A 61,501-nucleotide genomic window follows, 5' to 3' on the forward strand; every position below is an offset into this window, starting at 1 on the left:
TGTTAATAACAAAGGATCAGAAAAAAAATTAAGGAAACAATTTCATTCACCACTGCAAAAAAGAAAAAAAGAATGAAAACCCTAGGACTAAACCTACCTAAGGAAGTAAAAGACCTGTATGCAGAAAACTACAATACACTGATGAAAAAAATCAAGACAATACTAAAAGACGGAGAGATATATGATGTGCTTGGATTAGAAGAATCAATATTGTGAAAATGACTATACTACCCAAAGCAATCTACAGATTTAATATAATCCTTATCAAATTACCAGTGGCATTTTTCACAGAGTAGACCAAAATGTTTTCAATTTGTGTGGAAACACAAAAAACCCTGAATAGCTAAACAATCTTGAGGAAAAAAAAAAAAAAGGAAACTTGAAGAATCAGGCTTCCCAACTCTAGGTACTATAAAGTTACAGTAAACAAGATAGTATGATACTGGCACTAAAACAGAAATATATATCAATGAAATGGATAGAAAGCCCAGAGATAATCTATGAACCTATGGTCACTTAATCTATGACCAAAAAAGGCAAGAATATACAATGGAAAAAAGACAGTCTCTTAGTTAAGTGGTGCTGGGAAAACTAAATAACTACATGTAAAAGAATGAAATATAACACTTCTTAATACCATACATAAAAATAAACTCAAAATGGATTAAAGACCTAAATACAAAACCAGAAACTATAAAATTCTTAGAGGAAAACATAGGCAGAACAGTCTCAAACAAAAATCACAGCAAGATCTTTGACCCACCTCCTAGAGTAATGGAAATAAAAGCAAAAATAAATAAATAGGACCTAATTAAACTTAAAAGTTTTTGCACAACAAAGGAAACTATAAACAAGATAAAAAGACAACTCTAAGAATGGGAGAAAATAATTGCAGATGGAGTAACTGACAAAGGATTAATCTTCAAAATATAAAAGCAGCTCATACAGCTCAATATCAGAAAAACAAACAACCCAATCAAAAACTGGGCAGAAGACCTAAACAGACATTTCTCCAAAGATATACTGAGGGCCAACAAAAACATGAAAAAAATTCTCAACGTTGCTCATTATTAGAGAAATGCAAATCAGTACTGCAATGAGGTATCACCTCAAACTTATCAGGATGGCCATCATCAAAAAAATCTACAAACAGTAAATCCTGGAGAGGATGTGGAGAAAAGGGACCCTCTTGCACTGTTTGTGGGAATGTAAATTGATACAGCCACTATGGAGAACAGTATGGAGATTCTTAAAAAAAACAACAACAACTAGGAACTACCATATGATCCAGCAATTCTACTACTTGGCATATACCCTGAGAAAACCATAATTTAAAAAGACACATGTACCCCACTGTTTATTGCAGAACTATTTACAATAGACAGGACATGGAAGCAACCTAAATGCAGTTGAACTGAGTCTGTTATACAGAACAAAGTCAGTCAGAAAAAGAAAAACAAATATCATATATATGGATTCTAGAAAAATGGTACTGATGAACCAATTTGCAGGGCAGGAATAGAGACCCACAGGTGGAGAACAGACTAGTGGAAACTGCAGGGGAAGGACAGGGTGGGATGAATTGAGAGAGTAGGATTGAAGCATATATATACCACCATATGTAAAATAGATAGCTAGTGGAAAGATGCTGTGTAACATCTTTCCCAGTGTGCACTGGGAGCTCACCCAGTGCTTTCTGACACCCCTGAGGGGGTGGGATGGGGGATGGGGTGGGAGGGCATATATGTATACTTATGGCTTATTCGTGTTCTTTGTACAAAACCAATACAATATTGTAAAGCAATTATCCTCCAATTAAAAATACATTAAGAAAAAGAATGGAAGAAAATGTTTGCAAAAGAAGCAATTGACTTCCCAGAGCGGGTGATGGTTGAAAGGCGATAACGTGGACCGGAGCTCAGTTCCCCGATGGTGTCTCAAAGGCCGGGTGGGGAAGGCGAGTGAGGTACCCGGGGCCTGTCTCCCCACCTCATCGGAACCCTGACCCCCCAGCCCTGTCTCTTTCGCTGTGACACTGTGTACCCATCTATGGGACAGGAGACTTTGCGCCTCGCATTTGCTAAGCTCCGCGGAGACGGCATGTTTCTGCGGGCCTCTGCCCGAGCTCAGTTGCCAAGGGGACTGAGGACAGCAGCCTGGGCCTTTCGAACATTTGACGTCATGTTTTTGCTGTTGTTTGACATCATTTTATAGAGAGGTTCAGAGTTTGACGCGCCGCCTGAGGTGACCCTGCGCTGGTCTCCCGCCTCATTCCACCGACTGTGTCCTGTGGCAGTGGCAGGTGCGGCAGCACTGATGAACCTGGCGCAGGGCTGTGTGACCTTTGAGAATGTGTTCCTGTACTTCTCTTGGGAGAAGTGGGAGCTGTTAGAAGAAGCTTAGAGGCTCCTGTACCCTAATGCGATGCTGGAGAACTTTGCACTTGTGTCATCGCTGGGGCTTGTGGTTTCCAGGTCTCATGGGGCTACTCAGCTGGAGCCGGAGGGGAGCCTGGGGTATCTGAGGAGGTAGACACTGCTCCAGTCATAGCAGAGAAGACCTGGAGGAGGCCTGGACCTGGTCGTTGGCCCGGAGTGGCAGGTGTGGCTGTAACTTCTGAGCAGGGGCTTCCCTGTGAGCCGGCCACAGATGAGAACTCCCCAGCCTGAGCCTTCCGCCCACACGGCTCACCCCTGTGACATATGTGGCCCAGTCTTGAAAGACAGTTTGGCCCCTGGCTGAGCCATCGGGAACTCCCAGCAGGTGAATCATGGGGAGAGACTTCAGGTGTAGTGTAAATCTCGACCGGATGCAGAAGAGGTGGAATGGAGTCTTCAGAAGAGAAAATCCAGGCTTCGTTTGTAAAGCACTGTGGATCATGTGCATCAGAGACGGCCTTCACTTGCAGGGAGGGTGGAGAGAACTTCTGGGCCCTCACCAGGCCCGTCAGCATGGGGAAAGGCCACGCGGGGATGTCGGGAGCTTTTTCTCTGCTGTCATGGCTAAGAGGTCCTTTTGGGTATTGGGTTCCCATTGAGCCAGAAAGCACAACTGAGACCATAAAGCCTTCTGCTTCTCAGTGGCCCTTGTCAGAAGGAATGTTGCTCCAGGGTCAGTTGATTCTGGGATTCTGGGTTGGAGCAAACTAGGAATCAGAAATGCAGGAAAAGCCCTTGAGCCCAAGGACTTTTCCCATAAGGAGAGTCTCCTCAGGAGGATGAACTGTGAACACAGTGATATGAGGACAGGTGACAGTCTGCACTACAGCAATTACTCTAGCAATCCTCCGGAAGATGCTTTTCATAAACAGAACTCACATGCACCAGGGAAAGTATCCATGATCTACGCAGAGAAGAATCTCTGCAAGTGGAAGAAATGTGGTGAAGGCTTCAACAAACATTGATGTGCCTTTCTCATGAGGGTGGGCCCGAGTCAGCACATGAGAATTTATGCTCAGCAGAACCATGTGAGTAGTCAGACTCATGCAGCAACAGCACATTCAGACTAAGAAGTCTTATGAATGCAAAGAATATGGGAACGTGTCTTGTGTCTGCTCTGCATTTGTCCCAAGTAACATTTCCCGCTCCAAAGACAGTCATACTTTGATTGCAAAGTATGTGGGTATACCTTTTGTGACAGCTGTTTTTTCACTCATCATGTGAGGGTTCTCACAGGAGACGTTCCCACAGGAGAGATTCTCACAGGAGTGCACTAAGTGCAGTGAATGTGGAAAAACCTTTACTCACTCTTATTTGTCTGGCCTAATAGGATCCATGCTAGAGAAAAACCCTTTGAGTATAAGAATATCAGAGAGCCTTTCGATATAGCGCCTCCCTGATTCCACATGGGAAGGCTCACAGGAAGGAGAAACCCCGTGAATCCAGTGAATGTGGACAGTCCCTCCGCCTTCATTCATCCCTTACCAAGCCTTAGAGTATTCATACTGGGGAGAAACCCTGTGAGCATAAGAAATCGGTGAAAGCCTTTTACAACTGGACTTGGCTCAGGCACTATCAGAGAACTTATACTGGAGAAAGACCTTTTGAATGTAACTTCTGGGGAAAATCTTCTGAACAGAGGAAGCGTCTTACTCTGAGGAATTATACCAAAGAGAAATAAGTGTCCATATGCTGTGAGAAAATCTTCTGAGACCAGTCATCACTTATTGTCATCGGAAGAAGCATCTAGGAAATGGATCCATCCTAGGACATTGCATCTGAGAATAAAGGAGAGAGAACCAGTGGCTACTGTGCAATTTCAAAGATCTTCAACCATAGCTCTACCTTTACTAAACATTGAAAAAGCAACCACAGGAATATTTAAAAAACAAGGGAGAAAGAAGTAGATGTAACAGGCAAAAAAAAAAATGTATTTATGACTTTTTTTCTGATTTTCATGAGAAACCTACGACAATTTATTGGCTGGTTTCTTTTGTTGTTGTTGTTGGGTGGTGGGGGAGGTGTTTGAGAGAGAAATACCTGAATTAATATGTACTGTGTGCTATACACCATACCAGGAAAGCCAGAAGTTTGAGAACAGCTCTGCAAATGTTGCTTGTAAAAAAACATCGTCTTAGGTGATGCCTTGATTTATGAAGCCTTTTAAATTTAAATTAGGATACAAAAATGTTATCTAAAATTACAATCTAAAGCCATAAGGACAAACTTATGAATAGTTGGATTTTACTTTACTACTTAAAACTATTTAAGGCTTCATTTTTATTTTATTTATCCATTAATTATTGAGATGTTCAGTTCAGTTCAGTCACTCAATCGTGTCCAACTCTTTGCGACCCCATGAATCATAGCATGCCAGGCCTCCCTGTCCATCACCAACTCCCAGAGTTCACTCAAACTCATGTCCATAGAGTCGGTGATGCCATCCAGCCATCTCATCCACTGTCATCCCCTTCTCCTCCTGCCCCCAATCCCTCCCAGCATCAGAGTCTTTTCCAAAGTGTCAATTCTTTGCACCAGGTGGCCAAAGTATTAGAGTTTCAGCTTTAGCATCCGTCTTTCCAAAGAACACCGAAGACTGATCTCTTTTAGAATGGACTGGTTGGATCTCCTTGCAGTCCAAGGGACTCTCAGGAGTCTTCTCCAACACCACAGTTCAAAAGCATCAATTCTTCAGCACTCAGCTTTCTTCACAGTCCAACTCTCACATCCATACATGACCACAGGAAAAACCATAGCCTTGACTAGATGGACCTTTGTTGGCAAACTAATGTCTCTGCTTTTCAATAGGCTATCTAGGTTGGTCATAACTTTCCTTACCAGGAATAAATGTCTTTTAATTTCATGGCTGCAGTCACCATCTGCAGTGATTTTGGAGCCCCAAAAAAATAAAGTCTGACACTGTATCCACTGTTTCCCTATCTATTTCCCATGAAGTGATGGGACCAGATGCCATGATTTAGTTTTCTAAATGTTGAGCTTTAAGCCAACTTTTTCCCTCTCCTCTTTCACTTTCATCAAGAGGCTTATTAGTTCCTCTTCACTTTCTGCCATAAGGGTGGTGTCATCTGCATATCTGAGTTTACTGATATTTCTCCTGGCAATCGATTCCAGCTTGTGCTTCTTCCAGCCCAGCGTTTCTCATGATGTACTCTGCATATAAGTTAAATAAGCAAGGTGACAATATACAGCCTTGATGTACTCCTTTTCTTATTTGGAACGAGTCTGTTGTTCCATGTCCAGTTCGAACTGTTGCTTCCTGACCTGCATATAGGTTTCTCAAGAGGCAGGTCAGGTGGTCTGGTATTCCCATCTCTTTCAGAATTTTCCGCAGTTTCTTGTGATCCACACAGTCAAAGGCTTTGATATAGTCAATAAAGCAGAAATAAGTGTTTTTCTGGAACTCTCTTGCTTTTTTGATGATCCAGCGGATGTTGGCAATTTGATCTCTGGTTCCTCTGCCTTTTCTAAAACCAGCTTGAACATTTGGAAGTTTATGGTTCACATATTGCTGAAGCCTGTCTTGGAGAATTTTGAGGATTACTTTACTAGCGTGTGATATGAGTGCAATTGTGCGGTAGTTTGAGCATTCTTTGGCATTGCCTTTCTTAGAGATTGGAATGAAAACTGACCTTTTCCAGTCCTGTGGCCACTGCTGAGTTTTCCAAATTTGCTGGCATATTGAGTGTAGCACTTTCACAGCATCATCTTTCAGGATTTGAAATAGCTCAATTGGAATTCCATCACTTCCACTAGCTTTGTTTGTAGTGACGCTCTCTAAGGCCCACTTGACTTCACATTCCAGGATGTCTGGCTCTAGGTGAGCAATCACACCAACGTGATTATCTTGGTCGTGAAGCTCTTTTTTGTACAGTTCTGTGTATTCTTGCCACCTCTTCTTAATATCTTCTGCTTCTGTTAGGTCCATATCATTTCTGTCCTTTATTAAACCCATCTTTGCATGAAATGTTCCCTTGGTATCTCTAATTTTCTTGAAGAGAACTTTAGTCTTTCCCATTCTGTTCTTTTATGTATTGAGATACAATTGACATATAACTCTGTGTACATGTAAGGTGTACAACATATTTATCTGATACATTTATACTGTAGTATGATTGCCATTATTGCATTAGTTAGCCTCTGTTGTGCCACAGAAATATCATCTGTTCTAGTGGTGGGAACAAATAAGAATGTCATCTTTTGGCAAGTTTAATGTTTGTAATATTAGTTTTGTTGTCTGTAACCCCTGTACTTTATTTTTTTTTTCATGATTTATTTTCTTTTTTTTTCTTTTTTTTTAATTTTATTTTTAAACTTTACATAATTATATTAGTTTTGCCAAATATCAAAATGAATCTACCACAGGTATACATGTGTTCCCCATCCTGAACCCTCCTCCCTCCTCCCTCCCCATACCATCCCTCTGGGTCGTCCCAGTGCACTAGCCCCAAGCATCCAGTATCGTGCATCAAACCTGGACTGGCAACTCGTTTCATACATGATATTTTACATGCTCTGCTCCCATGAAAAAGAATTGGTATTTCTGTCCCCCTGTGCCTTGATGTAAATGTTCTATCAAGGGTCTCAGGAACACATCTTATCTAGGCCATCTTTAATTCCTAACACTAAAAGTAAAAAAAGAGAGACAGGATGGGGGAGGCTTTTTTAAACTCAAGCAGAAAAGCTGTGAGATCTCTGGTTTTGTCTTCACATGAAAATTAACTTGCAAATGAGTTCTAGTTAATGGACTAAAAATAATTGCATACAAATTAAAAACTTCTACATATTTAGGAAATTGATCAGGATGACTCTTAGGTCCACATGATCTAGGAAATATTCCATACTGAATCAGCATCTGGTAGAAAAGCTAGCTTAAGTTTGTTGCTTTGATTTATATAGACATGTCTTTAGAGTCATTGCTGTTAAGTGTAATATTGCTGTTGTACCTAGTTTTATTAGAGATCAAACAAAATTTTATATGATTTGCAAATATATCAGCAAGGAAAATAACCTGATATGATGAAAATGGTGGTGGTTTAGTCACTAAGTCATGTCCAACATTTGTGATCCTATGGACATAATTCATCAGGATCCTCTGTCCATGGGATTTTCCAGGCAAAACTACTGGAGTGAGCTGTCATTTCCTTCTCCAGGATCTTCCTGACCCAGGGATCAAATCTGCATCTCCTGCATTGACAGGCAGATTCTTTACCACTAGTGCCACCTGGGACACCCTATGATAAAAATGTTGTTGAGTCACCAAGTCGTGTCCAATTCTTTGTGACCCCATGGGCTGCAGCATGCCAGGCTAGTCCCTCATCACCTCCTGCAGTTCACCCAAGTTCATGAAGTTAATGCAAATGAGATGAGAGTGCTTCTAGGTAAATGCTATAGAAACAAATTATGTTTTGGAAATGTCTATCTAAAATAATCTTTCCAGATATTAGATAACTTGAAATTTTAGAATTTGGTAGTAAGGTAAGAATGTTGAGAACTGATGTTTCAGTCCTAGAAGAACCATGGGATGCCATGTACTATGAGTACCAGGGAGGATGCTCCACCAAAGTTAGACCATTTTTGGCAGCCCAGTCAACCCTGAATGCTGCAGGACTCTGACTGGGTACCTAGATATGGACCAGAGAAATAATAATAATAGGCATGACTTGCTATATAAAGAGGGTATGGAAATTTAGAGACAAGGAAGCGATATTGTTGGTGTACAGCACAAGGTAAATGGTATAAGAACAGAAAGGAATTTTACTGTCTGGGTTGCTTCTGGACCCAGATGTAGTAAAATGATGTAAGTTATTGAATAGATAGATCACTCAAATAAAATGTTACTGAAATATTAACTAACAAACATTGGTTTCCTTTTGAAAAGAAAAGAAAACAAAGGACTATTATGAATATGTTTGGTGCCAAATCTATAAGAAAGCACACATTTTCAGAAATAACTGTTGCACTTTACATTTAGCAACCTACAGAATGCCAGTAGGAAAGGCAGTTCATAACTGCTTCTTAGTTTTCACTAGGAAGTCCAGGAATCTATTTAAACATGCAATTAAAGGTAGTAAATAGGGGAGGCATTGCAATATGCCAGGAAAATTGGATTCATGTTTTCAATAAAAGAAGGCACAAGGAATGGAATGATATTTAGTTAAAGAGAAAAAGGACAATTTTTTCCTAGTACTGGATGTTTCTGAATGGAAAAGAGCCAAAGTAATAAGGACCAAAGTGATATGGATAAACCTGTACAAGGTTTGTGAAAGGAAACACTAAGAAGAGTTGTCCTTGATCAGGATTCTCTAAGATTGGATTGAATTTAGTTGGGTAAATGGATTTTGTTGGGATTGGGCTTAGGCAAGACTGAATTTGGTTTCTCTGTTAAGAGAATAGTTTTCTTGGAATGCTTCTTTTGATAACAGATTGTGTGAGTTTCTTTGTCTTTAAGTGATTTGTATTTACCTTTGAAATCTTTTCACTTTAATTAAGTGTATAAGTATAGTTTGACAGATTCTAAATTTTGACCTCCAACTAACATTGAGATGCTTCAGAGGAATTCTGAGGCATCTAAGAGAAATACTGTATTAACCAGGAAAATCTGGTAAATTAAATTATATGGGAGTATGGTCAAGGAATGATGAGCCTTCTCAGGTTATACTGTATGGATAAGTATTATTAATACAGATATTCTAACCTGTGGCAGATTCATTTTGATATTTGGCAAAACTAATACAATTATGTAAAGTTTAAAATAAAATAAAATTAAAAGAAAAACAGAAAAAAAAGTTGTTATATCCTCATAAAATGTTAAGAGTCATAATTCTGCTTATTGTAATCAAATTTCTTAACCAATGACATTGTAATTAGGCATTTAACTGTGGACTTAAGTCTTTCTGTCATTTAAAGACAGATATTGTTGCACTCTAATGCTTCTGCCAAAGTGCTTCATCTTGAAGTAGACTCAGAGAAAGGAACTTTTGACAACTACAAGTCTCTGATAAATTTCAGATTATACCACTGAACTAGGTAAAAAATTAAAGAAACCTGGGGAAACCTGGTGGCTTCATAAAAGTTAATAAAAGAATTAGTTACTGAGTGAACTGGTGATTATGATCATAATGTTTACGGGATATTTTGTCTGGAATATTATTGCTTTTGATCTATGTTTTCCAGATAAAAGGAAGCTCTTCCCCTCAAGCTACTATGACTTATCAGCAATTAAGTAAAGTAGACCTCTATGGGTAGAATTGAAATATTGTTCTTTTCTCTCTGTCTGCTCCCTCCAGAAATTGGAGAGTGTTGGGTTCTGAGCAGCTTTATCTGGTGAATGTGGAAGACTATCTTCTGGCCTGTAGGAGACTCTTGCTGTCTTGGGAATTCAGTCTGAGACTCCTGAGGAGTTCCACAACATCCAGTGTGGAGGAGCCTATGTAGTCAATAGACTGGACTTATTTTGGAAATAAATTAGTCTTGATTTGGCCCTGTTTGATGAGATAGGGTAATTAGAGACAAAAATATTGTTTCAATACATATTAAATTCTTGTTTTGTTGAAGTTACTATGTTAAGCACTCTTTTACCCTCATAGTCAGAAAGAAAAAAAAAAAAAGTTATCTCCTGGAGTTATCACAGAGTATAGCTACTCATGGTGTATAATACTGCTTGCTTTAAGTCTGTTGTCAAAAGCACATGTATAGTGCTTATGTGACAATGGATGTATACAAATGGGTATAATGGGTATATATAAAATCTTTCCCTATTAACATATCTCTGAGCTTGTTATCTGATCAGTTTTCCAAAATGTGAATAACTAAGTAAATATAAAGGAAATCTAGAACAAAGATATATAATCTACACCTGGGGCAAGTAGTTGAATCACCTCAACCTCGACAAATGCATATTTTGATCATCAACATTTTCTATTGAAAGACCTGTAATCAAAAGGGGAGATCTGCACATACTGAAGTAAGGGGAATTAGTCTGGCTTATACAATGCTTAACTTAACCTTTATTGACCAAACTGTCCTGTTTTGTGGCCTTTCAGATATGCATTGTACATCCACTTTGGTCACTGAAGACAAAAATACATTTAAAGTCAAAAAGAAAGTTACTGGTTCACACATCCAAGGTAATACCAGGTGGTCATTGTGGATGTGATTTCAGATATGTTACTGTATTGTTGAGTTTTCTGAACTGTGTCAAACTTTGAAATTCCACTAGCCATTCTCAAAGCAATGTCTGCTGGCAGCTGGTAGATGCAAATTTATGTTTTCAAGGTTTCTTCTGTATCAAATTTTTAGACAATAAGATTCTATAGATTGCTGCTGGCCAAAATCTTGGCCCTCTCTGCCCACTGAAGGCTGAATAAAAAATAGAGACAGAGTTTGGAGTAAATACAAAGATGGCTTTAATTTTAAGCTGGCAGAGAGGGGAACACAGTAGGCTCATGCCTCAAGAGCTGTGCCTGCCTCCCTGAGGAGTCTTGGGTGTGTGCATGCTCCATCGTGTTCAACTCTTTGCAATCCCATGGACTGTAACCCAACAGGCTCCATGCCTGTTGGGTTACATGGGATCTGTCCATGGGATTTACCAGGCAAGAATTCAGGAGTGGGTTGCCATTTCCTTCCCCAAGACTTGGATTAGGGCCCTTATAAAAAAGACCCCAGATAATTAGCTTACCTCTTCTGCCTTGTGAGGTTACAGTGAAAAGATGGTTATGAACCAGGAAGCAGGGACCCCACTAGACTTAGAACCTGACCATGTGAACACATATGGTTTGTTCCAGCTTCCCAAATTTTGAAACTTAAATTTCTGTTGAAATAATTTTCTTTGATGGGAGGAAAAGAGATAATTAACCAAATTTAAATAAAATCACCTGTAATGTTTCAATACTATTCAAAAGATACACGCTATGATTAATTTGAAAAGCATATGTTACCAAAAAAAAAGTCAGTAGCTTCTATCCCATTTTACTGTTAGTTAAAAGTAATTCATTATTAGAAATACATATAATGGATAATTAGAGAAACATTTAACCTATGATATTATAAACAATCAAAATGTTTAAATACTGAAGTCTCCAAAAAAATAAGAATCCATTTACTTTTTAAAACCCTTTTTTAAAAGAGGCTTTTAAAAAAGATTTTATGAGTACTTCAAAGTATTATTTCTGGGGGACTTTCCTGGTGGTCCAGTGGCTAAGACTCCAGCTCCCAATGCAGGTGGACCAGGTACAATCACTGACCAGTCAGAGAACCAGATCCCACATGCAGCAATTAAGAGCTTGCAAGCCACAGCTAAGGATTCGTCATACTGCAACCAAGACAGAAGATCCCACATGCCACAACTAAGGCCCTGTGCACCAAATAAATAATTGTTTAATTATTTTTAAAAAATCTCATTAATTCAGACAGTGCTAATGTGGATTTTGCTGTTTCCTGAATGCTAAGCCAAGATTAGCACTGGAGTGTGGATGAGCTAGATAAACTAAAAGTATAAAGAATGTCTCCTAAGGCCAAGAAATTACTTTTCAAACTATTTCTGAATATTTAAAAAAACCCACTTTTAAAGGAAGCTGTTTCAAGAATGCGATAATTATAAAGTATATATTATTAGCACATTTAAAATATTATGTAAGATATGGAATTCATTGTATGAATATATATGTTTGAAAATCTGTAATTCAGACTTTCTAATAAAGACAATGAAGTCACATTCTTCAATTCCCCTCCACCCAAGACAAACTTCACTTCCATTATGGAGCTAGAAGAGGAAGGGAAAAAGAAAATTTATTATCTTACTATATTTTAATTGACTTTATCATAGCTACAATTGAACTGAGCCAGCAGAAAACATTAATAATAAAACTAAATATAATTACTACTCATTCAAATGCTCCAACTAAATTGAAATAAAGGCGCACATATAAATTCATTCATGTAGAACATGTATTCTTTTTATTAAGCTAGAATTAAGTTATTTCTCAGCAAGTAAATATTAAAAGAAATACTGCACATCTTTTAGGTTAATGGTTTAAACGAGCACTCTCTATTCATATTAAATTTTAAAATGATTAATCACCACTCCAGGTACTTATCCTAGAACACATGCACAAAAACCACGTACTGATACAAGGATGTTCACTGTTAATAACAGCAAATGTACAGAAAAAAAGAAGGTTGAGTCAACCCTGACACCTTCATACTGTTAAATACTATGCAACAGTTTAAAAGACTGTACAGATAGATCTATTTCTATGACCATGCAAAGATCTCCAAGATGTAATGTAAAAGCAAGTTGCAAAAAAATATTTACAATATGACATCATACATGCAGGTCACACACATACTCCTACAGCATTCCTATATGTACACATGTGCTTGTGAGAATTCAAAGGAAAAGGTCTAGAAGAATATTCAGGAAACAGAACATGTTACCTCTCTAAGGGTGCGTGTGAGAAACAAATTGGAGGAATCATAAGAATTTGTGCTTCATTTTTACAAGGAGAATGTACTCATGTCACTTGAGACACTAAAAAGCAGGAGGAAAGAAAAAAATGCCTGTTAACTTCTCTCAAATAATCATAAACCAGAACTATCAGGTGTAATGAGATTTCAATTTCTTTCATTGATTTTAAGTCAAAACCATTTGACTTAAAATCATTTAAATGACATTTATAGCATTTAAATGACATCAACAAATACCTAAAAGTGAAAAAAATTGGTAAGAAAAAAATTTTAATGATGTTGTCTTGCCTTCAAATTAAAAATAAAAAAGAAAGAATAAAGAGTAATGATAAGACTGCAGAGGAAGGAAGAAAAAAGACTCTTACTAAATCCATCCACTTTTAGCTCAGGCGTGACCCAGAACCATGAGGAGTCTAAGGGATTATATAAGATGTGAGCTTGAAGTCAGGAGTCAGGGATGAGGAACAAAGATGTTAGGATCTTGATTTCTTTCTCGTGCCTCATTTCAAAGACAGTTATAGTCTGACATAAGTAATCCAATAATTGAGTCTGGCAGTTCAGTGGCTCAGCAGTCTTCTTTCTGATATGTAAAAAAGAACCATAAGAGGAAGAGTGTTGTAGAGGTAAGCACCAATACAGATATACTTAGTCTAGAGTCAAAGGAAAATAAGTGTGAAGTTTAGCTCCTGCAGAGTTTGGGGGCAGAAAAGCAAATAAACTTAGTTACAGACGTTCAGAGTTAGGAGCAGTTAAAGTAAAGAAAACTAGGAATGTTCAGCCCTGCTCACTAGTCTCTTTATCTTCTTTGTTCTCAGGAAAGGGAAAGTAAATACTCATCCCCCCCCTTTTTTTTTCTTTTTACTGCAATAAGATCACTTGTTAGCAGAGAAAAAAAGAGACTTGTAATGACCAGTAGGTCTTATTCAGTAAGTTTGGTTCAGTCTCTCAGTCGTGTCCAACTCTTTGTGACCCCATGGACTGCAGCACGTCAGGCTTCCCTGTCCATCACCAACTCCCGGAGCTTACTCAAACTCATGTCCATAGAGTTGGTGATGCCATCCAACCATCTCATCCTCTGTCATCCCCTTCTCCTCCTGCCTTCAATCTTTCCCAGTGTCAGGGTCTTTTCAAATGAGTCAGCTCTTCACATCAGGTGGCCAACGTATTGGAGCTTCAGCTTCAGCATCAGTCCTTCCATTGAATATTCAGGACTGATTTCCTTTAGGATTGACTGGTTTGATTTCCTTGCAGTCCAAGGGACTCTCAAGAGTCTTCTCCAACACCACAGTTCAAAAGTATCAATTCTTTGGTGCTCAGTTTCCTTTATGGTCCAGCTCTCACATCCATACATAACTCTTGGAAAAACCATAGTTTTGACTAGACAGACCTTTGTCAGCAAAGTAATGACTCTGCTTTTTAATATGCTGTCTAGGTTGGTCATAGCTTTTCTCCCAAGGAGCAAGTGTCTTTTAATTTCATGGCTGCAGTCACTAACTGCAGTGATTTTCGAGCCCAAGAAAATAAAATCTGTCACTCTTTTCATTGTTTCTCCATCTATTTGCCATGAAGTGATGAGACCAGATGCCATGATTTTAGTTTTCTGAATGTTGAGTTTTAAGCCAACTTCTTCACTCTCCTCTTTCACTTTCATTAAGATAGCTCTTATTGTGTATTTATTAATATTAGTACCATATCAGAAATAAAAAGCTACTTATGTAACCAGGAGAGGTTAATTTTAAACTCATGCTGGATCTGCTTCTGTGACTTTAACCCTCATCTTGCTGTTTTTGTTATTGTAGACATACATAATGGCCTGCCTCAGAGAGATAGCCTGAGTCCACCCACCAGTGAAGGACTGTAAGGAAGTGAAACTAACACATCCCCCTGCCTGAAGCTCACCATTCTAGAGGACACTTACAAGAATTGAATAGCCTTTTTACTTTGTTTTCTCACCTTCCACCCCATTTTTGATCCATAAAAGAACCTGGCATCCAGGCCTCTGACAAGATAGTTATTTTGAGGCACTAGCTTTCCATCTTCTCAGTCAGCTGGCTCCCAAATAAAGTTCCTTCTTTCTCTCAATGCCCTGGTCTTAAATTTATTGGCCTATCTGTCTGATGAGCAGAGCGAGCTTGGATGTTAAAGCTTAGATAAAAGACTGGCTACAAGTCTTCCCAAGGTGCTAGGTCCAGACTAAGTTTCATGTTTATTCTCTTGAATTCCTTAGGTAATGACATCTGTTTTCTCTATTAAAGTCAGTTTTAACTGAGTCTGTTGCACCAAAATGGCAGGCTAAGGGATAGAGGGGTAATCATACCAGATGCAGATCCAGGACTATGTCCTATTTCAGTAGGAAGTACCCAGAGTGGTTCCCCTCTCGCTCCCTGAAAGATATGGGGAAGGTTGAAAGACAAGGGGCAATTGAAACCCAGTCCCCCTAAACCTGAGATCCTCTGCTGAGTTGATGATTATCCTTTATACTCAATACGTTATTTCCTTTCTTATCTAGCACTTGTTCTCAAGAGTGAGAAGTTTAAAAAAAAAAAGAAAAAGCAGGAGGGATTGAAACAGAGCAAGATCTTATGAGACCATCCTGGGCATGAAAGCCTTTCTGTCTCCCACTTCTTGTTTGTAGAAATTACTCCTTCAAACAGTTGCTAATCAAGAAAAGGAGGGAAAGAAGAAGCAAAGGAGGAGCAATCAAGAAACAACAAGGTGACCTTGGGAAAGGGTCCTGGTTTCTGCTCAAGCAATAATATACCAACATCTTTGAGTTCTATAGGAAATAAAGCCCCCATCCCAGGGGGAGTATAGCAACTTCAGGCTAAGCAGATGACTCCTGGAATCCCACCCTGTACTTCACCACCAATCAATCAGAATGAAGTCACACCCTGTAGCCCTTACCCCAAATATTGCATATGAAACCTTTTCCTCCAAAATCATCCACGTGTTTGGAACTTTGAGCATGAGCCTCCCGTTCTCTTTGTTTGGCCCTGAATAAACTTTTCTCTCCTCCAAAATGTGATGTTTCAGCTTGCCTAACCTCACTGTACACTGTACACTCACCAACACACAAACTTGTGTTCTATAGTACTACTATTTGTATGACCTTCTTTTCAGTAGTGCTTGACCTTTGGTGTGACAACTTCTGGCACAGAGTTCTTCAAACCTTTGGAATTTCCTAAGTGTGGAAAATAATCAAGCTATTGTCTGTTAAATAATGAAGTGACCTTGGAAACTACCCTTATGACCCTCCTAAATAACCTTGAATTGAATTCTATAACTGATAGTTCAATTTGCCTATGTAATGAAGTCTCCATAAACAACCCCTAAGAATGATGTTTGGAGAACTTTCAATCTGATAAACATGTTGAGATACAGGAGAATAGCAGGCTTAAAGTGGTGCAGAAACACCATTACCTTACCACATATCTTATCTGATGCATCTCTTCCATCTGGCTATTACAGTCCTTTTACAATAGGTGATCTAATAAGTAAATATTTTTCTGAGTTCTGTGAGATACTCTAAAAAAAAATCAAATCTAAAAAGAAGGTCATGGGAACTTCCAATCTATTTGTGATTGGTAAGTCTAATTGCCCTCCACAGTCTTGTAGGTCTGAATCCTTAACCTGTGGAATCTGACAGTATCTTCAGGTAGATAGTGTCAGAACTGAGTTGAATTACAGGACCCTTAGCTATTCTGTTGTAGCCACACGTTCCAGGAAACAAACTCACTCAGAAAGACAATGCAGATAATGGAGTGCAGTTTATTACACCCGCGGGACCAAGGCAGAGTCTCCTCTTAGCCAAGGACCCTGACCAGTTTTTGTGAAAACCTTATATACTCTAAGTGTACATGCACAAACCCACTTCCCCAAACTCCCTGACAATCAAAGTTAACCCATGATTCATATGCCTTAAGCCTAGGTAGTTAACAGTGGACAATTATCAATAGGCCTGTGGTCATACCCCAATAAGCATAATAGCATGTATGATTCAATTCGGTTACACAGATAATTAGGGTATTCTTTTAGCGAAGGAAGACCCCTGGGGCTCTTCCTTCCTGGGGCCTGGATTTACAGTTGGCATGTCGTTTCCATAGATACTGGGCATATAGCTCAAAGTCCACAGTCCAGCCCAAGCTGGAGTCCTGCTTTCAACATAGGTCCTGTTCTGTTTCCTCCTTCAATTCCAAAGTGTTGCTTGTTGGATGTGTGGAGAAATCGTCTCATTCATAAACTGGAACTGTGTTATCAGAATCCTTGAATCACAACAAAATAAATGCAAAAAGAGTAGAAGGAAGGAGATAATAAAGAAAATGATATGATCATAGCAATAACCCCCACATTAAGACTCCCTCAGGATCCAGTTGTCAAGAATCCACCTTGAAATGCAGGGAATGTGGGTTAGATCCCTGCTGGGGAATAAGATCCCACATGCTGTGGAGTAACTAAGCCCATGTGCTGCAACTACTGAGCCCAAGTGCTATATGACACAACTAGAGAATAAACAAAAATACTAAAAATGAAAAAAAGAAAGAAAGAACCAACAAACCAAAATGTAATTATTGAAATAATGTATAAAATTGGTAATCTCAATTATCAAAGAAGAGAGAACCAATTTTTAATTTCTGGTTTTAAAAAGGGGAATACATAATTGTGAATTCTATCCATATTAATGTGATAAAAAAGAAGATACATGCAAGCCAACAGTAAGTCAGAAATTTGAACAACTTAAACAAATCTTTTAAAACCTAAATTACCAAAGAAGACACAAAGAGAAATAAATGATTTGAAAAGAGCTATTTTTATTTTAAAAACTTATCTGTGAAATTTAAAACTCCCTCCCCTCTAAAAAATTTCCAACACCTAAGTCTTCACTACTGAATTTTATTGACTACTCATGTAAAAAATAAGTATATAACAGAAACCATCCATGAGAACAAAAACAGAGGACAGAATTCTTAACATGTTTTAGGAGGGAGAAATTTTCAACTTACCAAAGAAATTATAAGACCTAAAAAAGCATTATGCACGATACTGGATGCTTGGGGCTGGTGCACTGGGACGACCCAGAGGGATGGAATGGGGAGGGAGGAGGGAGGAGGGTTCAGGATGGGGAACATATGTAAACCTGTGGCGGATTCATTTTGATATTTGGCAAATCTAATACAGTTATGTAAAGTTTAAAAATAAAATAAAATTAAAAAAAAAAAAAAAGACAATATTCTGAAATAGACAAAACAAAAAAAAAAAAAAAAAGCATTATGAACAAAATGAAATATAATTTTCCACATAATACATTATGAACAAGACAGATAAGTTACAAAAACAAAATTTTGTTTTACCATTTGAGAATCAATGTATACTCATGACATTAAAAGGAAAAAAATATGTAAGATGCTTTGTCATTTCATTATAAACCCTAATGAAATTCAATAGTCATCCATAATAATAATGATAATAAAAAATGTAACAACTTTGAAAGTGATAAATCTGATTAAAAGTATAAACACATTAATTATCATAGCTAGTATTAGCTCTTGAATTATTTTTATCCAATACAAATAAAAAGAGAAGGATGCCAGCTGTCAATTCTATTCATCAGTGTACTGGTCTTTATAACAAGTGCCATTGGGCAAGAATATGCAATAAAAGATAGTGTGAGGATTGAAAAGAAACAACTGGAATTTTCACATTTAAACCTGTAATAAGAGTACACATCAAAATTCCAAAAGGACATACAGATTAAGGGTTAAACTTAATAAATTAACACAGATACTGGAAACAGGACAAAATATTTTTAACATATTCCCATATATTAGAAAAAAAAAAATCACACAAACACATCAGAAGCACACAAACTCTCAAATAAAAAGAGTTGAGGAGCCCTTATATTCTGAGACTGAAGATCTATTACAGAAAGTCAATCATCCAGATGTCATAAAGTCATGAATAAATTAAAGTTTTCCAAGGTAAGGACACTTAGAGGAAGGTAAGCACACAAGTCCAAGAAACTACCTTTGAGGAATGTGACTTGGTGGAGGGAGGAGAATAAGAAGAATAAAGAAAACAAAGATAAAGAATAAAAAGGATGTGAAAAAGCTGTTGCAAGGCATCAGAAAGCAGAGTAATATCAGAATTTTTAAGCAAGTAAATATTCTAACTCAGTCCTTTTAAAAGGAAAATGAAATCTATTGTGCTCATATAACTAAAATATCCCGAGATAGGTTGGTCTCCAGATCTGGTCTTTGATGCTGTCATCATTCTGTTCTATTTGTGAGCTTCATTCCTGGGCCAGTTTACCTATGGAACAAAATTCAATAGCAGCTTTGAGACTTGAAGAAATCATACTATCCAGATGAAGAGTCCCTTCTTCTTCAACCAGCAAATTTGCTTCATTTAAATGGGATCACCAATTATTCCAACTAAGTGATGATGGGGGAGATGAAATTCTGTATATCATCTCAGACCTTAGTTTTCATCTGGAATCAATTTTGCCCCCTAGGAACATTTGGAAATATCTGAAAATGTATTTGGTTATTATAACTGGGAAGGTGCTACTGGCATCCAGTGAGTAGAGGGCAGGGGTGCTGCTAAAAATCCTACAGTTTATTGAACAATCCTCCATAACAAAGAATTATCCAGCCCCAAATGTCAATAGCTCAAAGCTTAAGACGTCTTTAGACAAGAGGTTCTTAAAATTAAATGTGCATTGGAATAACCTAACAGGCTTATTAAAATACAGCATTCTAGTTCTCTTTCCAGGATTTTCTGAGCTCTAGAGTGGGGCCTGTAAATGTTTTTATCTAACAATCTCTCAGGCTCTACTGCTGCTTGTGGTCCATAGCTCACACTCCAAGAAGTACACCAATCAGAACCCAGGCCTTAGCTGAGACTGTAGTGAAGCACAGGTAAGTATGCATACCCTATAAGATGATTTGGGGTTTAACGCATCCTAGAGAAATAACATGTTGTGCTAATTGATGAGGGAAAAAAAAAATATATATGCTTTCATTCATTTCCTACCATGACCAAATCCTAAAGTCTGTTTTGTCCTAGTATAATTGGGTGGCAGGACTGCTTCTAGTACCTCTGGCTCACAATTTCTCCCCTCTTCCACTTTCCTACTGTTTTAATTAAATGAGTTTGGACTTTTTTAATGAGGTTTCTAGAAAACTATGGAATAAGCAAAATAATCAATAAACATAAACAAAGGTCAACGATAAAGTGAAGTCGCTCAGTCGCTCAGTCGTGTCCAAGTCTTTGCAACTCCATGGACTGTCGCCTATCAGGCTCCTCAGGCGACAGTCCATGTAGGCGACAGTCCATGTAGGCAACAGTTCATGGCGTTTTTCAGGCAAGAATACTGAAGTCGGTTGCCATTTCCTTCTCCAGGGGATCTTCCTGACCCAGGAATCGGACCTGGGTCTCCTGCATTGCAGGCAGACACTTTACCATCTGAGCCACAGGGAAGCTGGATAAAACTGACTTGTTAAAGCAAAGATCAATGTTTCTGAGAGCAAGTAAAGTCCTCTTGACCCTTTGCTTGAAGATTTCACAACCCATTTCCACTATTACCCTTCAACTATCCTGCCTGTCACTCATTCTAACTGCTAAATGAGAAACAGGATCCTTTCTTGATTTATCTCTATTGTAAACCACAGTTGTAGTATGGACAGAGCTGATTTCCTTGAAAGGAATTCAAGGTAGAAACAAGGAGAGCACAGCATTTTTCCCTATATGTGAATATTTTAGTAGAAAGATTTAGAAGAAAATAGAGAATATAAAGTCAAGAGGAAAAAAAGTGAAGAGATGACTTGGGGGGCGGGGCGGGGGAAGACTAGTAATGTGGCAGTTATAGCAACTCATATTATTTTACTAAAGAAAACATAAGAGATCTTGCCAGGGATCCACAGAGAGCAAGCTGTTCTCTCAAGTAACTGATAAGGAGAAAGAAAAGAAAAACAAAAAGAACTGTCAAATTCTGGATACAGAGTAAAGTGGATCTCTGCAGTACCAAAGGAGGGTCTCCTTTCACTGTAGCATTAAGGAAGGCTTTCTGGAGTAAAAGCTGCTCAATTGACCCTCATGGTTAGAAAAGCAATCTACAGATTCAATGCAATCCTTATCAAGCTACTAATGGCATTTTTCACAGAGCTAGAACAAATAATTTCACAATTTGTATGGAAATACAAAAAACCTCGAACAGCCAAAACAATCTTGAGAAAGAAGAATGGAACTGGAGGAATCAACCTGCCTGACTTCAGGCTCTACTACAAAGCTACAGTCATCAAGACAGTATGGTACTGGCACAAAGACAGAAATATAGATCAATGGAACAAAATAGAAAGCCCAGAGATAAACCCCATGCACCTATGGTCACCTTATCTTTGACAAAGGAGGCACGAATATACAATGGAGAAAAGACAATCTCTTTAACAAGTGGTGCTGGGGAAATTGATCAACCAACCACTTGTAAAAGAATGAAACTAGAACACTTTCTAACACCATTCACAAAAATAAACTCAAAATGGATTAAAGATCTAAACGTTAAGACCAGAAACTATAAAACTCCTAGAGGAGAACATATGCAAAACACTCTTCGACATAAATCACAGCAGGATCCTCTATGACCCACCTCCCAGAATATTGGAAATAAAAGCAAAAATAAACAAATGGGACCTAATTAAAATTAAAAGCTTCTGCACAACAAAGGAAACTATAAGCAAGGTGAAAAGACAGCCTTGAGAATGGGAGAAAATAATAGCAAATTAAGCAACTGACAAAGAATTCATCTCCAAAATACACAAGCAACTCCTGCAGCTCAATTCCAGAAAAATAAATGACCCAGTAAAAAAATGGGCCAAATAACTAAACAGACATTTCTCCAAAGAAGACATACAGATGGCTAACAAACACATGAAAAGATGCTCAATATCACTCATCAGAGAAATGCAAATTAAAATAACAATGAGGTACCATTTCATGCCAGTCAGAATGGCTGCTATCCAAAAGTCTACAAACAATAAATGCTGGAGAGGGTGTGGAGAAAAGGGAACCCTCTTACACTGTTGGTGGGAATACAGACTAGTACAGCCACTCTGGAGAACAGTTTGGAGATTCCTTAAAAAACTGGAAATAGAACCGCCATACGACCCAGCAATCCCATTGCTGGGCATACACACTGAGGAAACCAGAAGGGAAAGAGACACGTGTACCCCAATGTTCATCACAGCACTGTTTATAATAGCCAGGGTATGGAAGCAACCTAGATGTCCATCAGCAGATGAATGGATAAGAAAGGTGTGGTACAAATACACAATGGAATATTACTCAGCCATTAAAAAGAATACATTTGAATCAATTCTAATGAGATGGATGAAACTGGAGCCTATTATACAGAGTGAAGTAAGTCAGAAAGAAAAACACCAATACAGTATACTAATGCATATATATGGAATTTAGAAAGATGATAATGATAACCCTGTATGTGAGACAGCAAAAGAGACATAGATGTATAGAACAGTCTTTTGGACTCTGTAGGAGAGGGTGAGGGTGGGATGATGTGGGAGAATGGCATTGAAACATGTATATTATCATATGTGAAACAAATCACCAGTCCAGGTTTGATGCATGATACAGGATGCTCGGGGCTGGTACACTGGGATGACCCAGAGGGATGGGATGGGGAGGGAGGTGGGAGGAGGGTTCAGGATGGGGAATATATGTACACCCGTGGTGGATTCATGTCAATGTATGGCAAAACCAATACAATATTGTAAAGTAATTAGCCTCCAATTAAAATAAATAAATTTATATTTTTAAAATAATAAAAGTAAAGAAAATCATCCAAAGAGAGTGGAATTATGTTTAAAATGTTCAGCAGCTCTGCAAATACAATTATCTCAGAGTAATCATAGTTAGTTCATTTTAACAAATCACATTTCAGCAGAAACAAACAGACAAAAAATTTAAATAAGAAGTCAAAGTGATAACACCATGAAGTCATGTACCTCATTTCACTTATTTCAAGGTATATTCTTTCTTACCTATCACATCTACAAAATCTCAGTGGATCCTACTATTGATATTGTCTCATAAAAACAATTTTATTTATGTTTCTGTTAGTGCATAAATTATTATTCATCTTAAAGCCTACAAGAACACTGATTTAATCAAATGTGATGATTATTTGTTGAAATATGATTAAATTGAAACCTAAGCTGACAACTTGAGTTTCTGGGTTCCTGGATATTTATTCCAAATGGAAAAGGAGATATGGTCAGGGCTCACAAGATATTCCGATATGACCTGTTAAGAACACAAGCAAAAAATTGCTCTTCTTGAGAGATATTTGTATGCCATGTTCACAGCAGCATTATACACAATAGCCAAAAGGTGGAATCAACCCAAGAGTCTATTGAGAGACGAGCAGGTAAACAAAACAGCCATTAAAACGAAAGAAACTCTAATATACTCCACCACATGAATGAATTATGAAGATATAATGTTAAGTAGAATAAGCCATTAGCAAAAAACACAAATGATTTCAATTCTATGAGGTAGCACGGGTAGATAGATTCATATAGACAAAAAGTGGAATGGTGATTGCCAGGGCCTGAGGGAGCAAGGATTGGGGAATGTAATTTAATGGAAGAGACTTTTAGTTTTTCAAGATGAAAAAAGTTCTAGAGATTGGCTGCATAAAACATGTATGTACCTAATACAACTAAACTGCACATTTTTAAATGGCTAGTGCAGTAAGTTTTATGTCATATATATTTTACTGCTATTTTATTTTAATTAGATTTACCTACAAATGAGAATTGGAGAAGAAAGGAAAATGATCTAGTGGAAATATTGAGACTAAAGGGACATAATAGTAATAGATAAAATGGAAGGAAAGAGTAAAAGGATGAACAGAAAAGAAAGGTCAAAAAATGAAAATTCACCAGCTCCTCCAAACCATAATGTAAGACATATCGAAAGGATCAAGGAAGGCAATATTATTGCCACAAGTATCAAGCCAATGGATGTGGAGCACCCTGGCAATTGGGAGAAGGCCAAAAGAATAACACTTCAAACCCCTTCTCTAGTTCTCCAGGCCTTCTTGCCCACCTGAATGTCAACACAACCATGACCTATTCTGGATGCATGGGCATCTCTGGTTCCCTTTCTCATATTCCCAGAGGTCTCATACTCACAATCACCCTTAGTCTCTCCTTCTTGCCACATCCCACCCAGACTACAGTCTTTCATTCTTATCTATTGTGTAGTTTAAAACAGCTATTTTCATACCTCTGGCACTGTAGTCCTAGAAATAAATCTTAAACTCTGACTCTCTCTCTGTCTCCCTGAATCTCTCTCTTTCCTCCCTGTCTTTCCTTTCTCCTGCCTGTCTTCCTCCCTCCATTCTTCTCTCATCCATCAAATCCTTTCCCTTTCTTTGTTCCCCTCTCTGTTCTTCAAGACCATCTCCTCCCATCCCCAGTTGGGCCCCAGTTCCTTCTCACCCCAGTACAGGATGATGTCCTGGTCTCCTAGACTGCTGTGCTTCACTCAGCAACTCAGGCCAGCTGCCTCCCCAGCCACCACATCCAGGGTTACTCAGAGATACCAAGTCCAGTCTGCATTGAGCATGATGTCTCCTTGCTGAGTGCCAGGCTGCTCCTGCTCACCCCTCATCCACATCACCCGCACAGGTTTGGCGTAGAATCCTGAGACATGGCACACCAGCAATAGGCGGCCAGGCCCGGGAATGGGGCCACTGGACAGCCAGGCCTCAGGCTTCACTGGGGTAGGGAGCAACAGTAAGAATGTCAGATTATGACTCTAACTCAGAGCATACTAACTCAGAAATTTGGACAGTTACCTCTTCCACTTCCATGGGAACCAAATCATTTATTAATTAACCCCTCTCTACTTAGGTACTTCCCACTTTTGAATTTAAAGGAAGTAGTGGGAGGTGAAATAGAAAAGTCTTGTAGAGACTAACAAGACTAACAAGACTAACCTTGCCTCTGCAGTTCTGCCTTTCCTGCATCAAGAAAACCCAGGATATCGAGGACAGGTTTCTGACATGAGCTTCTCAATGATATTGGAGATGCCTTGATACTGAGTCATGAGTGCACAAAACTTCTGCCTCCTGCTGCCACTGTCTGGTGCAGACACACAGGAATGATTCTGGATCCTCACAAAATCCAGTCCTCCTAAAGCTCCTCTCAAAGAGCTTCCTATGGCCTTCCCGGAATGCAACCCACAGCTTTCTATCACCTGGATCACAAAGGGGTCTGTGTAAAGGAAAACAGAAGTGAACTTAGTAAAATGCAAACAATGAAGAGAAGGATGGGGAAAAGGCCTAGGACTTTAGTTTTCAGTGGCGAGAAAGGTCTGATGTGAAATGATAACTCAAAAACCAATTGCAGTATTCAGGACTTTTCAGAAAGAAGAGCACTGGGGAGAGGTATGCATATCATAAATGGTACGGTTAGGCTCTTTTAAGGATGTACAATAGACAGGAGGGGAGAAGAGGGGCAACATGTGATGGAGTCAGAAGTGCAGCATTCCATGGTGCAGGGAATAGTTACATGTAGAGAAGGGATTGGACAACAGATGCTTGAAGACATTGATTAGAAGAGTAGGAAGTCACACTTTACATCACTCGGGCATGGAGTAGAAAAAGGAGGCTCTTCCTTGGAGTTTTAGAGAAGCAAGTTACATGCAAGCAAACCAGGAAATGGCTACAAAGGAGGAAATTCATGTGTCACACAAGAATGCAAGAAATAGGAAGAATCTGTGAGACTGGGTGGGCATGTGGAGTCAGAGCCGGAGACTATTCTAGACAAGTGTGTACATGCAGTTGGATAAAGAGGGGAAAGGAGGGTAATAGCCTGAACCAAGGGAGAGAAAAGTCATTGAGAGTGTCTTCAGGTCAGAGGACTGTACTCACATTCCAACGAGAATTCACTAATGTGGTCCTGCACTTCCTGGATGAATCCAATGAAGTAGACTCAAAACAGGTCCTCCAACTTAGTCATCTCCTCATCACTAAAGTTGCTTTTGGACCAGGGTTTCAGGAAAATGTCAGTGCCCGAGTCACTCTCCCAGCCATGAATCTGCAAGTCATCCAACCAGCCTAAGCCTTGATTTGAACCCAGGTTCTCTCGGCATAGGCCGAAATCTGGTTGAGATAGAAGGTGGTTGGCTCCTGGAACACTGTAGAAGGATAAGAAGAGTGAGGGAAAATGTAGAATCAGGATGGAATGAAAAATAACCCAGAGTCTGAACAACAATATAGAGCTTGAAACAGTTTCCTGCCCCCAGAGCTTCTGGTTCCATCCCCAGCCTCCAGAATAGGGGAGAGGGCTGGAGACAGCAGAGCCCAGACCCGTCATGGTAGGTGCAGTATGCTTTTATGCAGAACCCCTGCACCTGTGCTGGGAGCAGCCAAAGTTACTCTTATCACCCTCATTGTTACTACCTGGGATGATAAACACTAGTAACAGAAGTGGTAGAAGCAGCATTTCATTGGGAAGTAGAATTTCTAACTCTCTGAGCTGGTATTTAATATCTAATTTCAGCACACCTTTCCCCCATAATTCTAAAGTGACTTCATGTTTTCCCCAACTGACAAATCTCTGGCCCACGTTGCACACCACAGAAAAACTATATCTCCCACTGCTCTCTAGACTCCCATTCTGCCTCTCATTTCCACTCCTCGGTCTCAGCCTCCTTTATAGTTACCACCTTGGAAAGGCTCCCATGTGATATTGAAAAGTTATTTCACCTTCCCAAACTTTTATTTTCATATCCATTAAATAGGAGGCTTTGATGGGTGGGGCTGTGTTTCCTCCCTGCTATTTACCTGGGACCAAACTATGGTGGAGGTAATGAAGATAATGGCGACCTCCTTCAAAAGGTCCCATGCATGCACTGCTGCACTCAGTACCCCCAACCCTGTAGCAGGCCACCGTCAACCCATGCTTCCACCAGAGTCTCCTGGACACTTACGGGCAAGGCTGGGTCAGTCTCTTGTGGGGTCACTGCTTCTTTTTCCTGGGTCCTGGTGCACACAAGGCTCTGTTTGTGCCCTTGAAGAGTCTGTTTCTCAGTCCTTCAGACTTAGATTGAAGAAAGATGTCAGTCCTTCAGATTTAGACTGAAGAAAGTAGGGAAAACCACTAGACCATTCAGATATGACCTAAATCAAATCCCTTACAATTATACAGTGGAAGTGAGAAATAGATTCAAGGAATTAGATCTGATAGACAGAGTGCCTTAAGAAATATGGATGAAGATTCATGACATGGTTCAGGAGGCAGGGATCAAGAACATCCCCAAGAAAAAGAAATGCAAAAAGGCAAAATGGTTGTCACAGCTATTTCACAAATAGCTGTAAAAAGAAGAGAAGTGAAAACAAAGGAGAAAAGGAAAGATATACCCATTTGAATGCAGAGTTCCAAACAATAGCAAGGAGAAATAAGAAAGTCTTCCTCAGTGATCAATAAAAAGAAATAGAGGAAAACAATAGAATAGGAAAGACTAGAGATCTCTTCAAAAAATTAGAGATACCAAGGAAACATTTCATGCAAAGACGGGCACAATAAAGGACAGAAATGGTATGGACCTAACAGAAGCAGAAGATATTAAGAAGAGGTAGCAAGAATACACAGAACTATACAAAAAAGATCCTCATGACCCATATAATCACAATGGTGTGATCACTTACCTAGTCAGACATCCTGGAATGCGAGTCAAATGGGCTTTAGGAAGCATCACTACAAACAAAGCTAGTGGAGGTGATAGAACTGCAGCTGAGCTATTTCAAATCCTAAAAGATGATGCTGTGAAAGTGCTGCACTGAATATGCCAGCAAATTTGGAAAACTCAGCAGTGGCCATAGGACCGGAAAAGGTCAGTTTTAATTCCAGTTCCAAAGAATGGGCAATGCCAAAGAATGCTTACACTCTACTAAAATAATACTCAAAATTCTCCAAGCCAGGTATGTGAACCATGAATTTCCAGATGTTCAAGCTGGTTTTAGAAAAGGCAGAGGAACCAGAGATCAAATTGCCAACATCCGTTGGATCATCATAAAAGCAAGAGAGTTCCAAAAATCATCTACTTCTGCTTTATTGAGTATGCCAAAGCCTTTGACTTTTTGGATCACAACAAACTGTGTAAAATTCTTAAAGAGACGGGAATAAAAGACCACCTGCTTGCCTCTTGAGAAATCTGTATGCAGGTCAGGAAACAACAGTTAAAACTGGACATGGAACAACAGACTGGTTCCAAATAGGAAAAGGAGTACGTCAAAGCTGTATATTGTCACCCTGCTTATTTAACTTAATACAGAGTACATCATGAGGAATGCTGAGCTGGATGAAGCACAAGCTGGAATCAAGATTGCTGGGAGAAATATCAGTAGCCTCAGATATGAAGATGACACCACCCTTATGGCAGAAAGTGAAGAAGAACTAAAGAGCCTCTTGATGAAAGTGAAAGAGGAGAATGAAAAAGTTGGCTTAAAACTCAACATTATGGACTCTGTGGGAGAGGGAGAGGGTGGGAAGATTTGGGAGAATGGCATTGAAACATGTAAAATATCATGTATGAAATGAGTTGCCAGTCCAGGTTCGATGCACGATACTGGATGCTTGGGGCTGGTGCACTGGGACGACCCAGAGGGATGGAATGGGGAGGGAGGAGGGAGGAGGGTTCAGGATGGGGAACACATGTATACCTGTGGCAGATTCATTTTGATATTTGGCAAAACTAATACAGTTATGTAAAGTTTAAAAATAAAATAAAAAAAAAAAAAACTCAACACTCAGAAAGCTAAAATCATGGCATCTGGTCCCATCACTTCATGGCAAACAGATGGGGAAACAGTGGAAACAATGACAGACTTTATTTTGGGGGGCTCCAAAATCACTGGATATGGTGACTGCAGCCATGAAATTAAAAGACGCTTGCTCCTGGGAAGAAAAGTTATGACCAAACTAGACAGCATATTAAAAAGCAGAGACATTACTTTGCCAACAAATGTTTGTCTACTCAAGGCTATGGTTTTTCCAGTAGTCATGTATGGATATGAGAGTTGGACTATAAAGAAAGTTGAGTGCCAAGGAATTGATGCTTTTGAACTGTGGTGTTGGAGAAGAGTCTTGAGAACCCCTTGGACAGCAAGGAGATCCAACCAGTCCATCCTAAAGGAAATCAGTCCTGATGCAGACGTTGAAACTCCATACTTTGGCCACATGATGTGAAGAACTGACTCATCTGAAAAGACCCTGATGCTGGAAAAGATTGAAGGCAGGAGGAGAAGGGGAGAACAACCAAGGATGAGATGGTTGGATGGCGTCACCGACTCAATGGACATGAGCTTGAATAAACTCCAGGAGTTGGTGATGAACCAGGAAGCCTGGCATGCTGCAGTCCATGGGGTAACAAAGAGTTGGACACAGTTGAGCAAATGAACTGAACTGAAATAGGATGCTAATATTAAACAATTGCTCAGCTTCCAGTCTGTTTTAATCTAAAAGAACTCCTTTGGTTTGTCCACCTATGTCATTCTACCTCTCCACTGCCTTCACTCCCCTGGAACTTTGTCATTACCTCTTCCCACTGTCTCACTTGGCCCTCTTTCTTATCTAATTCTTCTTACCTAGACTCTTTAATTCCACATTATGGTTTCTGAGAGTGGGTATGTGTTGATCATACAGTTTTTCTATATTTGATTCTGGAACCCAAATCCCAGAATTAAATATGATAAATAGTTTATATTCTGAGCAAAATTCTCTTACACCATAGGAATTTTTGAGGTTGAAAATTATATATACTACTCGTATATGACCTTCCCTTCAGTCACTCTTCACCTCTAGCATTTTCAGTAACTAATCTTCATGAGACAAGTACACAGGTGTTATGATATGTGCAGCTTTACCCAAGTCTAAGATAGCTTTTTTTAGTAGGTTCATTAGCAGTAGAACTTCCTTCTCCTTTTGTAATATCTCATAATCTCTATCTACATTTTGCTCTTTCCTATCAACAAATAATAGCTCTGTGCTTCACCATTTCCCAGAGCTTGCTCAAACTCATATCCATTGAGTTGGAGATGCCATCTGAACATCTCATCCTCTGTCACCCCCTTCTCTTCCTGCCCTCAATATTTCCCAGCAATGGAGCCTTTTCTAAAGAGTCGGCTCTTCACATCAGGTAGCCACAATATTGGATCTTCAGCTTCAGCAACAGTGCTCCCAATGAATATTCAGGATTGACTTCCTTTAAGATTGACTGGTTTGATCTCCTTGTTGTCCAAGGGACTCTCAAGACTTTTCTCCAAGAGCACAGTTCAAAAGCATCAATTCTACAGCACTCAGCCTTCTTTATGGTTCAATTCTCACATCCAAACATGACTTCTGAAAAATCATAGCTTTGACTCTATGGACCTTTGTTGGTAAAGTAATGTCTCTCCTTTTTAATACATTTTATAGGTTTGTCATAGCTTTTCTTCCAAGCAGCAAGCCTCTTTTAATTCCATGGCTGCAGTCACCATCTGCAGTGATTTTGGAGCCCCCCAAAATACAGTCTGTCAGTGTTTCCACTGTTTCCCCATCTATTTGCTATCAAGTGATGGGACCAGATGCCATGATCTTATTTTTCTGAATGTTGAGCTTTAAGACAACTTTTTCACTCTCTTCTTTCACTTTCATCAAGAGGCTTTTTAGTTCTTTTTCACTTTCTGCTTATAAGGGTGAGGTTATCTGCATATCTGAGGTTATTGATAATTCTCCCGGCAGTCTTGATTCAAACTCGTGCTCATCCAGCCCAGCATTTCTCATGATGTAATCTGCATATAAGTTAAATAAGCATATAAGTTAAATAAGGTGACAATATTCAGCCTTGTTGCAATTTTTTCCCAGTTTTGAACCAGTTTTTACTCTTTATCTGGTTCTAACTGCTGCTTCTTGACCTACATACAGGTTTCTCAGGAGGCAGGTCAGGTGGTCTGGTATTCCCATCTCTTGAGGAACTTTCCACATTTTGTTCTACTTCACACAGCCAATGGCTTTAGCATAGTTAATGAAGCAGAAGTGGGTATTTTTCCGGAATTCTCTTGCTTTTTCTATGATTCAATGGATGTTGGCAATTTGATCTCTGGTTACTCTGCCTTTTCTAAATCCAGCTTTTACATCTGGAAGTTCTAGGTCCACATACTGTTGAAACTTAGCTTGGAGAATTTTGAGCATGACCTTGATAGCATGAGAAATGACTGCAATTGTAAGTAGTTTGAAATTCTTTGGAATTGCCCTCCTTTGGGATTGGAATGAAAACTGACATTTTCCAGGCCTGTAGCCAGTGCTGAGTTTTCCAAATTTGCTGGCATATTCAGTGCAGCACTTTCACAGCATCATCTTTTATGATTTGAAATAGCTCAGCTAGAATTCCATCACCTCCACTAGCTTTGTTCGTAGTGCTGTTCCCTGAGGCTCACTAGACTTCTCACTCCAGGATGTCTGGCTGTAGGTGACTGATCACACCTTTTGGTTATCCAGATCATTTTTGTGTAGTTCTTCTGTTATTCTTGCCACTTTTCTTAATATCTTCTGTTTCTGTTAGGTCCATACCATTTCTGTCCTTTATTGTGCCCATCTTTGCATGAAATGTTGCCTTGGTATTTTTATTTTCTTGAAGAGAACTCTAATCTTTCCCATTCTAATTTTTTCCTCTATGTCTTTGCATTGTTCACTTAGAAAGGTTTTCTTATCTCTCCTTGCTCTTCTTTAGAACTCTCCATTCAGATGGGTATATCTTACCTTTTCTCCTTTGCCTTTCACTTCTCTTTTTTTCTCAGTTATTTGTAAGGCTTCCTCAGACAACCATTTTGCCTTTTTGCATTTCTTTTTCCTGGGCATGGTTTTGATCACTGCCTCCTGTACAATGTTACAAACCTCTGTTCATAGTTCCTCAGGCTGCAAATAATATGATCAATCTGATTTCAATATTGACCATCTGATGATGTCCATGTGTAAAGTCACCCCTCTTGTTGTTGGAGGTGTTTCTATGCTATGACCAGTGCATTCTCTGGGCAAAACGTTGTTAGCCTTTGCCCTGCTTCATTTTGGACTCCAAAGCCAAACTTGCCTGTTACTCCAAGTATCTCACAACTTCCTACTTTTGCATTCCAGTCTCCTATGATGAAAAGGACATCTTTTTTGGTGTTAGCTCTAGAAGTTCTTGTAGGTCTTAGAACTATTCAACTTCAGTTTCTTGGCATAGGTGGTTGGGGCATAGACTTGGATTACTATGATACTGAACATTCTGTCATTTTTGAGATTTCACCCATATACTGCATTTCAAACTCTTTTGTTGACTATGAGGGTTACTCCATTTCATCTAAGGGATTCTTGCCCACATTCTTGCCCATTTGAATTAAATTCGCCCTTTCCAGTCCATTTTAGTTCACTGATTTCTAAAATGTCAATGTTCACTCACCATCTCCTGTTTGACCACTTCCAATTTATCTTGATTCATCGACCTAACATTCCAAGTTCCTATGCAGTATTGCTCTTTACAGCATCAGACTTTAATTTCACCACATGAAACATTCACAGCTGGACTTTTTTTTTCCACTTTGGGACATACTTTTCATTCCTTCTGGGCTACATCTCTGCTCTTCTCCAGTAGCATATTGGCCACCTACTGTCCTGTGGACTTCATCTTTCAAAGTCATATCTTTTTATCTTTTCATATTGTCCATGGGGTCCTCAAGACAAGAATGCTGAAGTGATTTGCCATTCCCTTCTCCAGTGGACAACATTTTGTCAGAACTCCCCACCATCCATCTTGGGTGGCCCTACATGGCATGCCTCATAGTTTCACTGAGTTAGACAAAACTGTGATCCATGTGATCAGTTTGGTTTTCTGGGATTGTGGTTTGCATTCTGTCTGCCCTATGATGGATAAGGATAAATGCTTGTGGAAGCTTCCTGGTGGGAGATACTGACCGTGGTGAAAACTGTGTCTTGCTCTGATGGGCAAGGTCATGTTCAGTAAATCTTTAATCCAATTTTCTGCTGATGGGTGGGCGTAAGGCCAAACTCTTGTAGGGATAATGGCAACCTCCTCCAGGACTTATGCCAGCATGCTGCATATCCCAGGACTATTGCACTCAGTGTCTCTGGCCTGGGGCAGGCCAATGTGGACCCACACCTCTGCCAGAGACTCCCAAATACTCACAGGCAAGTCTGGTTCAGTCTCTTGTGGGATCAGTGCTCTTTTCTCCTGGGTCCTGGTGCACACAATGTTTTGTTTGTGCCTTCCAAGAGTCTGCTTACCCAGTCCTGTGGAAGTTCTGTAATCAAATCCCACTGGCCTTCAAAGGTATATTCTCTGGGGGTTCTTAGCCCCTCTGCAAGATCCCCAGGTTGGGAAATTTCTTGTGGCCCCAGAACTTTCACAGTGAGAAAGAACTGTTGTTAAATTTGTTATACCAGAACTCCTTTGATTCTCCAGTTTGTGGGTCATATGCTCAGATGCTGTATTCAGTTCAGTCACAATCATATTCAACTCTTTGCAAACCCATGGACTGCAGCACATCAGACTTCCCTGTCCATCACCAACTCCTGGAGCTTACTCAAACTCATGTTCATGAAGTCAGTGATGCCATCCAACCATCTTATCCTTTATTGTCCCCTTCTCCTCCTGACTTCAATCTTTCCCAGCTTCAGGGACTTTTCAAATGAGTCAGTTCTTCACATCAGGTGGCCAAAGTATTGGAGCTTCAGCTTCAGATCACTCCTTCCAGTGAATTTTCAGGACTGATTTCCTTTAGGATTGACTGGTTTGATTTCCCTGCAGTCCAAGAAACTCAAGAGTCTTCTCCAACACCACAGTTTAAAAGTATCAATTCTTTGGTGCTCAATTTTCTTTATAGTACAGCTTTGATATCCTTATATGACTACTAGAAAAATCACTGCTTTGAATAGATGCACCTTTGTCAGCAAAGTAATAGCTCTGCTTTTCAATATGCTGTCTAGTTTGGTCACAGCATTTCTTACAAGAAGCAAGTGTTTTAATTTTATGGTTGAAATCACCATCTGCAGTGATTATGGAGCCCAAGAAAATAAAGTCTCTCACTGTTTCTATTATTTCCCCATCTATTTGCCATGACACGATGGAACCAGATGCCATGATCTTTGTTTTCTGAATTTTGAGTTTTAAGCCAACTTTTTCACTCTCCTCTATCACTTTCGTCAAGAGGCTCTTTAGTTCCTCTTCTACTTCTGCCGAAAGGGTGGTGTCATCTGCATATCTGAGGCTCTGTAGTGGGGCTAAAGGTGACCTCCTCCAAGAGGACTTATGCCACACACTGCAACTCCCAGGACTGCTGCTGCCAAAGTCCTTGTCACCATAACAGGCCACTACTTACCCCCACTACCTCCTCAGGAGACACTCAAATACTCAAAGGCAGGTCTGGCTCAGTCAGCTGTGCAGGTCACTGCTCCCTGCCCTAGGTCCTGGTGAACACAGGTTTCCTTTGCATGCCCCAAGTGTCTCTGGAGGGGATGAGGTTTAAGTGCAATTGCCTCACTCTTGCCGTCTTGTTTCAGGTTCTCCTTTGCCCTTGGACATGAGGTATCTTTTTTTTTTTTTGTGGGATCCAATATTCTGTCTATGCTTTTTCAGCAGCTCATTGAAATATTGGTGTTCTTGACAGAGAAGATAAATGTGCATTCTTCTACTCTGCCATCTTATGGGTATGAGATGGCAAATAGAAAAGTAAATAGAAGTGCAAACAGTGAGATATTTGTGTGTGTGTGCTCCAAAATCACTGCATACTGTGACTGAATCCATGAAATTAAAAGGTGCTTACTCCTTTGAAGGGAAGCTATGACAGGCTTGTAGAGCATGTTACAAAAAACAAAGATATCACTTTACCAACTAAGGTCCACATAGTCAAAGCTTTGGTTTTTCCAGTAGTCATGTACAGATAAGAGTTGGACCACGAAGAAGGTTGAGCATCAAAGAATTGACGCTTTTGAATTGTGGTGCTGGAGAAGATTCTTGAGAGTTCTTTGGACTGCAAGGAGATCAAGTCAGTCAATCATAAAGGATATCCACCCTGAATGTTCATTAGAAGGACCGATGCTGAATCTGATGGTCCAATAATTTGACCACATAATGTGAAGAGCTGATGCACTGGGGAAAAAAAAAAAAAAAAAACCTGATAATGTGAAAGATTGAAGGCAAAAGGAAAGGAGGCAGCAGAGGATGAGATGGTTAGATAATATCATCAACTCAATGGGCATGAATGTGACCAAAATTCAGGAAATAGCGAAGTAGAGGGAAGACTGGCATGCTGTAAAGTCCCTGGGATTACAAGGAGTCAGACATGATTGAGTGACTGAACAACAAATGCTAGCCATTGTTTCTTGAGGCTCACCTGCCCCAACTGTGACATGGGAGCCTTTTCACACTAGTCATTTGTGAATCCTTTCAACACACCTTTATCATTGAGCTTCCCTTTACCTTATGGTATGCAGAGTTCCCAATAATAGCAAGGAGAGATAAGAAAGCCCTTCCTCAGCGATCAATGTAAAGAAATAGAGGAAAACAACAGAATGGGAAAGACTAGAGTTCTCTTCAAGAAAATTAGAGATACCAAGGGAACATTTCATGCAAAGATGGGCTCAATAAAGGACAGAAATTGTATGGACCTAACAGAAGCAGAAGATATTAAGAAGAGGTGGCAAGAATACACAGAAGAACTGTACAAAAAGGATCTTCACAACCAAGATAATCACGATGGTGTGATCACTCACCTAGACCCAGACATCCTGGAATGTGAAGTCAAGTTGGACCTTGGAGAGCATCACTATGAACAAAGCTAGTGGAGGTGATGGAATTCCAGTGGAGCTATTTCAAAATCCTGAAAGATGATGCTGTGAAAGTGCTACACTCAGTATGCCAGCAAAATTGGAAAACTCATCAGTGGCCACTGCACTGGAAAAAGTCAGTTTTCATTCTAATCCCTAAGAAATGCAATACCAAAGAATGATCAAACTACCACACAATTGCACTCATCTCACATGCTAGCAAATAATGCTCAAATTACACCAAGACAGGCTTCAGAAATACGTGAACCATGAACTTCCAGATGTTGAAGCTGGTTTTAGAAAAGGCAGAGGAACCAGAGATCAAATTGTCAACACCCATTGGAACATCAAAAAAGCAAGAGAGTTTCAGAAAAACATCTATTTCTGCTTTATTAAATATGCCATAGCCTTTGACTCTGTGGATCACAAGAAACTGTGGAAAATTCTGAAAGAGATGGTAATACAAGACCACTTGATTTGCCTCTTGAGAAACCTATATGCAGGTGAGGAAGCAACAGTTAGAACTGGACATGGAACAACAGACTGATTCCAAATAGGAAAAGGAGTATATCAAAGCTGTATATTGTCACCCTGCTTATTTAACTTAATACAGAGTACATCATGAGAAACGCTGGGCTTGAGGAAGCACAAGCTGGAATCAAGATTGCCAGGAGAAATATCAGTAACCTCAGATATGCAGATGACACCACCCTTATGGCAGAAAGTGAAGAGGAACTAAAAAGACTCTTGATGCAAGTGCAAGAGGAGAGTGAAAAAGTTGGCTTAAAGCTCAACATTCAGAAAACGAAGACCAAGGCATCTGGTCCCGTCACTTCATGGGAAATAGATGGGGAAATGGTGAAAAGAGTGTCAGATTTTATTTTTGGGGCTCCAAAATCACTGTTGATGGTGATTGCAGCCATGAAATTAAAAGACGCTTACTCCTTGGAAGGAAAGTGATGACCAACCTAGATAGCATATTCAAAAGCAGAGACATTACTTTGCCAACAAAGGTCTGTCTAGTCAAGACTATGGTTTTTCCAGTGATCATGTATGGATGTGAGAGTTGGACTGTGAAGAAAGCTGAGCACCAAAGAATTGATGCTTTTGAACTGTGATGTTGGAGAAGACTCTTGAGAGTCCCTTGGACTGCAAGGAGATCCAACCAGTCCATTCTAAAGGAGATCATTCCTGGGTGTTCTTTGGAAAGACTGATGCTAAAGCTGAAACTCCAATACTTTGGCCACCTCATGCAAAGAGTTGACTCATTGGAAAAGACTCTGATGCTGGGAGGGATAAGGGGCAGGAGAAGGGGACGACAAAGGATGAGATGGCTGGCTGGCATCACCAACTTGATGGACATGAGTTTAGGTGAACTCAGGGAGTTGATGATGGACAGGGAGGCCTGGTGTGCTGCGGTTCATGGGGTCACAAAGAGTTGGACATGACTCAGCAAGTGAGCTGAACTAAACTGAATTGATGGCAAAGTTGTTCCAGACTCTTGAAGAAACTTTCTGCCCCAACTAGAAATCAGCCTTTTCTTCAAGGTGCTTTGGTTCCTTTAATGTGAAAATATGTCAAAGCCATAATGTGAGCACTAAGTCTTGGTTTTGTGGCTTTTTAAGTGGTCAGGACATTTGTTAAGCCTAAATATATATTTTTTTAATTATGCTTGCAATTCAAGTTTAAAATTACAGAGTCTAATAATACATCTATCTTGCATCACTTACTCTAGACAGAAAATCTTGGTTCCAAGTGAATTAAAACAACTATATAATCACCTAAACTATATACTATCCACCTGTCACACAGTATACTATATTTCACTAGCCTATACAAACATGATAGTCTTACAATAACAGTAATAACTCTACCACCAGAAATAACTTTTTGACAGGGATCCACTGAGAACAAGCCATTCTCTAAGGAACTCATAAGTAGAAGGAAAAGAAAAAGAAAAAGAACTGCAGTGTTCTGGGTACAGAGTAAAGTGAATCTCTGCACAATACCAGTCAAGGGAGAGTTACTTCTACTCTAACAGTAAGGAAGGCTATCTGGAGAAACAAGCTGCTCAGCTGACCCTCATAGTTAGAAAATCATCCAAATAAAGGGAGTGAAATTATGTTAAAAATGCTTAGCAACTCTTCAGATACAATTACCTCAGCATAACTATAGTTAGTTCAATTTGAAAACTGATATTTCAGCAGAAACAAAAAAAAAAAGTTTTAAATAAGAAGTCAAAAGCATGTCACCATTAATTGTGTACATCATTTCATTTATTCCAAGGTATATTCTTTCTCACAAATCACATCTATGAAATCTGAGTGGATCCTGCTAGTGATATTGTCTCATAATAACAATTTTCATTTATGTTTCTGATAGGTTATAAATTTTGATTTATCTTACATCCTACAGCAACAATGATTTGATCAAATGTGATGATTATTTGATGAAATATGATGAGATTGACTCCTAGGCTGACAACTTGAGTTTCAGGGTTCCTGGATACTTATTCCAAATGGAAAAGGAGACATGGTCAGGGCTCACAAGATACTCTGATATGACCTGTTAAGAACACAAGCAAAAAAAATGCTCAACTTAAGAGATATTTGTACACTATGTTCATAGCAGCGTTATTCACAACAGCTAAAATGTGAATTAACCCAAGTGTCTGTTGAGAGATGAACAGGTAAACAAAACAACATTTAAAAGGAAAGAAATTCTAATACAGGCCACCACATGAATGAATTATGAGGACATAATGCTAGGTGGAGTAAGCCATTCACAAAACGACAAATGATTTCATTTCTATGAGGTACCTAGAGTAGACAGATTCATATAGAAAAAGTAGAATGGTGGTTGGCAGGGCCTGAGGGAGAAAGGATTGGGGAAAGTGGTTTAATGGGCATAGACTTCTAGTTGTTCAAGATGAAAAGAATTCCAAGGTTTGGCTGCATAAATGTGAATGTACTTAATACTACTAAACTATATGTGTAAAAATGGCTAATGCAGTAAATTTTCCAAGACGTATTTTACTCAATTTAAAAAAAAAATAAATTTACCTACAGATGAGAGTTGGGGACAAAAGGGAAATGTTCTAGCAGAAATTTTGAGACTAAAGAGATGTAATATTAATAGATAAAAAGGAGGGAAAGAATAAAAGGATGGACAGAAAAAAAAAGATTAAAAAATGAAAACTCACCTGCGTCTCCAGAACCATAATGCAAGGCATATCAAAAGGATCAAGGAGGGTACTATTATTGCCACAAGTATCAAGCCAATGGATGTGGGGGGTCCTGGCAATTGGGAGAAGACAAAGGAATGTCACTTCAAACCCATTCTCTAGTTCTCCAGGCCTTCTTGCCCATCTGAGTGTCAGCACCATCATTAACTGCTTCTGATGCATGGGCATCTCCGGGTCCCTTTCTCATATTCCCAGAGGTCTTATACGCACAGCCACCCTTAATCTTTCCTTCTTGCTGAATCCCACCGAGACTACAGTGGGACTACTACTCTAGTAGTGAAGACTACTTCATTTTTATCTACTGTACAGCTTAGATCAGCTATTTTCATTCCTCTGGCACTGTAGTCCTAGAAATAAATCTCAAACTCTGTCTCTCTGACTCTCTCTTTCTGTCTCCCTGATTCTCTTTCCTCCCCGCCTATCCTCTCTCCATGCCTGTCTTCCTCTCTCCATCCTTCCCTCATCCATCAAATCCCTCCCCTTCCTGTGTCCCCCTCTCTGTTCTTGAGGGCCATTTCCTCCCATTCCCAGTTGGGCCGCAGTTCCTTCTTACCCCAGTACAGGATGATGTCCTGGTCTCCTAGACTGCTGTGCTTCACTCGACAACTCAGGCCAGCCACATCCCCAGCCGCCACATCAAAGGTTACTTGGAGATACCAAGTCCAGTCTGCATTGGGCATGAGGTCTCCTTGCTGAGTGCCAGGCTGCTCCTGCTCGCCCCTCATCCACATCACCCGCACAGGTTTTGGGTAGAATCCTGAGACGTGGCACACCAGCAGTAGGCGGCCAGGCCCAGGAGTGGGGCCACTGGACAGCCAGGCTTCAGGCTTCACTGGGGTAGGAAGGAGCAGTAAGAATGTCAGATTATGACTCTAATCCAGAGCATGGGGACTCAGAAACCCACAAATTTGGACAGTTTCCTCTTCCACTCCTATGGGCACCAAATGACTTATTGATTAATCATTTCTCTATTTAGGTACTTCTCACTTTTGAATTTAAAGAAAGTTGTGAGAGGAGAAATAGAAACATCTTGGGGAGAGCACGAGACTAACCTTGCCTCTGCAGTTCTGCCTTCCCTGCATCGAGGACACCCAGGAGATATCGAGGACAGGTTTCTGAGAGGAGTCTTTCAATGATATCAGAGATGCCTTGATACTGACTCATGAGTGCACAAAACTTCTGCCCCCTGCTGCTGCTGTCTGGTGCAGGCACACAGGAATGATTCTGGATACTCACAAAATCCAGTCCTCCTAAAGCTCCTCTCAAAGAGCTTTCTATGGCCTCCCCAGAATGCAGCTCACAGCCTGCTGTGACCTGGATCACAAAGGGGTCTGTGTAAAGGAAAACTGAGACAAGTTATTAAAAAGCAAACAGGAAAGAAAGAGACGAGAAAAAGGCATAGGATTTTTTACTTTAGTGGCAAGAAGTTGAGAGGTGAAATTATTGACATAAAACCAATTGCAGTATTCAGGACTTTTCAGAAAGAGCACTGGGGAGAGGTATGCATATCATCAATGGTGGGGCTAAGCTGTTTTAAGGATGTAGAGGGGGCAAGAGGGGAGAGGGGCAACGTGTGATGGAGTCAGAAGTGCAGCATTCCACAGTGTAGGGAATGGTTACGTGTAGAGAAGGGATCAGGCAGAAGATGCTTGAGCACATCAATTGGAGGAGTAGGAAGTCACACTTAAGTTCACTCAAGCACAGAGTAGGAAAAGGAGATTCTTCCTTGGGGTTTTAGAGAAGCAAGTTACATAGATGCAAATAAGAAATAACCACAAGAGTGGTCATGTACACAGAAGAGAGCAAGAAACAGGAACAATCTCAGATACTAGATGGAGGTATGGAGTCGGGGTTGAAGGCTACTCTGGACAAGTGTGTACATGAAGTTGGATAAAGAGGGGGGAAAGGGACCATCATCAGAGGGAGCAGTAGCCTGACACAAGAGAAAGAAAAGTCATTGAGAGTCTTTCCAGATCACAGGACTATACGCACATTCCAACTGGAACTCATTGACTCGATCCTGCACTTCCCGAGTGAATCCAATGAAGTAGGCTCGAAAGAGGTCCTCCAGCTCAGTCATCTCATCATCACTAAAGTTGCCCTTGGACCAGGGCTTCAGGAAAATGGCAGTGCCCGAGTCACTCTCCCAGCCATGAATCTGCAAGTCATCCAACCAGCCTGAGCCTTGATTTTGAGCCCATGTGCTATTGACAAAGGTTGAAATCTGCATGAGATGGAAGGAGGTTGGCCCCTGGAACACTGTAGTGGTGGAAAGATAAGAAGAATGAGGGGGAAATGTGGAATCAGAATAGTATGAAAAAGAACCCAGAGTCTGAGCAACAATACAGAACTTGAAACGGTCCCCTGCCCCCAAAGCTTCTGGCTCCATCTCCAGCCTCCAGAATAGGGGAAAGGGCTGGAGACAGCAGAGCCCAGACCCTTAGTGGTAGGTAAAGCATGCTTTTATCCAGAACCCCTGCACCTGTGCTGGGAGCAGCCAAAATTATTCTTACCATCCTCATTGTCACCACCTGGGAGGATAACTCCAAGTAACAGAAGTGGTAGAAGCAGCATTTCACTGGGAAATAGAACTTCTGACTCTCAGAGCTGGTGTTTGATCTCTAATTTCAGCATTTTTTTCAGTACTCTAAATTGACTTCCTCTCTTCCCCAACTGAAAAATCTTTGACCCACATTGCACATCTCAGAAAAACTGTGCCTCCCACAGCTCTGAACTCCCACTCCATCTCATTTCCATTCTTTGGTCTTCATCTCTTTTATACGTTCTACTCTGGAAAAGCTCCCTTGTGATGCTGAAGAGTTATTTCACCTTCCTAATCCTTTATTGTCACATCTATTCAGTAAGAAGGTAATACTAAACAATTGCTCAACTTCCAGTCTCTTTTAATCTAGAAGTATTCCTTTGGTTTGTCCACCTATCTCATTCTCTCATACGGCAAATATAACTCTGACAAGTGATGTAGCAGTAACAGAGAGGTAGTGCAGGTAGTCTTGTAGAGAATACCAAATGGATCAGTGTGAGTGGCCACAGTACCTTGGTGTACATTCACAGAGAGACCTCCTCTGAGAATGGAGACGTACCATAGAAAGGGAGATTCTGAGAACCCTAGCCCCATTTCAGGGAGTCAGACACTGGAAAAGTGAACCTATGCTCTCTATACCATTTTTATCATCACCATTAGTATCTCCTGCTTGGCTAATACTTGGCTAAAGGTACTGACAGACTCACTGGAACACGAAGATGATGTCCAGGAAGTATGGTGCTCAGAGCTTGATTTTCACTCCGCACTAATACTACAAAGGCTGCTCTCTCAATGGCCCTTGGTACCAAAGTGAAAACCTGAGTGGAAACAAATTATTTCTAAATCTCAATTACTCCAATCAAGAGGATCAGTAAACAAGATCTTGCCTTTAATGGTGAAAATTAGACTGAGATGGTAGAGATAAAAAGGTGAAAATTTACCTCTGATTCCCTTAAGTTCCCTTTAAAAATAAATACAACAAGTACCTTAAACTCTACTCCAAAAGTAAGGAAGACACACACCTCAGGTCCAGAAGTAAGATTTCTGCAAACACCAGAGTTCCTTCCACTGAAGTACAAGGCAAGCTTGTATCTAATGGTTGCTTGCCTGAGGACAGCTACTGAGCAATCCTATACAGTCTGAGTGGTGGTCACAGTATCTAAAGAGTGTTAAAACTACATAAACATGGAGTATGGATGTGAGAATTTCCTGAACAGATGAAAACGTTTAAGCTGTGTAAGAAAACTAAAACCAACTTATTTCACAAAAGTAAGTGAAACTCAAGCCAGGTTTGTTTTGTAAATGGCTCTGACAATCATAAAAGAAACAGCAGTCAACCACATAAAAATGGCAAGAGAAACTTCTACTGCAGTAACCAATCATTGTAAAAATTAATAACTTCCTCATTTTTGCTCTGTAAGTCATTCTGTAATTTCATGCCCCTGAACTTCACATCAATCTTTTAATTTGGAATCTCCCCATTTGTGAACTGCTTTCATATCCACAATAAATTCTTACTAAATATTACTCACTGATTTGGTGGTTTTAATTTTTCCATTTCTGGATTTGGGGCATGTTGATAAACTAAACAAAGGAAACTCAAGCAACATGTAACCTGTGCTATAACTTTTGTTTTTAATGTTGTAATTTAAACCATGTGCCAAAAGTTAACCTCTAGATGTCCAAGCTGGATTTAGAAAAGGTAGGGGAACCAGAGATCAAATTGTTAACATCTGCTGGAACATAGATAAAGGAAGGGAACTCCAAACAAAGAACAACAACAAAAAAAGAGTATTAAAACTACATACATATGGAGTATGGATGTGAGAATTTCCTTCTGCATCACTGAAGATCTCCCTTGTGGCTCAGCTAGTTAAGAATCCACCTGCAATGCAGGAGACTTGGGTTTGATCCCTGGGTTGGGAGGATCCCCTAGAGAAGGGAAAAGCTACCCTCTCCAGTATTTTGGTCTAGAGAATTCCATGGACTGTATAGTCCATGGGGTGGCAAAGGGTCTGACACAGCTGAGAGACTTTCACTTTCTGCTTCACTGACTATGCTAAAACCTTTGACTGTGTGGATCACAACAATTTTTTGAAAATTCTTCAAGAGTTGGTTTGAGAAACCTGTATGCAGGTCGAGGAGCAACAGTTAGAACTGGACGTGGGACAACAAACTGGTGAAAACTGGGAAAGGAGTACATCAAGGCTGTATATTGTCAACCTGCTTATTTAGCTTCTGTGCAGAGTACATCATACAAAAAGCCAGCCTGGATGAAGCACAAGCTGTAATCAAGATTGCCAGGAGAAATATCAATAACCTAAGATGTGCAGATGACACTACCCTTATGGAAAAAGTGAAGTGCAACTAAAGAGTCTCTTCATGAAGGTGAAATAGGAGAGTGAAAAGGCTGGCTTAAAACTCAATATTCAGAAAACTAAGATCATGGCAGCTGGTCCCATCACTTGACAGCAAATGCTGCTGCTGCTGCTAAGTCGCATCAGTCGTGTCCGACTCTTAGCAACCCCATGGACTGCAGCCCACCAGGTTCCTCCGTCCATAGGATTTTCCAGGCAAGAGTACTGGAGTGGGGTGCCATTGCCTTCTCTGTGACAGCAAATAGACGGGGAAAAATGGAAACAGTGGCAGATTTCATTTTCTTGGGCTCCAAAATCACTGTGGACAATGACTGCAGCCACAAAATTAAGACACTTGCCCTTGGAAGAAAAGCAATGACAACCATAGACAGCATATTGAAAAGAAGAGACATCACCTTGACAACAAAGGTCTGTATTGTCACAGTTATGGTTTTTCCAGTAGTCGTGTACAGATGTGAGATTTGGACCATGAAGAAAGCTGAGTGCCTAAGAAAAGATGCTTTCAAACTGTGGTGCCAAAGAAGACTCTTGATAGTCCCTTGGACAGCAAAGAGATCAAACCAGTGTATCTTAAAGGAAGCCAAACTTGAACATTCATTGGAAGGGTGGATGCTGAAGCTCCTATACTTTGGCCACCTGATGTGACAAGTTGACTCATTGGAAAAGACCTTGATGCTGGGAAAGATTGAAGGCAAGAGGAGAAAGGGGCAACACAGGATGAGATGATTGGATAGCATCACTGATTAAATGGACATGAGTTTGAGAAAACTCCAGATTTGTGATGAACAGGGAAACCTGGTAGGTATGCTGCAGTCCATGGGGTCACAAAGAGTCGGACAGGACTGAGAGACTGAGCAACAGCAACAATGTATGGATGTAAGATTTGGACTGTTCAGAAGGTTGAGTGACAAAGAATTGATGTTTTCTAACTGAAGGGCTGAATAAGACTCTTGAGAGTTCCTTGGACTGCAAAGACATCAAACCAGTCAGGCTTAAAGGAAGTCAACCCTGAATATTCATTGGATAGACTGATGATGAAGCTGAAGCTCCAGCACTTTGGCCACCTGATGCAAGGAGCCGATGAATTGGAAAAGACTCTGATGCTGGGAAAGATGGAAGGCAAAAGGAGAAGGGAGTGTCACAGGATGAGATGATTAGATAGCTTCACTGATTCAGTGGACATGAATTTGAGCAATCTCCAGGAGACCATGAAGGACACTGAAGCCTGGCATGTTGCAGTCCATGGGGTCAAAAAGATTCAACACAACTTAGCTATTAAACAACAACATCAAATCCTAGCCATTGTTTCTCTTGAGACTCAAACTGTCCCAATTATGACGTGGGAGTTTTTTCAACCCAGTCGCGTATTAATCCTTTTATCATACATTTATCATTGAGCTTCCCTTCACCTTCAGGTATAGCAAAGGTGTTCCAGACTCTTGGAGAAACTTCCTGCTCCAAACTAGAAATCAGCCATTTCTCCAAGGTACTTTGGTTCCTTGTAGTGGGAAAATATTATGTGAAAGCCTTAATCTGAGTTCTAAGCCTTCATTTTAGGGTTTTTTAAGTGGCCAAGACCTTTTTTTTAACTCTTAATATTATGATTTTTTATTTATACTTGCAATTCAAGTTTAAAACTACAGTTTTACTCATTTACTCACATCAACTTTTCCACATAGAAAAATTCTAGTTTCCTGTGAATCAACACAATTATGTACTCACTTAAATCCACTATACACTATATTTCATACTATCCACCTGTCTCACTATACACCATATCTCACTAGCCTATACACACAGATAGCTTTAGAATAACAATAAAAACACTACACACAAAAATATGATTTGGGCCAGAGATCCACCAAAAGCCAGTTCTTCTCTTAAGGAACTTATAAGTAGAAAGAAAAGAAAAACAATAAGAACTGTAGTGTTCTGGGTATGAGTAAAGTGGGTCTATGCAGGATACCAGTCAAGGGAGGGTTACTTCCACTGTAGCACTAAGGAAGGCTTTCTGGAGAAACAAGTTGCTCAGCTAACCATTATAGTTAGAAAATCATCAGGCCAAGATGGAGACATTTTGTTAAAAATGCCCAGCAGCTCTGCAAATACAATTACCTCAGCATAATTACAGTTAGTTCAATTTGAAAAATGATATTTCAGCAGAAGCAAAAAAAAGTTTTAAATAAGAAATCAAAGGCATGTCACCATGAAGTAGTGTACATCATTTCATTTATTTCAAGGTATGTTCTTTCTCCAACTCACATCTATGAAATCTGAGTGGATCCTGCTAGTGATATTGTCTCATAATAACAATTTTCATTTATGTTTCTGCTAGTGTATAAATTATGATTTATCTTACAACCTACAGGAACAATGATTTGATCAAATGTGATGATCATTTGATGAAATATGATGAGACTGACTCCTAGGCTGACAACTTGAGTTTCAGGGTTCCTGGATACTTATTCCAAATGGAAAAGGAGACATTCAGGGCTCATGAGATATTCTGATATGACCTGTTAAGAACATAAGTGAAAAATTGCTCTTCTTAAGTAATATTTGTACACTATGTTTATAGCAGCATAATTCACAACAGGCAAAAGGTGACTGTTGAATTAACCCAAGTGTCTGTTGAGAGATCAACAGGTAAACAAAACGATCTTTAAAAGGAAAGAAATTCTAATACAGATCATCACACGAATGAATTATGAGGACATAATGCTAAATGTAATAACCATTCACAAAAAGGCAAATGATTCCACTTCTAGAGGTACCTAGAGTATAGAGATTCATATAGACTGAAAATAGAATGGTGGTTGCCAGGGTCTGAGGGAGCAAGGATTGGGGAAAGTAGATTAATGGGCATAGACTTCTAGTTTTTCAAGATGAAAAGAGTTCTAGAGATTGGCTGCATAAAATGTGAATTTACTTAAGACTACTAAACTATATGTGTAAAAATGGCTAATGCAGTAAATTTTCCATGACGTATTTTACTGCAATTTTTTAAAAATAAATTTACCTACAGATAGGAGTTGGGGAAAGTTTCTAGTGGAAATATTGAGGCTAAAAAAGGCATAATATTAATAGATAAAATGCAGGGAAAGAATAAAAGGATGGACAGAAAAGAAAGATTAAAAAATGAAAACTCACCAGCATCTCCAAAACCATAATGCAAGGCATATCGAAAGGATCAAGGAGGGCACTATTATTGCCACAAGTATCAAACCAATGGATGTGGGATGTCCTGGCAATTGGGAGAACACAAAGGGATATCACTTCAAATCCATCCTCTAGTTCTCCATGGCTTCTTGCCCACCCAAGTGTCAACACCCACTGTTACCTGCTTTTGATGACTGGACATCTCTGATCCCCTTTCTCATATTCCCCGATGTCATATTCTCACAGCCACCCACAGTCTGTTCTTGCTCCATCCCACCTAGTTTATAGTCCTTCATTCCTACCTATTGCCTGCCTTAGATCAGCTATTTTCATTCCTCTGGCACTGGAGTCTCAGAAATAAATCCCAAACTCTATCTCTCTTTCTTTGTCTCTCCCTTCCTACCTCTCCTTCTGTCACTCTTTCTTCCCCCTCTCCTTCCCTCCCTCCATAGTTCATCCATCAAGTCTCTCCCCTTCCTCAGGACTGCCCTCTGTTCTTGAAGACCACCTTCTCCCATCCCCAGCTGGGCTCCAGTTCTTTCTCACCCCAGTACAGGATGATGTTCTGGTCTCCTAGACTGCTGTGCTTCACTCGACAACTCAGGCCAGCCACATCCCCAGCCGCCACATCAAAGGTTACTTGGAGATACCAAGTCCAGTCAGCATTGGGCATGATATCTCCTTGCTGAGTGCCAGGCTGCTCCTGCTCGCCCCTCATCCACATCACCCACACAGGTTTGGGTAGAATCCTGAGACATGGCAGACCAGCAGTAGGCAGCCAGGCCCAGGAGTGGGGCCACTGGACAGCCAGGCTTCAGGCTTCACTGGGGTAGGAAGGAGCAGTAAGAATGTGAAATGTAAGAATGACTCTAATCCAGAGCATGGGGACTCAGAAACCCACAAATTTGGATAGTTGCCTCTTCCACTTCTATGGAAATCAGATCATTTATTGATTAAACACCTCTCAATTTAGGTATTCTCCACTTTTTAATTTAAAGAAGGTGATAGGAGGTAAAATAGAAAAGTCTTGGGGAGAGAACAAGACTAACCTTGCTTCTGCAGTTCTGCCTTCCCTGCATCGAGGACACCCAGGAGATATCGAAGACAGGTTTCTGAGAGGAGCCTCTCAATGATATCAGAGATGCCTGGATACTGACTCTTGAGTGCACAAAACTTCTGCCCCCTGCTGCTGCTGTCTGGGGCAGGCACACAGGAATGATTCTGGATCCTCACAAAATCCAGTCCTCCTAAAGCTCCTCTCAAAGAGCTTCCTATGGCCTCCCCAGAATGCAGCTCACAGCCTGCTATGACCTGGATCACAAAGGGGTCTGTGTAAAGGAAAACTGAGACAAGTTATTAAAATGCAAACAATGAAGAAAAGGATGAGGAAAAGGCATAGGCCTTTGGATTTTAGTGGCAAGAAAGGTCTGAGATGTGAAATTATCAGTCAAAAACCAATTGCAGTATTCAGGACTTTTCAGGAAAAAGAGCATTGGTTAGAGGTATGCCTATTGTAAACGGTGGGGATTTGCTCTTTTAAGGATCTGCAGTGGACAAGAGGGAAGAAGAGGAGCAATGTGTGATGGAGTCAGGAGGGCGGCATTCCAGGATGAAGGGGAAGCTTACACTGAGAGAGGAGATTAGGCAGCAGATGCTTGAGGATACGAATTGGAGGATGGGGAAGTCATACTTTAGTTCATTCAGGCACACAGTAGGAAAAGGAGTTTTTCCTAGGTTTTGAGAGTGGCAAGTGACATACACGCAAAACAGGAAACGGCTACAAAGCATGAACATCATCTATTACACAAAAGTGCAAGAAACAGGAAGAATATGGGATACTGGGTGGAGATAAGGAGTCAGGGTTGGAGACTACTCTGGAGAGCTGTGTGCATGCAGTTGAGTAAAGAGGGAAGGAGTAGACCATGATCAGAGGGAACAGTAGCCTGACCAAGGGAGAGAAAAGTCATTGAGAGTCTCTCCAGATCAGAGGACTGTACTCAAATTCCAACTGGAACTCACTGACATGGTCCTGCACAACCCAAGTGAATCCAATGAAGTAGACTCGGAATAGGTCCTGCAGCTCAGTCATCGCCTCATCACTAAAGTTCCCCTTGGACGAGGGCTTCAGGAAAATGGTAGTGCCCAAGTCAGAATCCCAGCCTTGAATTTGCAAATTATCCAACCAGCCTGAGCCTTGGTTTTGAGCCCAGGAGCTGTTGGCAAAGGTCCAAATATGGATGATATGGTAGGAGGTTGGCCAGTGGAACACTGTGTTGGTGGAAGATTGAAAAGAACGAGGAAAAATGTAGAATCAGGATGGAATGAAAAGGCACCCAGAGTCTGAACAATATAGAGCCTGAAACAGTTCTCTCCCCAAGCCCCCTGACTCAATCCCCAGCCTCCAGAATAGGGGAGAGGGCTGGAGACAGCAGAGCCCAGACCTTTAGTGGTAGGTGTGGCATGCTTTTATCCAGAACCCCTGCACCTGTGCTGGGAGCAGCCAGAGTTACGCTTACCATCCTTACTGTCACCACGTGGGAGGATAACCACTAGCAATAGAAGAGGTAGAGGCAGCATTTCACTGGGAAGTAGAACTTCTGACTCTCAGAGCTGGTATGTAATCTCTTATTTCAGCAAACCCTTTTCTCAGTACTCTAAAGTGACTTCCTCTCTTCCCCAGCTGAAAAATCTCGGAACCAAATTGCACGTCTCAGAAAAACTGTACCTCCCACAGCTCTAGACTCCCACTCTGCTTCTCATTTCCATTCCTTGAACTCAGTCTCCTTTATACTTACTACCCTGGAAAAGCATTTTCCAAGGTAGCAAATGATGATGAAAGGTTATTTCACCTTCCCAGTTCTTATTTCCACATCTTTGAAATAAAAGGATAATATTAAACAATTGCTTAGCTTCCCATCTCTGTAATATAGAATACCTTTGGCTTCTCTACCTGTCTTGTTCTCCCTCCCCATGGCCTTCTCACCACTGGCACTTTGTCATTACCTCTTCCCAACATCTCAATGGTCCTTCTTTCTTATCTCATTCTTCTTACCTGGCTTTTTAATTCCACGTTAAATTTTCTGAGTGTGCATGTGTGTTAACAATCACTGTCTTTTTTATATTGATTCTGGGGCCCAAATCCCGGAATTAAATATAATAAATACTTTATATTCTGACCAAAATTCTCTTACACCACAGGAATTTTTGAGGTTGACAATTACATTGGCCAATGGTATGTGACCTTCTGTTCAGTAGCTCTTCTCCTCTACTACTTTCAGTAACCAATCTTCATGAGACAAATAAAACTTCAGGAATTATGCCCCAGCTTCAGGCCAAGTCAAAATAACTTTTTGTAGTAGGCTCATTAACAGTAGAACTTCCTTCTCCTTTTGTAATATTTTATAATCTCCATCTATATTTTGATCTTTCCTATTACCAAATAAAGCATTGCTATGTCAGCAAGTAACTTGGCATTTTTTCACCAAAATTCAGAGATGTTTTTCTTAAGATGTCATATCCTACATCCTCTTTATATACATTTGGCAAGTTTCAACAATACATTTAGCATTCACTGGAGAAATATTTGGACTGTAATCAATATGTTGGCTCTCAGGATAATTCTTGGTTTTCTCCACTCAGGAAAATATTCCAAATTTGTGGATATATATCATCTATATTTTGAGTGTAAAGAGAGGTTTTCACTAGTCATCCTATTTACATAGATAAGAAGATACAATATGAGTAATAAAACATTCTTTTTTCCTGGAAATAAATCAAATAGACTTCATCCTTCAATACTCAAAGTCCCTCAAGCTAGGCTTCAACAGCACATGAACCAAGAGCTCCCAGATGTACAACTTGGATATAGAAAAGGCAGAGGAACCGCAGATCAAATTGCTAACATCTATTGGATCATAGATCACAAGAAAAAAACAGGGGAAATCCAGAAAAACATCTACTTCTGCTTTATTGACTACATTAAAGCCTTTGGCTGGGTGGAGCAGAACAAACTGTGGAAAATTCTTCAAGAGATGGGAATACCAGGCCATCTTACCTGCCTCCTGATAAACCTGTATGCAGGTCAAGAAGCAACAGTTAGAAACAGACTTGGAAAAACGAACTGGTTCAACATTGGGAAAGAACTACATCAGGGATGTATATTGTCAACCTGATTATTTGATGTCTCTGCAGAATACATCATGTGAAATGCTGGGCTGGGTAAAGCTCAGCTTGGAATCAAGGTTGCCAGGAAAAATATCAACAACCACAGATAAGCAGATGATACAACTCTAATGGCAGAAAGTGAAGAGAACTAAAAAGCCTCTTGATGAGGACGAAAGAGGAGAGTGAAAAAGCTGGCCTGAAACTCAGTATTCTAAAACTAAGATCATGGCAACCAGTCCCATCACTTACTGGCAAATTGTTGCCACGGTTCAGTTGCTCAGTTGTGTCTGCCTGTTTGCAACCCCATGGACTGCAGCACACCAGGCTTCCCTGTCCTTCACCATTTCCCAGAGCTTGCTCAAACTCATATCCATTGAGTTGGAGATGCCATCTGAACATCTCATCCTCTGTCACCCCCTTCTCCTCCTGCCCTCAATATTTCCCAGCATTGGAGCCTTTTCTAAAGACTCAGCTCTTCATATCAGGTAGCCACAATATTGAATCTTCAGCTTCAGCAACAGTCCTCCCAATGAATATTCAGGATTGATTTCTTTAAGATTGCCTGGTTTGATCTCCTTGTTGTCCAAGGGACTCTCAGGACTTTTCTCCAAGAGCACAGTTCAAAAGCATCAATTCTACAGCACTCAGCCTTCTTTATGGTTCAATTCTCACATCCAAACATGACTTCTGAAAAATCATAGCTTTGACTCTATGGACCTTTGTTGGTAAAGTAATGTCTCTGCTTTTTAATACGTTGTATAGGTTTGTCATAGCTTTTCTTCCAAGGAGCAAGTGTCCTTTAATTTCATGGCTGCAGTCACCATCTGCAGTGATTTTGGAGCCCCCCAAAGTACAGTCTGTCAGTGTTTCCACTGTTTCCCCATCTATTTGCTGTCAAGTGATGGGACCAGATGCCATGATCTTATTTTTCTGAATGTTGAGCTTTAAGACAACTTTTTCACTCTCTTCTTACACTTTCATCAAGAGGCTTTTTAGTTCTTTTTCACTTTCTGCCATAAGGGTGAGGTCATCTGCATATCTGAGGTTATTGGTATTTCCCCCGGCAGTCTTGATTCAAACTCGTGCTCATCCAGCCCAGTATTTCTCATGATGTACTCTGCATATAAGTTAAATAAGCATATAAGTTAAATAAGGTGACAATATACAGCCTTTTTTTCCCCAATTTTGAATCAGTTTTTTACTCTTTATCTGGTTCAAACTGCTGCTTCTTGACCTACATACAGGTTTCTCAGGAGGCAGGTCAGGTGGTCTGGTATTCCCATCTCTTGAGGAACTTTCCACATTTTGTTCTACTCCACACAGCCAAAGGCTTTAGCATAGTTAATGAAGCAGAAGGGGGTATACTTCTGGAATTCTCTTGCTTTTCCTATGATTCAATGGATGTTGGCAATTTGATCTCTGGTTACTCTGCCTTTTCTAAATCCAGCTTTTACATCTGGAAGTTCTAGGTCCACATACTGTTGAAACTTAGCTTGGAGAATTTTGAGCATGACCTTGATAGCATGAGAAATGACTGCAATTGTAAGTAGTTTGAAATTCTTTGGAATTGCCCTTCTTTGGGATTGGAATGAAAACTGACATTTTCCAGGCCTGTAGCCAGTGCTGAGTTTTCCAAATTTGCTGGCATATTCAGTGCAGCACTTTCACAGCATCATCTTTTATGATTTGAAATAGCTCAGCTAGAATTCCATCACCTCCACTAGCTTTGTTCGTAGTGCTGTTTCCTGAGGCTCACTAGACTTCTCACTCCAGGATGTCTGGCTGTAGGTGACTGATCACACCTTTTGGTTATCCAGATCATTTTTGTGTAGTTCTTCTGTTATTCTTGCCACTTTTCTTAATGTCTTCTGTTTCTGTTAGGTCCATACCATTTCTGTCCTTTATTGTGCCCATCTTTGCATGAAATGTTGCCTTGGTATTTTTATTTTCTTGAAGAGAATGCTAATCTTTCCCATTCTATTTTTTTCCTCTATGTCTTTACATTGTTCACTTAGAAAGGTTTTCTTATCTCTCCTTGCTCTTCTTTAGAACTCTCCATTCAGATGGGTATATCTTTCCTTTTCTCCTTTGCCTTTCACTTCTTGTCTTTCCTCAGCTATTTGTAAGGCTTCCTCAGACAACCATTTTGCCTTTTTGCATTTCTTTTTCCTGGGCATGGTTTTGATCACTGCCTCCTGTACAATGTTACAAACCTCTGTTCATAGTTCCTCAGGCACTCTATCTGTCAAATCTAATCCCTTGAATCTATTTCTCACTTCCACTGTATAATTGTAAGGGAATCGATTTAGGTCATACCTGAATGACCTAGTGGTTTTGCCTACTTTCTTCGATTTAAGTCTGATAGTTGCAATAAGGATCTGAGCCACAGTCAGATCCCAGTCTCCTTTTTTCTGACTGTGTAGAATTTCTTTTGGCTGCAAAAAATATGATCGATCTGATTTCAATATTGACCATCTGATGATGTCCATGTGTAAAGTCATCCCTTTTGTTGTTGGAAGTGTTTCTTTGCTATGACCAGTGCATTCTCTGGGCAAAACGTTGTTAGCCTTTGCCCTGCTTCATTTTGGACTCCAAAGCCAAACTTGCCTGTTACTCCAGGTATCTCTCAACTGCTACTTTTGCATTCCAGTCTCCTATGATGAAAAGGACATCTTTTTTGGTGTTAGCTCTAGAAGTTCTTGTAGGCCTTAGAACTATTCAACTTCAGTTTCTTTGGCATTAGTGGTTGGGGCATAGACTTGGATTACTATGATACTGAACATTCTGTCATTTTTGAGATTTCACCCATATACTGCATTTCAAACTCTTTTGTTGACTATGAGGGTTACTCCATTTCATCTAAGGGATTCTTGCCCACATTCTTGCCCATTTGAATTAAATTCGCCCTTTCCAGTCCATTTTAGTTCACTGATTTCTAAAATGTCAATGTTCGCTCACCATCTCCTGTTTGACCACTTCCAATTTATCTTGATTCATGGACCTAACATTCCAGGTTCCTATGCACTATTGCTCTTTATAGCATCAGAATTTAATTTCACCACCAGGCACATTCACAGCTGGACTTTTTTTTTCCACTTTGGGCCATACTTTTCTTTTCTTTTAATTTTATTTTATTTTTAAACTTTACATAATTGTATTAGTTCGGCCAAATATCAAAATGAATCCACCACAGGTATACATGTGTTCCCCATCCTGAACCCTCCTCCCGCCTCCCTCCTCCCTCCCCATACCATCCCTCTGGGTCGTCCCAGTGCACCAGGCCCAAGCATCAGGGATCGTGCATCAAAACTGGACTGGTGACTCATTTCATACATGATATTTTACATGTTTCAATGCCATTCTCCCAAATCTCCCCACCCTCTCCCTCTCTCACAGTCCATAAGACTGTTCTATACATCAGTGTCTCTTTTGCTGTCTCATACACAGGGTTATTGTTAACATCTTTCTAAATTCCATATATATGCATTAGTATACTGTATTGGTGTTTTTCTTTCTGGCTTACTTCACTCTGTATAATAGGCTCCAGTTTCATCCACCTCATTAGAACTGATTCAAGTGTATTCTTTTTAATGGCCGAGTAATACTCCATTGTGTATATGTACCACTGCTTTCTTATCCATTCATCTGCTGATGGACATCTAGGTTGCTTCCATGTCCTGGCTATTATAAACAGTGCTGCGATGAACATTGGGGTACACGTGTCTCTTTCCCTTCTGGTTTCCTCAGTGTGTATGCCCAGCAGTGGGATTGCTGGATCATAAGGCAGTTCTATTTCCAGTTTTTTAAGGAATCTCCACACTGTTCTCCATGGTGGCTGTACTAGTTTGCATTCCCACCAACAGTGTAAGAGGGTTCCCTTTTCTCCACACCCTCTCCAGCATTTATTACTTGTAGACTTTTGGATCGCAGCCATTCTGACTGGTGTGAAATGATACCTCCTAGTGGTTTTGATTTGCATTTCTCTGATAATGAGTGATGTTGAGCATCTTTTCATGTGTTTGTTAGCCATCTGTATGTCTTCTTTGGAGAAATGTCTATTTAGTTCTTTGGCCCATTTTTTGATTGGGTCATTTATTTTTCTGAAGTTGAGCTGTAGAAGTTGCTTGTATATTTTTGAGATTAGTTATTTGTCAGTTGCTTCATTTACTATTATTTTCTCCCATTCTGAAGTCTGTCTTTTCACCTTGCTAATAGTTTCCTTTGATGTGAAGAAGCTTTTAAGGTTAATTGGGTCCCATTTGTTTATTTTTGCTTTTATTTCCATACTTTCATTCCATCTGGAGCTACATCTCTGCTCTTCTCCAGCAGTATATTGGGCACCTACTTTCCTGTGGACTTCATCTTTCAATTTCATACCTTTTTATCTTTTCATATTGCCCATGGGGTCCTCAAGACAAGAATGCTGAAGTGATTTGCCATTCCCTTCTCCAGTGGACAACATTTTGTCAGAACTCCCCACCATCCGTCTTGGGTGGCCCTACATGGCATGCCTCATAGTTTCACTGAGTTAGACAAAACTGTGATCCATGTGATCAGTTTGGTTTTCTGGGATTGTGGTTTGCATTCTGTCTGCCCTCTAATGGATGAGGATAAAAGCTTGTGGAAGCTTCCTGGTGGGAGATACTGACCGTGGTGAAAACCGTGTCTTGCTCTGATGGGCAAGGTCATGCTCAGTAAATCTTTAATCCAATTTTCTGCTGATGGGAGGGCCTAAAGCCAAACCCTGGTAGGGGTAATGGCAACCTCCTCCAGGACTTATGCCAGCATGTTGCATATCCCAGGACTATTGCACTCAATGTCTCTGGCCTGGGACAGGCCAATGTGGACCCACACCTCTGCCAGAGACTCCCAAATACTCACAGGCAAGTCTGGTTCAGTCTCTTGTGGGATCAGTGCTCTTTTCTCCTGGGTCCTGGTGCACACAATGTTTTGTTTGTGCCTTCCAATAGTCTGTTTACCCAGTCTTGTGGAAGTTCTGTAATCAAATCCCACTGGCCTTCAAAGGTATATTCTCTGGGGGTTCTTAGCCCCTCTGCAAGATCCCCAGGTTGGGAAATTTCTTGTGGCCCCAGAACTTTCACAGTGAGAAAGAACTGTTGTTAAATTTGTTATACCAGAACTCCTTTGATTCTCCAGCTTGTGGGTCGTATGCTCAGTTGCTCTATTCAGTTCAGTCACAATCATGTTCAACTCTTTGCAAACCCATGGACTGCAGCACATCAGACTTCCCTGTCCATCAGCAACTCCTAGATCTTACTCAAAGTCACATTCATGAAGTCAGTGATGCCATCCAACCATCTTATCCTTTATTGTCCCCTTCTCCTCCTGTCTTCAATCTTTCCCACCTTCAGGGTCTTTTCAAATGAGTCAGTTCTTCGCATCAGGTGGCCACAGTATTGGAGCTTCAGCTTCAGCATCAGTCCTTCCAGAGAATATTCAGGACTGATTTCCCTTAGGATTGACTGGTTTGATTTCCTTGCAGTCCGAGAAACTCAAGAGTCTTCTCCAACACCACAGTTCAAAAGTATCAATTCTTTGGTGCTCAGTATTCTTTATGGTCCAGCTTTGACATCCTTATATGACTACTGGAAAAATCACAGCTTTGACTAGATGCACCTTTGTCAGCAAAGTAACGCCTCTGCTTTTTAATATGCTGTCTAGATTAGTCACAGGATTTCTTACAAGGAGCAAGTGTTTTAATTTCATGGTTGCAATCGCCATCTACAGTGATTATGGAGCCCAAGAAAATAAAGTCTCTCACTGTTTCTATTATTTCCCCATCTATTTACCATGAAGTGATGGGACCAGATGCCATGGTCTTCGTTTTCTGAATGTTGAGTTTTAAGCCAACTTTTTCACTCTCCTCTTTCACTTTCGTCAAGAGGCTCTTTAGTTCCTCTTCAATTTCTGCCGAAAGGGTGGTGTCATCTGCATATCTGAGGCTCTGTAGTGGGGCTAAAGGTGACCTCCTCCAAGAGGACTTATGCCACACACTGCAACTCTCAGGACTGCTGCTGCCAAAGTCCTTGTCACCATGACAGGCCACTACTTACCCCCACAACCTCCACAGGAGACACTCAAATACTCAAAGGCAGGTCTGGCTCAGTCAGCTGTGCAGGTCACTGCTCCCTCCCTAGAACCTGGTGCACACAAGTTTCCTTTGCATGCTCCAAGTGTCTCTAGAGGGTATGAGGTTTATTTTAAGTGCAATTGCCTCACTCTTGCCATCTTGTTTCAGGTTCTCCTTTGCCCTTGGACATGAGGTATCTTTTTTTGGTGGGATCCAATATTCTGTCTATGCTTTTTCAGCAGCCCATTGAAATATTGCTGTTCTTGACAGAGAAGATAAATGTGCATTCTTCTACTCTGCCATCTTATGGGTATGAGATGGTAAATAGAAAGGGAAATAGAAGTTGAAACAGTGAGATATTTTTGTGTGTGTGCTCCAAAATCGCTGCATACTGTGACTGCAGCCATGAAATTAAAAGGTGCTTGCTCCTTTGAAGGAAAGCTATGACAGACTTGTACAGCATGTTACAAAAAACAGAGATATCCCTTTGCCAACTAAGGTCCACATAGTCAAAGCTTTGGTTTTTCCAGTAGTCATGTACAGATAAAAGAGTTGGACCACAAAGAAGGTTGAGCATCAAAGAATTGACGCTTTTGAATTGTGGTGCTGGAGAAGACTTGAGAGTTCCCTGGACTGCAAGGAGATCAAGCCAGTCAATTATAAAGGATATCCACCCTGATTATTCATTAGAAGCACCGATGCTGAATCTGATGCTCTGATAATTTGGCCACATAATGTGAAGAGCTGATGCACTGGGAAAAAAAAAACCCTGATGATGGGAAAGATTGACGACAAAAGGAGAGGAGGCAACAGAGGATGAAATGGTTAGATAATATCATTAATATAATCAATATAATATCATTAACTCAATGTGACAAAATTCAGGAAAAAGCGAAGTAGAGGGAAGACTAGCATGCTGTAAAGTCCCTGGGATTACAAGGAGTCAGACTCCTGTGTAACTGTTGTTCAGTTACACAGGAGTGACTGAACAACAACAAATGCTAGCCATTGTTTCTTGAGGCTCAAACTGTCCCAACTGTGACATGGGAGCCTTTTCACACCAGTCATTTGTGAATTCTTTCAACACACATTTATCATTGAGCTTCCCTTTATCTTATGGCATGCAGAGTTCCAAAGAATAGCAAGGAGAGATAAGAAAGCCTTCCTCAGTGATCAATGTAAAGAAATAGAGGAAAACAACAGAATGGGAAAGACTAGAGCTCTCTTCAAGAATATTAGCGATACCAAGGGAACATTTCATGCTAAGATGGGCTTGATAAAGGACAGACATGGTATGGACCTAACAGAAGCAGAAGATATTAAGAAGAGGTGGCAAGAATACACAGAAGAAGTGTACAAAAAGGATCTTCACGACCAAGATAATCACGATGGTGTGATCACTCACCAGAACCAGACATCCTGGAATGTGAAGTCAAGTGGGCCTTGGAAAGCATCGCTACGAACAAAGCTAGTGGAAGTGATAGAATTCCAGTTGAGCTCTTTCAAATCCAAAAAAGATGATGCTGTGAAAGTGCTACACTCAATATGCCAGCAAATTTGGAAAACTCATCAGTGGCCACAGCACTGGAAAAGGTCAGTTTTCTTTCCAATCCCTAAGAAACGCAATGCCAAAAATGCTCAAACTACCACACAATTGCACTCATCTCACATGCTAGCAAAGTAATGCTCAAATTTCTCTAAGTTAGGCTTCAGAAATACGTGAACCATGAACTTACAGATGTTCAAGCTTGTTTTAGAAAAGGCAGAGGAACCAGAGATCAAATTGCCAACACCCATTGGAACATCAAAAAAGCAAGAGAGTTCCAGAAAAAAACATCTATTTCTGCTTTATTAACTATGCCAGAGCCTTTGACTGTGCAGATCACAATAAACTGTGGAAAATTCTGAAAGAGATTGGAATACCAGACCACCTGACCTGCCTCTTGAGAAACCTATATTCAGGTCAGGAAGCAACAGTTAGAACTGGACATGGAACAACAGACTGGTTCCAAATAGGAAATGGAGTATGTCAAGGCTATATATTGTCACCCTGCTTATTTAACTTAATGCAGAGAGCATCATGAGAAACCCTGGGCTGGAAGAGGCACAAGCTGGAATCAGGATTGCCAGGAGAAATCTCAATAACCTCAGATATGCAGATGACACCACCCTTATGGCAGAAAGTGAAGACGAACTAAAAAACCTCTTGATGAAAGTGAAAGTGGAGAGTGAAAAAGTTGGCTTAAAGCTCAACATTCAGAAAACGAAGATCATGGCATCTGGTCCCATCACTTTATGGCAAATAGATGGGGAAACAGTGAAAAAAGTGTCAGATTTTATTTTTTGGGCTCCAAAATCACTGTAGATGGTGACTGCAGCCATGAAATTAAAAGATGCTTACTCCTTGGAAGGAAAGTTACGACCAACCTAGATAGCATATTCAAAAGCAGAGACATTGCTTTGCCAACAAAGGTCCATCTAGTCAAAGCTATGGTTTTTCCAGTGGTCATGTATGGATGTGAGAGTTGGACTGTGAAGAAGGCCGAGCACTGAAGAATTGATGCTTTTGAACTGTGGTGTTGGAAAAGACTCTTGAGATTCCCTTGGACTGCAAGGAGATCCAAATAGTCCATTCTAAAGGAGATCATTCCTGGGTGTTCTTTGGAAAGACTGATGCTAAAGCTGAAACTCCAATACTTTGGCCACCTCATGCGAAGAGTTGACTCATTGGAAAAGACTCTAATGCTGGTAGGGATTAGGGACAGGAGGAGAAGGGGACGACAAAGGATGAGATGGCTGGATGGCATCACCAACTCGAAGGACATGAGATTGGGTGAACTCTGGGAGTTGGTGATGGACAGGGAGGCCTGGTGTGCTGGAATTCATGGGGTCACAAAGAGTTGGACATGACTGAGCAAATGAACTGAACTAAACTGAATTGATGGCAAAGTTTTTTCAGATTCTTGAAGAATCTTTCTGCCCCAACTAGAAATCAGCCATTTCTTCAAGGTGTTTTGGTTCCTTTAGTGTGAAAATATGTCAAAGCCATAATGTGAGCACTAAGTCTTGGTTTTGTGGTTTTTTAAGTAGTCAGGACATTTTTTAAGCCTAAATATTATGATTTTTTAATTATGCTTGCAATTCAAGTTTAAGATTAAAGAGTTTAATATTACATCTATCTCACATCACCTTCTCTAAACAGAAAATTTGGTTCCAAGTGAATTAACACAACTATATAATCACCTAAACTATCCACCTATCACACTGTATACTATATTTCACTAGCCTATACAAACATGATAATCTTAAAATAACAGTAATAACTCTACCATCAAAAAAAAGTTTTTGACAGAGATCCACTGAGAACAAGCCATTCTCTCAAGGAACTCATGAGTAGAAGGAAAAGAAAAAGAAAAGGAACTGCAGTGTTCTGGGTACAGAGTAAAATGAATCTCTGCACAATACCAGTCAAGGGAGAGTTACTTCTACTCTAACAGTAAGGAAGGCTATCTAGAGAAACAAGCTGCTCAGCTGACCCTCATAGTTAGAAAATCATCCAAATAAAGAGATTGAAATTATGTTAAAAATGTTCAGCAACTCTTCAAATACAATTACCTCAGCATAACTATCAGATCAGATCAGATCAGTCACTCAGTCCTGTCCAACTCTTTGCGACCCCATGAATCGCAGCACGCCAGGCCTCCCTGTCCATCACCAACTCCCGGAGTTCACTCAGACTCACATCCATCGAGTCAGTGATGCCATCCAGCCATCTCATCCTCTGTCGTCCCCTTCTCCTCCTGCCCCCAATCCATCCCAGCATCAGAGTCTTTTCCAATGAGTCAACTCTTCGCATGAGGTGGCCAAAGTACTGGAGTTTCAGCTTTAGCATCATTCCTTCCAAAGAAATCCCAGGGCTGATCTCCTTCAGAATGGACTGGTTGGATATCCTTGCAGTGCAAGGGACTCTCAAGAGTCTTCTCCAACACCACAGTTCAAAAGCATCAATTCTTCGGCGCTCAGCCTTCTTCACAGTCCAACTCTCACATCCATACATGACCACAGGAAAAACCATAGCCTTGACTAGATGAAACTTTGTTGGCAAAGTAATGTCTCT

General features: G+C 40.2%; 1 protein-coding gene and 2 pseudogenes across 1 annotated transcript; all 3 read right to left on the bottom strand.

The window, feature by feature from the left end:
• Positions 1 to 23,215: 23,215 nt before the first annotated feature.
• Positions 23,216 to 26,449, bottom strand: LOC129655981 (T-cell surface glycoprotein CD1b-2-like; annotated as a pseudogene).
• Positions 26,450 to 38,080: 11,631 nt separating this feature from the next.
• LOC129655982 (T-cell surface glycoprotein CD1b-2) lies at positions 38,081 to 41,392 on the bottom strand. The gene is made up of 5 exons (XM_055586782.1): positions 41,043 to 41,392; positions 40,103 to 40,381; positions 39,604 to 39,882; positions 39,009 to 39,102; positions 38,081 to 38,371 (listed from the first exon to the last, which is right to left on the bottom strand). Exons 1-5 carry the CDS (start codon positions 41,278 to 41,280, stop codon positions 38,350 to 38,352), a joined length of 912 nt encoding a protein of 303 aa, XP_055442757.1. The 5' UTR covers positions 41,281 to 41,392; the 3' UTR covers positions 38,081 to 38,349.
• A 5,040-nt stretch (positions 41,393 to 46,432) lies between these two features.
• Positions 46,433 to 49,706, bottom strand: LOC129655884 (T-cell surface glycoprotein CD1b-2-like; annotated as a pseudogene).
• Between the last annotated feature and the right edge of the window lie 11,795 nt (positions 49,707 to 61,501).

This window comes from Bubalus kerabau, chromosome 6 (genome assembly GCF_029407905.1).
Source record: "Bubalus kerabau isolate K-KA32 ecotype Philippines breed swamp buffalo chromosome 6, PCC_UOA_SB_1v2, whole genome shotgun sequence".
Lineage (NCBI taxonomy): Eukaryota > Metazoa > Chordata > Mammalia > Artiodactyla > Bovidae > Bubalus > Bubalus kerabau.

Bases quoted from the DNA above. Each gene is read 5' to 3' on its own strand.
- LOC129655982 (XM_055586782.1), bottom strand. From the start codon at position 41,280: ATGCAGATTTCAACCTTTGTCAATAGCACATGGGCTCAAAATCAAGGC. The intron at 39,883-40,102 runs GTTAGTCTCGTG...TTCCTACCCCAG, and splicing joins GGCAGAACTGCAGAGGCAAG to TGAAGCCTGAAGCCTGGCTG. The intron at 39,103-39,603 runs GTAAGAAGGAAC...CCCAATTGCCAG, and splicing joins GGACATCATCCTGTACTGGG to GACCCCCCACATCCATTGGC.